The sequence below is a fragment of the Engraulis encrasicolus genome, chromosome 6 (assembly GCF_034702125.1).
Source record: "Engraulis encrasicolus isolate BLACKSEA-1 chromosome 6, IST_EnEncr_1.0, whole genome shotgun sequence".
NCBI lineage: Eukaryota > Metazoa > Chordata > Actinopteri > Clupeiformes > Engraulidae > Engraulis > Engraulis encrasicolus.
Genome location: NC_085862.1, coordinates 6,855,252 through 6,910,251, shown reverse-complemented (window position 1 = coordinate 6,910,251; position 55,000 = coordinate 6,855,252). Strand labels below are relative to the sequence as shown.

Below are 55,000 nucleotides of genomic sequence, written 5' to 3'. Positions count from 1 at the left end.
TCAATTCAGAACCAAGTTCCTGGTTTACCTCAGGAGCAAATTCCTATTTGTAAACAAAAACACAGAGGTAATCCATATCTTTAATCTGTACAGTGTGATGAGCCTGGCTATCGCTACTGCAATTCTCATCAAGCGTTTGGCCAGACTCACATCCTGTGATCTGCAGCCCTGTGTAGGCCTACTTAGCCTACCTTATGTCCCCATTGAAGCAGGTGTACCCTGATAAGACTTCAGTCAAGAAATCAGGCTGCTCCACTTCAAAAAGACCAGGCCGGAGATGACTGGAACTGGAAATGCTTTTTGTTGCTGTTGTTGTTGTTGTTGTTGCTTTTTCTTACTGTGGTATTTTTGATGCTGTGTGTCTTCATAAGCTCAAACTCAAATTAAAAAAAAAATGGATTTCACAAGACGACAAATAAAACAAAACAAACACACAAAAAAACACAACAACAAAAAACGTATTCAAGTGCTCTGGTTATCTCCAGCTCAGTGGCCTCTGGCCTCTTTTTTGAAGTGGACCGGCCTGATTTCATTAGTCTACAGTCCTTGATTGTGATCACCCAAAAGGCTTTGAGTGAGAGACAGCCGACTTTTCCAAGTTTTGAGTGAACTTTATTTTATCATTATTCAAGAATACAAGATGCCTCAGCCTTTGCTGCAGAGTTGTTGCAGGAAGCCGACACATACAGTATCCTAAAATTGCTGGATTAATTGAAATACATGCTTTTAATTGTATTCAGTGTTTTTAAAATGGTATGGCTCTCAAGAAAATTTATTTAAAAAATGTGGTGTTTATGGCTCTCTCCACCAAAAAGGTTCCTGGCCCCTGACATATAGAGTATCCTTCATGCCACAATACACAGTAGCCCACAGTAGCATACTGCATACAACACACACACCGTTTTAAAGAAGTGCAGGGCAACACACAGTGCAGAAGCCTACACACATGGCACAGTGTAGCATCGCACACATACAGTGCCCACAGGGCACATATCATATGCATACAGCCAGATCCGGTGACGGCTTTGGCTGGGCCCAGGACAAAGTAATCTAATAGGGCCCCCATCCAATACTGTATTGAGGACCCAATTCTCCTTGGGCCCGAAACAAATGACCTGTTTGTCCCCCTCTGTCGGCTTCTGTTCATACAGCCCATGGCACACACGGCCTCAGAGGAACGCATTGCCACACAGCCCACATGGCACACGGAATGGAATGCCACATGACATGTCTACATAGCTTCTATATGGCACAACACAGCACAGAGGCAGGGCACAATCAGAGAAGCTGTATAGTAATGGTGGGGTGGCGTCCCCGCCAATGTCTTATCCTGAGCTTATCGCTCGGTGCGTAATTCCAAGAGCAATATAATGAAAAGGAAATGTCGGTTTTATTTACTTTTTTCGGCTTTGTTTAATACAGTTTTTGATTTTGCATTCAGCTCCAGTGTGCGACTCCTTTCTTCCTTTTCACAATCAGAGAAGCTGACAGCGGGACAAAAGGGTCAGTTGTCCTGGGCCTAACGAGGGGGGGTTCATTCATTCCTCATTCATTACATTGTACGGATTGGAACAGGGGGCCCTTTTAAATGACTTTGTCCCGGACCCAGCAAAAGCTGTCGGCAGCCCTGGACACAATGTAGTGCCACAAGGCACAATACAGTACCACTCATACAGTACATGAGCCTACAGTAGCTTACAGGATGGCATATGGCCTCTGAGGAATCCACTTCAATGCCACACAGACTACCCTGCATGGCACAATGTAGCATCACATACACTAGCTTTCATGATATCACCACAATGTAGTCCCACACATACAGTAGCCTACAGTAGCTTACAGTACAGCATACGGCCTCTGAGGAATGCAGCGCCATTAACCTTTGACCCCGGCAGTCAGAGAGAATGATAGGACCTTTTTATCTCAAATATGGGCCTCCAAAGAAGCCACTTAACCATGGCTTTTGGGAAGTCCCCCAGTTCTCTCTAACACACACACACACACAAGCACGCACGCACTCAATCACTCTCTCTTTCCCCAACTGACACCCAAACCCGCTAAATTTGCAAATAAATGTAGTGTATTGCACAGTGATAAACAAATATTCCATTTTTGTTTTTTTGTTCATAAGCTTTACGTTGCTTAAAGGTAAGCAAAAGTAAAAACTACATACATAGTTTGGGAGACCAAATATAACACCTGTGGATTATCCTATACTATTCTGCTTAAAAGTCAATCATCCAAGGGAAGTTAAGAATAGTGATAAAGTACAAGTACAGTCAGTAGGCCTATTCTCCACTAACCACATTAGTTTCATCAGAAATATTTGAAAAATATGCCAATGCTGCCCCCTTGTGGAGTTCAAAGGTATTGTTTGAAAACATTTTAATGAAAGTGAAAGTGAGAGCCCAACTGGGACACTCCAACTCCCATTGGCATTGTGACAGAGCACTTCACGACACACAAGTGAACACTGCACACTGCACACAACCAAATTGCATTCATGCCTCACCCGTGCAAGGTGGCAGCCCGCAATGGCCCCCAAAAGGAAACAGTGTGACGGGATGGTACCAGAGTACCTCAGTCAGGGAGGGCAGTGGGAGAGAGAGCACTGGTTCAGGATTGTACAGGTAGCTGTTAATACTTGCTGGGTATTGCTGCCTGTCACACCCCCTCCGGTGCCCATGCCTGGCGGGTGGTGAGTCGAACCGGCAACCTGACTGTAATGGCATTACTCCAAAGTCCTCTTAGAAGTTGCCTATAGTCTATTCAATATGTTTCAGCGAAGTGATATGAACTCACTGTGTGGAAAAATAGCACTGAACTAATTAAGAACATTCCAATGGTTTGTCTCTTTGATGTCTAGCCTTCAGAAACACAGCATTCCCAATATGCCCGAATGTGGTCAGGTTCCCTGCAGGGTTTTAGTGAAAATCAGAACCTATAACATCCAAATGGACATCAAATAATAAACGTTATGTAAATCCAGGGGCGCTGCTAAAAAGGTTGGGCCCCATGAAAGATTCAAATTTTGGGCCCCCAAAATGACAAATTATGTTATCAGCATCCTTCCAGGGGCCCAGTCAGTGCTGTTGGGCCCTTAGAATCTGTAACACCTTTCCCCCCCTCGCGGCACCCATGTGTAAATCAATATATCACTTTCACTGGAAATGCACAGTCAGTTTATCATGGACTGAACAAGATCAGATTCTGTATAATGTATTGGGTATAGACAGCAGTGTATAACCAAAAATACTGAATCAAACCAAGATATCGCAAAACACGCCAACTCAATGGAAAAGCGTGTGCTCAAGTTGGGTCTACTAAGGGTGTGTTGTCCCCTACTTCTTCTTCTCTTTTTGAGGTGTTTGCGCAAGACGTGCGCTACCGCCATCTACAGCGCTAAGGGGACTGCATTGATTCTCAACCTCAGGACTCTAAAGGTCTCCTAACCGAAGGTCTCCTAAAGGAGCGTTCACCCGACATAAAGTGGATACCGGAAAAGAAACAAAATGACGCTTCTTGTTATATCCATCTTCTTTGGTATAACTATTTATGATTGACAGCTGTCGTAATTGTTAACAAAGTGTTGGGTCTTCGTTGTATAACAATTGGGAATATCTGAGTGAATGAGTACTGTCATATGATCTGATCCGATTTGATCTGGCTGCCCGGATCAAGCACAAGGCCTTGACCCCACCCCAGGAAGCTCATCTAAAGGACTACTAAGGCTGCATGTTTGTGCCAGAGCTCTACGCTCTTCCAACACAAATTGTCTGGCCGTGCGGCCTCTTCGCTCTAAGTGATCCCAGTCAAGATTGCTCTCTGTCTGAAGCCAAGGTGTACTCCCAGAGGCAGGAGGAATAAGCTCATCTCTCTCCACCTTCAAGAAGCAAGTAGAGACCCATCTCGTTCATGGCCACACTAATGCCTGGCCTGGCCTGGTTCTGTGTGCACCTGTGAGTTACACTGCACAGTTTAATTCATTGCACACTTAAAATAAATGAACGATAAATAAATAAATAAATAAATCAATCAACAAAAGTCCATCCACATAAAGAAATATTATTTTAGACAATCCAACAATGCCTATGGGGGATAAAGTGTTCAGCATTATGGTAGAGTAGGCTACCATTAGTAGGCCCACCGGTAGTAGGCCTAGTAGAAAGGTTCAGTCAACATTTTAAATTGTGTGGTTTGAGAGTTGGTAGGCTATTCAATATTTGATCACAGAAATACTGGGCCTCCGCTGCAGAGGGTGGTAGTAGACCTAGGCCTATGTTTTTTTTTATGTCAAATTAAAATGACTGTATAAGCTCATTTAAAAAAGCTAATATAGTATTTTTAGGAAATACTTCTTGTTTGTCATATATATTGTAATGCTATGTTATCAGTAGACGTGACTTACAAATTTAACTTATGGCTTATGAAGAGCTTAGGGTTTCTAAAAACAGGATTGATGACGTTAACCCTATTGCCAATCAGTTTGTGTGGCTTACACATGCGCATGGAGCATGCAATACGCCCCCAAGTAAAGGCTGTCTCATAGAGGTAGAAAATAACACTAGAGAGGACCCCGCCCCCCTTTTTACGGCAATCTGTAGCGGCCATTATCTGTAGGTAGATCAGAGAAATGGAAATTAACGGAGAACGAGGCTCACCTCTGTCAAAAATGGCTTAATCATGTGAAAATGTCCATCAACACACTATACAAGGACAATATTTGAACTGTGTTGCTAACTATGTTCATAAAAGATATTATTTGATTTTTAAATGTATTTTATCGACTCATATGATTTAAGTAGATATTTAGCCTGACATTTCAAATCTGGTCTTTGATTAAAGTGTTACTTCATATTTACACAGTTTTAGTCAATTTCTTGACAGGGGTGGGCGTGTTCTCCATTGACTTGCATTGCCTGAACGCACCTACACTACCTACGGAAGTTGGGAAGCTCCAGCTGCCATTTCCCAGTGCTGTCGCAAATTGCTGTGTCCTCTCTAGTGTTATTTTCTACCTCTATGGGCTGTCTTCTCTTCGCTATCATATCATATCTTGCACTTAAAGAATACAGAAGCTGCGGGGAGAACATGCAGGGCTTGCGTAAGTTTAGGCGTTTCATAGGCAGCGACATGTCAGTTTAGAACAATTTACATTCTAAAATGACTTAGAATCAACCAGTAGTTTTCCAACAAATGCATCGAATGTTCTGGAGTGGTCATGTGACGCCCATAGACTAGTTGTACTTTGGGAAAATACTCTGACGTATGTTCCAGCTTTCTCGAGCATTTTCGTCGTGCAACTGAAAAATAATCAATTTTAGATTAGGCGAAGGCTTTGGTGGTTTGTGCAAGGTCGATCGTGAACATTGTGAATCGTTTAAACGGAGTTGTTTGTGTTTTTATTCGTCGTCTTGGAAAATGAAGAACCCAGTAGCACGTGAAGCGTTTTGACCAATTGGGGCTCGAGTTCCAAACAGAAGGGTATAAATACCAGGCGGTTGGTCAAAGAGACGTCCGCCATTGAAGACTGCCTTGCTGCGAAATTTGTGTTAAATTAAGACTGAAATTGGTTATTTTCCCAGTTAATTGTTTCAAATATAATATTAAGTTGGGCAGTTGTTTAAACGCGAGTAACGGCAAGATATCCAGCTCGTCTCAACTTTCCAGCAGAACATCTCGGCTCAGAACGTCTGTCTCAGTTCGGCAGTAAAAACAATCTTGTTGTGCCAGAGACGGAAAGGTAAATTTTGAGATCAGGTTAAACTAGATAGCTTACATCATGTACCTAAGCGTTCTGTTTTTGACAGAAAGTTGTTTCTGTTGATGGCCTGAATGTGAATGTGGTGACTTGGCTGGTGTGAACCGATGTCTGCGAGGGTGGAGGGCCACTAGCACAGTTTTTTAAAAGACGCAATTCTCTACGTACAGCCTTGCGACACGCCAAGACCAGCGCTTCCTGTCGCCATTTTGTTGCTAGCTAGCTAACAACAATATTCGGAAAACATTGATGCGATACGGTGTATTCAATGCTCAAACCAAACGCAAACAAACTGATTAGTGTGTAATTTTAATTCCATATCCAAATAGATGCCATGTTTGGATCGGTAGCTCGTTGTTTGCCTGTTAACAGCGATTTGTTGTTCGACAGTGTCATGCTAGCTACCACGACATTTCTGTTTGACGGTGCTGATTGCATCATGCAAGCTCGGGGCATGGCTGTTATGTAACGCTGCTATAGCTTTTAAGGGCTAGCGCGGAAGCTAACACGATATATACAGCACCAAAAAAAGCGATGGTAGTTTTACAATAACATACTTTGTTGTGCTAAAATGCTACCGTTGTCACAGTGATGAGCAGTAGGTTAACTGTCAAGTCCAGTATATCAAACTGCAGACAACCTCTTGCAGCACCTAAACGTTGACTCGTAATGGATGGCATTGTTTGTTGACGAACAAATGTCTGCCAACGGTGTATCTCTAACATCTCCTGTCCTCTTTTCAAGGACAACCCTGAATGAGTGCCCCAAAACTAAATATGCGATGCCCCGATCAGTAGACATGATCGAGATTATTATTCAAATTTAGTTTTAAGTAGCCTACTCCAAATCCCTATGACAACCGCTGTGCCAAGTTCCATGCAGGCCAGTTTCCCCCCATCAGTTACGACTGCAGTATTGTTTGCAGCCCCTACCTGACGTTTATGGTGATCGTTAAATGTCAGTATTGGCAGACGATTACCTTCAGCCACAAGCACGACACGTAGAAAACATTTTAGTGCCAATTGTAATCGTGTAGTAAATAATAAAAACGTGCCCCATTTGTGTCCTTTCCCCCCCCAACTCATACAGATGCTTGCCATCAGGCAATTGTAATAAAAGGCAACCCTTAGCAGGGTGATGCGAAGGTGTGAATGTGTTGTGTTGGAGTTCTAGTTTATTTTAAATAAATGTTTTATTTCTTTAATTATGTGATTTGTTTTTATTTGAAAATGAATTTGTAAGTCCTTGGCAGGGCTAATAGTTCACATGTTAACTTGCGTGTTATTCCTGTAAATAAACTCAATAGTAAGATCTACATTATTTGTAATGTAAATTATTGGATTGGGTATGGGCAAAATCCATTACAACTGAAGATGTTCCTTTTTGAAGATTTGGGTTCTTGATTGGGGTAAGTGGTGTGAAATGGTTACCATGGTGCATTACCTGATGGGACACTTTCTGTTGTGGCTGAAAATTAGCCATCAGTATGGGTTGACCCATGTGGTGACATCTGAATTGTATTGCCTTTTTGTGTGAAGCCATTCAAGCCAATGTAATGTTGCCCGAGTCCTTGCATAGTTGTCCAGAGGTGGTTTGTTTTGGGAACGTCCTGGATGAGTGTGTCCGATCTTTGGCAACAGTGGTTGTTTTAAGGAAATTGGCACAATGCCCGTGTTTTTGAAGCCAATCTTAGTGATCCTCGTCATGGTGGCTGAAGTTTAACCCTTGACGTACAGCTCGCTTTTGAATAGTCTGCCCAGATGGACCCCCTGTGGTGTCTGCAGTATGTTACCTGACATGGGCCATTGTGTGCACTTTATAGTCCACTGTTTTAAGCAGGTAAGATGTGACGTGACAATAGTCACAGGGTTGTATTCGTAATGTGAATATGGCTTAACTCACCTCGGCTCCAGGAAATAAGTCATACTAAGCCAGTGCTGGCTATTGGTTGGAGTGAGAACTGGTCTTGTTGTGAAACAAGTTCTCTTGTCAGTAGGTGGCACTGGACACCATTCAAGTGAGGCGTCATAGCCAGTCGAAGTGAATATTGTATTTGTGTGTACCTGACTCACAGAGAGCTCTCATGTTCTAGTTCGTTCATTTACCATGCTCGCTGTGGCTGCGGAGTTAACTTGAAAGTCAAATAATACTTGACCCTAATAAACCATCTTGGTGAATGTTACAAATAATGTCAAAAGAAGCAATATTCTGTCTAAAATTCACAAAAACGTGGAAATGCTCCCCTGGAATGGGAATTTATTTTATTATTATTTTCACTGCTGTGTCTTGGTCGTCATGTAGGCTTCATTTTATTAAAGGGGACATGTAATGATTGGACATGTCATCATATATTTGCTGGAGACATTGATTAGGTTTCATTGTAGAGGTCTTGCAATGCAGCGGCCCCTGCGCATTTTGATAGTGCATGTTTTACCCTGCCAATTCGCTTTATTTTCAATGTTTTTGGTTTATTTTAAATATATAAATAAAGCTCCAGGTCCATTTTTCTCCACCCCAAACTCCACTGTATGCCTTCAAAAAGTCCTTGTGTCAACTTGTTTAAGTAGAAATGTGTGTTGGCTCAGGCTGTACCTAAAGATGATAATCAGGGTCTAAAGGCTGTGCGTATTCTTTCAAATCTCATTGATTCGCTTTTACAGGTTGTTTGCTTTATAGCAGGATACTAAGAGATTACAGATTATCAATGTCCAGGTGTTTTTTCGGTTGGGGTTTGCATTTAGGAAGTCTATGTACTGGTTTCCACAGTGGCCATGGCAGCGGGCCTTAATTTGTTTATTTTTACTGTGAGAGTGTATAAATGGAGGGGTCTGCCTTGGCGAGTCTAAAGGCTATGTGCACTGCCGCTGAACATTCCTCTCTCCCATCTCCCCACCCCCATCCCCCCCTCCCTCCCTATTCAGTGGCACGGGCAGAAGATGCAGTGCAGTCCCCACTGAGCCGCAGCTCCCCTCAGCAACCAAATTAGACACACAGACCTTCCTCCTCCTCCGCTCCGAGGCCCCCACCCTACACCCCCCCCCCTCCTGGAGCCATGGCTCACGTGACCCAACCCCCCATCGCCAGGATGGCCGGCAACCCCCCGCCCCCCGACTACAAGAACCCCAAGAAGCCGGGCCGCCTCACCAACCAGCTGCAGTATCTGGAGAGGGTGGTGCGCTCGCTCTGGAAGCACCAGTTCTCCTGGCCCTTCAGATACCCCGTGGACGCTGTGCAGCTCAAGCTACCCGTAAGTAGCACCAGACCCCCCCACCAATGCCCAAGAGAGCAACAATGAGCACAGTGTGTGTGTCTGTGTGTGTGCACATGTACGTATATAGAAATGATGTTAATAAGAAGTGACAGACATCTGGTCATTGAATTCACAATGTAATGTTGCACTGTTGTTAAAAATAAAGCATTTAAAAGTGCTGCCTACATTTAATTAATATACAGTTTCACAAATGCATTTTTTTCTGTTTCTGCAATTATGATGATGATTTTTAAATCTGTATTTTAGAGGTGCACCGAAATGAAAATTTGTGGCCGAAACCGAATAATAATTAATCACTTGGCCGAATACCGAAACCGAATATTACAATTCAGTCAAAAGTTAGGTTTTTCACTTTTTTAAAAATAGTTTAAATCTACCGTTTACAATAAATGTTTTGACATGTTTTTGAAAGAAAATAAATGTGTATTTGAAGTCTTCAAATGTTAGAGTAGAACTGAAATTATTTTAATGAATGCCCATTTTCAATTCATTTTCTAATCGGCCTCGGATTCGGCCACTCAATTGGCTTTTGGCCGAAAACCGAAAGTGCCTTTTTTTGCTTTTGAATATTTTCTGCGGCCGAAATTGCGGTATTTATTTTGGTATCACTTCTCTCTTCTCAGGACTACTACACAATCATTAAGAAGCCCATGGATCTGAACACAATCAAAAAGCGACTGGACAATAACTACTACTGGAAAGCTATGGAGTGTTTGGAGGACTTCAACACCATGTTCACCAACTGCTACCTGTACAACAGGGTAAGCTACAGGGGCCTGTTCCTGCCAAAAGAGGAAAAGAGAAAAGTCTTCAAGTTCCAAATACCATAGTAATCAAGTTGCTCACTACTACTAAACTTGGTCAGTTGACTGTCAAGTGAGTTGGCTGAATGACTCGTTAGGTAACTCGATGTTTCACAACCTTTTTTGTCTTGTGTACTAGGGCTGCACAATATCAGAAAACGAAACATGATAGTCGATGACCGCATTCAATACCTCGATAACAATATTTAGAAATAAAGTTGCGTGTTTTTCTTGTCATTAATTTGTCGGGCGGGGGGGGGGGGGGGGGGGGGGGGGGGGGGGTGGGGGGGGGGGGGGGGGGGGGGGGGGGGGGGGGGGGGGGGGGGGGGGGGGGGGGGGGGGGGGGCATGGGTTTGGCCATAGTGGGATTCTTGCACATCTACAGAAAGTTTTATTGTTTGTGATAATTAGGTCATTTTCGCGATACACATATCGCCACTCTTGGTACCGGTATTGTGATTTTGATATATTTTCGCTATATTGTGCAGCCCTATTGTGTATCCCCTAATCCTCATTCATCTCTCACTCATGATCTATATCTCTTCCTCTTTCCCAACTTGACCATGCTCCATACAGTTGGTGTTATTACATTTTTCCACGTGCCCCCTAGTGTGCTCGTGTGCCCTTAGTGGTGCACGTACCCCTGGTTTGGAATCACTGATCTCTTTCTGCCTCCCTCCCTCTCTGCACAGCCTGGAGACGACATAGTCCACATGGCCCAGTCCCTGGAAAAGTTCTTCCTGGACAAGGTGAAGGATATGCCCCAGGAAGAGACGGAGGTGATCGCCATGACGACCAAGGCTCCGGGGAAGGGTAGGAAGACGTCAGCAGGTGCTTAAGCGTGCTCGGCTCTGCTCTCTTATCCCCTGATAAAGCCTAGTCTGCACAATAGCACAAACATTCATGGAAAAACTACCTCTCGGGAGAACTTGAACCCCTTGTTTTCTCTCTCTCTCTCTTTCTCTCTCCCCCGCCTCTCTCTCTCGCCGCTCTCTCTCGCTCTCTCTCGCTCTCCCGCTCCCCCCGCCTCTCTCTCTCTCTCTCTCTCTCTCTCTCTCTCTCTCTCTCTCTCTCTCTCCTGCTCTCTCTCTCTCTTTCTCTTGCTCCTCTCCTGCTCTCCTTCTCTCCCCCCGCCTCTCTCTCCCCCCCGGTCTGCAGGTCTGGTAAAGCAGAGGCCCCACTCCCCGGTGTCAGAGGTGGTGTTCCAGCAGACAGTGACGGTCATCCCTCCTGAGGCCCTCCACACTATGCCCAGCACCCCCCTCTCTGCTCAGATCACTGCAAAAGTTAGTGACAATCCTCTCTTCTCTTCTCAGCCGAAAATAATCAAAGCCTCCAACAATAGGGCTGGGTAAAATAATCGATAATCGATCAATATCACAGAGCACAAAATCGATTTTTTTGTTCTCTCTTTTTTTGTTCTTTTTGTTTAATTTAGGTCTATGGAAAATACCCAGTAGGTATTAGTAAATTAGGCCTAGGCCTACTTATTACAAATTAGCAATCTGTTAACACTGTCAAACCACAGCCCTTTGACATTTTTTATGTAAACATAGGCAACAGCATCTTTTGAGGGAAATCCTTGCACCAAGAATGGAACGGATTGAATCGATTCGCAATGAATCGAATCGAATTGAATCGTGATTAATTGATTCAAAGCCCTAAGAATCGAAATCAAATCGATACAGGAACATGGCTGCGATACCCATCCCTATCCAACAACACATAGAAATGGCTCCCTTAGAAAGTATGGCAACTCTTTATTTTTACGGGGCTTTAATGACAGTGTACTTTCTCATTAGGTACAGTGAAATAACTGGTCTAATAACATGGAAGTACAACTGGAGTACATGTTATTACATGCTCCCTTAGAAAATATTTTCAGCGTGACATTTTGGCAGTATACTAGCATGCCATATGCAGTAGCTTGGAGAACATTTTGCATTGATGAATATATCTGAATTGGGTCGCATACATTTTGTCTTTACAAAAAAATAAACATGTTTACATTGTAATGATTGATGACAAACATTAACTTGTGGTTCCCTGTGTTGCACTTGCAGATCAAGAAAGGTGTGAAGCGAAAAGCAGACACCACCACCCCGGGCGGGCCCCCCCTGCTGCCCCCCTCCAGTGAGTCGCCTGCGGCCCCGGCCCCAATGTTGGCCCCGGCTCTGGTCCCGGAGCCAACGGTGGGAGTGGCCACCGGCCCGGCGGGGGCCAAGGCCCTGAAGCTGTGCTCGCGGCGGGGCAGCGGCCGGCCCATCAAGCCGCCGTGCAAGGACCTGCCCGACTCGCCCCAGCAGCACCACGGGCCCAAGAGGCCCAAGCTGCCCGAGCGCCTCAAGCACTGCTGCGCCATCCTCAAGGAGCTGTTCGCCAAGAAACACTACGCCTACGCCTGGCCCTTCTACAAGCCCGTCGACGTGGCGGCCCTCGGCCTGCACGACTACTACGACATCGTGCAGCAGCCCATGGACATGGGAACCATACGGGTAAGCAGCACATGAAACTACTAACTAGCTAACTAGTATTGAGTCAGTCGTGTTTTATTCCAGAGGAGTACTACTCAATACTACAGCATAGTCTAGCATCCCATAGACATGGGAACCATACGGGTAAAGCAGCACATGAAACTACTAACTAGCTAACTAGTATTGAGTCAGTCGTGTGTTAGTCCAGAGCAGTACTACTCACTACTACAGCGTAGTCTAGCATCCCATAGACATGAGAACTATACGGCTAATCATTGCTAACTGAGCATTTTAACCTATGAGCAAAGAAGCATGGTTTAACATAAAACTAGTGAGTCGGTCATGTTGCCGTCACGATTTCTATGACATTGCGTAGAAGACCATTGACATAGGAACCTATGGGTCAGCATCACTTGCCCTAAGCATATAAGATTAAGGTTAGTAGATTCACCCTCAACACTCCGTCAGGTTAAAAAATTATACTTTTTCCCAATAATTTTAAATCAGTCAATCTTGGAATGATTTGACTAGTTTTATATTAGAAAACTAAAATCTACAAAAGAAAAATTTCAACGCACATCACTTTCAATGTTGTGGTATTCTATACCCGAGCTTAATACATTACACACAGTGTGGGTCCTCTAGCACATTGGTTCTTAACCTTTTTTTCCTTAACGCACCCCCTCACCTGTGCCAAGATAAGCCGCGCACCCCCATCCCAAACGTCTACATGTGTATATGCACTAAACACTGATTTGAGTGATAAATTACGATGATTCTTGCTTGATATTTTATTCAATACCTTAACCACTTTACATGGAGACCAAAACATGTTTTCATTTGGTTTTGTTTTGGCCTAATTATAATGTTCGCAAGCAGAATTTTGGTTGCATCCTCCACAGCAGCAAAATTCCGTGCACCCCCTGAAATCTCTGGCGCACCCCCAGGCGGTGCCCGCACCCCAGGTTAAGAACCACTGCTCTAGCACTGCCTCTGGTAGGAAGGTAATAATAAAAGGGTGCAGAGCAAGCTGCATGGTGGCTTGCCTGCCTGCCTGTCAGCACAGCAGTAGGTCTGCCCTGAGCGAGCGTTGCTGGGCAGCACAGTACAGATGGCGCTCTTCCCCAGTGGGTCGCTGGGTGGAGGTGTATGGTAGTCTGTTACAGTGTTTTATTGTGTGTCTTTATTGTGTGTAAATGGCAGATGAAAGATTCCACTGACTAACATTAACTTATCAATTTAGACAAATGTGTATTATATTACATAATTGATTTATCAGCCACATTTCCGCGGCACCCCTGAGGGGGTCCTGCGGCGAAACACTGGTCTGGTAGACCATGTACCGTACTACACGTGGGTGGTCTGGAAAGAACACACTGACTGTCCTTTTTTACTTACGTGACGTGAGTGTGAGACTTTGAGTCTGAGGAAGAGCAGTGGTGGCCCGAAACGAAAATAATAAAATGGATTAAAAGGGAGCTCAACCAGAGATTCTTTAAGTATAGAGATATGCCAACATAATAGGTTTCTATGGGCACCTAATGTGACCAGGTTCCGGTCTGCCCAAAGGGCCGTGTCATAATGCTCCTAGCATTGAATAGAACAGTCCTCAGGTCTGCCTAGGTCTGCCTAAAGGGGGATTTCCCCCCCAATAATAGAACCCGGAAACAATGGGCCAATGGAGCCTCTCTCTCTCTACTCTCTCTGGCTCAACCGTGTGCGGTTCTTCCTTTTCTTACATGAACTTTATGCTTTGACCCTGCACCAGGCTAATAGGAATTGGATGTCTGTGAGATCTAACTGGGATTCTTTCTCTTCTTGCCTTTCACAGAAAAAAATGGACAACCGTGAGTACACGGATGCCTTGCAGTTTGCGGCTGACATCCGGCTGATGTTCTCCAACTGCTACAAGTACAACCCCCCGACGCACGAGGTGGTGGCCATGGCTCAGAGGCTCCAGGTGGGTTTCACTTCACCCCTGACCATACCACAATGGAAACGCAGTGTTCTCTGTTTATACTAATATTATATATATAATATAATTAATTATTTATAGTAATATATAATGTTACTTGTAATTTAAATAATGATAATATCTCAATGAGAGCTTGATTTAATTAGTTTCATTATACTGCACTTAGTCTTTTTAATGAGTGGGTAACAAGATATTCATAGGCTTAATTTTTGTGACATTACAAAGCCAAGGGAAATTTTTTTGCCGTTTGCAGTTGGCCGTTTACATTCACATTATTGTTGCACTTGCTTGTTGGATGTCTGGTATTCTTCTTGAGATTGGGCTTTTATACTGGCTGCATCTGTCAGGTAACAATTTCAAAGCACTGACTCATGCAGCTTGAACTCAGCAAGATGTGCTAAGAAAGGCGACATTTTCTGTCCAAAACGCTGCTTTATGTTCTTGTTGAAGTTCAAAGTGCTGCAGCAGGGCATGAAGAGCTTCAGACTGCAGACATTGTAGCCTTTTAAAGATGAGAAATCCATCCAGAAGCCGATTGTTTTATTCGCCGATACTGGTGGTGTGTGTGTGTGTGTGACAGGAGGTGTTTGAGTCGCGCTTCGCCAAGATTCCCCCGGAGCCGGTGAAGAGCGAGTTCGGGGGTCGGCCGGCGGGCCCGCGGGAGAAGAGGATCCTGGGAAGCCCCTCCAGCTCGGAGAGCAGCGGCAGCTCCTCAGAGTCCGACAGCTCATCAGAGTCAGAGGAGGAGGACGAGGAGACGCGAGCCAAACACCTGGCCAACCTCACACAGCAGGTAGCAGCTCTCGCTCTCTCACTCTCTCTGTCTTGCTCCCTCTCGCGCTTTCTCTCTCTCTCTCTCGTTCTCACTCTCTCGCTCTCTCACTCTCTCTGTCTTGCTCGCTCTCGCGCTCTCTCTCTCTCTCTCTCGTTCTCTCTCTCTCTCTCTCTCTCGTTCTCTCTCTCTCTCTCTCGTGCTCTCTCTCTCGTGCTCTCTCTCTCTCTCTCGTGCTCTCTTTCTCTCTCTCTCTCTCTCTCTCTCTCTCTCTCTCTCTCTCTCTCTCTCATGCTCTCTCTCTCTGTCTCTCTTGTGCTCTCTCTTTCTCTCTCTCTCGTGCGCTCTCTCTCTGTCTCTCTTGTGCTCTCTCTCGTGCTCTCTCTTTCTCTCGTTCTGTTTCTTTCTTTCTCTCTCTCTCTCTCTCTCTCGTTCTCTTTCTCTCTCTCTCTCTCTCTCTCTCGCTCTCTCTCGTGCTCTCGCTCCCTGGGAGTGGATTGACAATAGAACCCATGACCACCAGGTCAAAATCTGACAATGTAACAATGTTATACAGCAGGTTTCCTTCCAGTTTTGAAATGGTGCTATATGTGATGGGGAGGGAGTGCTCAGGAAGGGAGGCCAGCTGAGCTGAGCTGAGCTGCCTGCTGAGTCCGGTGGTGTCCTCAGTCGTCACCTGACTTCATTAGACCTGTTGCTCTGTTGCTAGGCATCAAAGCAGCAGCGCTGGCTCTACTAGATCCGTTTGGCAAGGCAGGACAGGCAGCGGGATGATGCCCACGAAGCATCATCAGTATTGGTGATGAAGAATGAATCCATGTTTTATAGTAGACCTTGTTATTTATAGGTTTCTAAGTGGCTGTAGTTGCATGGCAAAATACCAGTTCATTGAAGTTTACATACCTGCAAACTTGTCACCTTTTGGCGAAATTCGCCGTTTTGATCCCAAAATAGAATTGTGTAGATCCGAGGCGTTTTTTTTAGGGGTGGGTAGGCAGAGACCTAGTAGCCTACAGACATTATTGTCATTAAACGACATTCTATTTATCTTTTTTTGGTCAGTCTACAACTGCCTCTCGTGACCACTGTGTATCAGAAAGACGGGATCTGAATCTGCCAATCGTCGTTCCATAACTAGTTACAAAGTGACCTCGTTGTCCCCTGTGTTGTGACCGTGTTGTCCCCTGTGTTGTGACCGTGTTGTCCCCTGTGTCGTGACCGTGTTGTCCCCTGTGTTGTGACCGTGTTGTCCCCTGTGTCGTGACCGTGTTGTCCCCTGTGTCGTGACCGTGTTGACATCTGTATCATGACCGTGTTGTCATCTGTATCACGACCGTGTTGTGACCTTATTGTCCCCTGTGTTGTGCCGCAGCTAAAGGCCATGCACCAACAGTTGCAGCTGCTGTCCCAGGTGCCCGTGCTCAAGCCAAAGAAGAAGGAGAAGGAGAAGTCCAAGGAGAAGAAGCGGAGGAAGGACAAGGAGAGGGAGAAGGAGAAGGAGCTCTCCTCCAAACGCAAATGGGACGACTCCAGCAAGGCCCACAAGACCAAGAGCAAGGGCCTGAAGAAGGGAAGCAAGGCCGGGTAAGACCACACACACACACACACACACACACACACACACACACACACACACACAATGGCCAAGGAGATGAAAATAATCTTGAGTTGAAATCCAACAACCAAACGGAAAAATGTAGATGGTCACCTACACAGGAAGTGTAATGCCATATTTTCTTCTGTTGTGCGAGTTTGCACCATTTCGCCCCAATGTTTTAGCATCATTGCTCTTTTCCCCCCTCCCTAATGGCTTTTCCCCCCTCCCTAATGGCAGCCCCCCCATAAGGACCTCTTTACGATGTCCGACGACGAGGCCTGGAGTGAGATCAGCTTAGTTGACAGCGTCCCACTCCTCGATATTAAAGTGTCGTGTCCTTTTCCTCTTGGCAGCCCCCATAAGGACTTCTTGGCGATGTCTGACGACGAGGTCCCGGTGCTGCCCATGACGTACGAGGAGAAGCGGCGCCTCAGCTTGGACATCAACAAGCTGCCGGGCGACAAGCTGGGCAAGGTGGTGGCCATCATCAAGGCCCGCGAGCCCGCGCTCCGCGACACCAACCCAGAGGAGATCGAGATCGACTTCGAGATGCTCAAGCTGTCCACGCTGCGCACGCTCCAGGCCTTCGTGCAAACATGCCTCCGCAAGCGACGCAAGAACCCTGACCGTGAGTTCAGCACACATGCGCACACACATGTTAAAGGAACAGACCACCCTTTTTTGATTTTCACATATTTGCAGTATTTCCCAGCATTGTTCATGAATGTGCATATCATTTTCTTCTCTTTGTTTTCAGTACTTAGATTTATTGGATCAGAATTATTAGCATAGCTTAGCATAATCACTGAAAGTAACTGGTATCTTTAGCATCAAGCCACAAGTGATCACTGGACCGAATTAAATTGCTGTTTTACACTCTGGTGAATGTTACATTCATTTTAAAGTGGTTTATAAGTACATTTGATGATGTTTTATTTTGTACCATAGACTTACATTACTATGACTAATTTGGGTATACTGTCAAACAGGGCAATGCAAACACATAGACGAAAATTATATGCACATTCATGAATAATGCTTGGAAATACTGCAATGATGTGAAAATCAAAAAAGGGTGGTCTGTTCCTTTAAGAAGTTCAACTCTGCAGTGCCTTATTTATTTCAATGGACACTTTGCGTATGAAGTGAAGTAATTTTGGAAGTAGTTCTGGAACATTTCTTGAAAATTAGCTTAGGCAAGTCATTGCAGCGTTCTAAGATGATTTTCCCCCACCCCCTAGAAACACTTGGCCATGTTTAAAGAGATTCAGTGAATGTGTTTTGCAGCGTAGTCATGAAGTGACGGTAGGGTTGTGTGTAGTTCTGCAAGGCTCCCTCAGGTCCCTGTGCTTTAACCATGCAACAAACGCACCTGCATGCCTCAGCACTTTCCATTTAGCACAAGTAAGAGTTCTCTCTCTCCCCTCCTCCTCCCTCTTCTTCTCTATTCTATACCCCTCTTCTCGTCATTGTTACACCCAGCAGAGAAAAAGGCCCAGAAGTCCAAAGGAGAGAAGTCCGGCTCCAAGAAAGAAGCTGACAAACAGAACGGAGGAGAAGAGGCCCCGAAGAGAACGAAAGCCAAGAGTAAGTGCTGAGTTCAAGACTCAATAAAGGATGCATCCTTGCTCTCTAGCACAGGATAAGGGTAAAATCACACTAACATAGACTAGATAATCACATGTTTGCACGTGTGATTATTTTTGAGAGTGCAATACACGTGCTATTTGCAACCTTGGTCAGGTTTTTTCCATATTTATTCATATTTATTTTCATCATGTTAATGATGCATGCCAGTCAACTATGACTAGAGCAGTTGATGTAGTGCAAGTTCATTTTGAGGATAAGCTTGGCTGCAAAAAGAGGCATTAAGATGAGAGCCATAGCTGTTATTGTTGTGCATGCAGCTCTAGGCTATGGCTGTTCTGTTCCATCACAGATGTACAAGCACACAAGCCTTTATGTGAAACCACTCAGCTGACACTATCCTTTTCTTTTCAAATGCATTAAATTGGCAAGAGCTGTGTGTGTGTGTGTGTGTTTTTGTGTTTTGTGAAGCTCATATTTGTTTTCTCTCTCTCTCTCTCTCTCTCTCTCTCTCTCTCTCTCTCTCTCTCTCTCTCTCTCTCTCTCTCTCTCTCTCTCTCTCTCTCTCTCTCTCTCTCTCTCTCTCTCTCTCTCCAGATGAGCCCTCTGCAGTAGTGGGTGATGTGGGCCCGCCCTCTCGGCTGAGTGACAGCAGTTCTTCCTCCAGCTCTGGCAGCAGTAGTAGTGATTCTAGCTGCTCTGATAGCAGTGACTCTGAATCAGGTTAGAGGCCATGTCTCTCGCTCAGCACTCTTCTCCATCGTCACCCACCACCCCTCTACTGTACCCCCCCTCCCCCCCCTCTCTCTCTGATGCCCACCTCTCAACACCCCTCCCCTCCCCTCTCTGCCTCTCCTCCATCCCTCTCACCCTCCACTCTCGGTTTCTGTCTTTCAATACGGTGAGGGAAAAATACATTGCCATGTTTTTTTCATATACCACCCCGTTGCATGAATATACAAGCAAAACGAACTGATCAGCCTAATGTATGAAAGGGAAATAAATCAACAATATGAATAAGTAAAATAAAGTAAGTAAACTCTAATTTTGGACATCCCCAATCTCCCACCCTCTTGCACAACTCACATACGTCACTTTCCTTATCAACTGCTGGTTAAACCAAATACTTGAAAAAGAAAAAAAAAGATTGTTGTTTTTGAGTTCCTTTTAGTTTTATTGTTTGTAAGCTTTTTTCTGTTTCTGTATTTCAAGCACTTTTCACCCCCCTCTGCGTAACAGAACAAACATGTTTCATTTGGGTGTATTTATGTTTTGTTTTTGAGGTGTGGTGGTGATTTGTTTTCTCTGCACCAGAGTTGCACTGTGTTAATAACAAGCACCCTCATCATTTATGGTACCACTGGGGCATAGAGAGAGAGAGAGACGGAGGGCCATACTGGGACATGGAGAGAGAGGAGGAAGCCTGTGAGGAGGAGGAGGATATGGCCACAGCGGTAGCACTCAGTGGAACACGCTCACTCCCATCTCAAATATCTTCCGTCCTTGTACAGTCCAGCCGTGTACAGTCCAGCCGTAGCCTATGTCCAGTGACGTTACTGCTACAACCTTCTGCTGTGGCAGTAAATGTCTCAATGTTTCCCACTTCAAGTATCTGATACTCTACTATTGGCAGCAGCTGCCACTGAAGGTTCTGCGTTAGTAACTCCTGACCCCACTGGCTTAGCCCAGTCCCACTGCGCCCCAAGTGAAGGACGGGGCTTTTCAGATTTTTCTTTGTTTATTTGCCTGCAAACGTTTTGGGTAGAACCCCTCTTTGGATTGTAATGGCGATTCGCAGAAATCTGAAGAGCTGTCCTTTGCTTCATTCATTCAGTCACTATGTTGTGTGTGGCATTCAGCACTCAGTTCAGAACTGTATTCAATCATTAGGCGATAGTGTGGGTGTGTATCCTCCACTTAACTACTGAGCCCCAACCACTGCAGCCTCTCCAGCCTCTCCCAGGTCTCCTCTCTGTGACCCAGTGCTTTCTCTCACTCTCTCACTCACTCACACTCAATACTCCATTGTACACTGGGTTTGTGGCATCCATCTTCTTCTTTTTGTACATGTCTGCTGCCGTTTGTGTTTATTTTTTTTTCTTTTATTCTGCTTTTGTTTTTGATTTTACCTTCTTCTTTCCTGTTTTTTTGTTTTGTTTTCGGTTTGGTTGCTCTTATGTAATGTTAATATTCTGTGTGTAGTTTCTTTGATTAGAGAGGACGCGCACACTGTACATAATGCTTCTATCCTGTTGAGGTGCTCAATAGATTGTAAAGTCAACAGGCTCAGGCTAGAATAAGCTGGACCAAATTAAGCACTTGAGTGAAAAAAAACTGTCATGCTTTTATATTTAAACAAAAAAAAAGCAGCAAAAAATGTTCTGTAGCTTTTGTGCAAATTGTTTGCGTTTTTACCTTGAAAAGGTTAAGGATTTTTTTTTCTCATTGAACTTTGAGGTTCAAATAAACAGATTTTTCATAGACTGTTTTACATTTTAAGAATAGTGGTGTGTTTTATTTTTTTAAAGTCTCTTTATCTTTAATGTCTCATCACACAAGTTTAGCATTCACACACACCATACACACCAAACCCACATACTCAAAAAGACGAAATTCCCATAATTGCTCAGTTGGAGAAGTTTGGCCGGATATAGTGATTGGTGAGGGAATTGGTTGGCTCATAAATGTGTTCTTATCTCTAGAGGTAAGTTACATTTGTTGTTTGTGTTTGTACTTTCAACTTTTTGTCGTTTATTTATTTAGCTTTTCCGTCCCATCAGTGTCCCTTAATTTCTGTCTTTTTTTGTTTTGTTCTTCCATTTTTCTTGGAGCATACACCGTGTTCTCGTCTCAATCCGTGAAAACAATGCCTAGTATCACACATGACCTTCTCTGCTGCGGCTGGATGACACACAGTGGTGTCCTGTGAATTTGTGGGCCCTGAGATGATGCGTAGAGGTAATGACTCCTGGTGGGTTGCTCTTGCTGACCTGGTGACCATGTGCCTTGTGTACGTGTCTTGCAGAGAAGAAAGCAAAGAAGAAACACCACAAAACCACCGGCCACAAAAGCAAAGTAAAAACAAAGGTACTTCCTCTTCAGACTTCACATTTTTTTAATTTCAACCAGTTGATCGTGTGTGTCTGACCGTTCCAAACGAATGCCTGGCTAGCTCTATGAGTATTCTAAACCCGTGTAGGTGTCATATGGGGGAACCTCTAGTTGCTGACCGTGGTTGCTTGATTTGCAGTCCTCTTTAAAGGTCCAGGTGTGGTGTTATTTTTAAACAGGAGTTGAAGCGGGCAGCCCTTGCGAAGGAGGGCCTGGTAAGAGAGGACCCCGGCGCGTTGTCTGTTCCACCTGCTGCCCTGGAGGCTGCTGCCTCCTCCTCCACCACCACCACAGTGTCTAAAAGCCTGGCTGTGCACCATGGCCTTCTGCCGCCAGCGCACAGCATGCGATCACCTCCAGGTGTGTGCCTTCATCCGTCTATCAGAGCAGAGGCCTGTGCTGTGTTGACTTAGCGATCTAGCGTGACCTGGCTGAACGTGCATCTTCAGACGTAGCGCTGTGAGAACTTAGTTCAGTCGCGTAAGGCTAAACTCTTCTGGACTATGTTATATCTTCGTTATCTAAACGTTCTTCAAAAATGAATCGTCTGAGATGCTTATTTCAAGGAGACTTGATGCCTTGAACAGGAGAAGAGCCAAATGTCTTATCGTATCGTTCAATGTCTTTCTATGTTTTTGAAGCTGTACAAAGGACAGACTGGTTAAATGCTAATTTCTGATGTGTTTTTCTTGTTGTTTCTTTCCTCCTTCCTTCCTCTGTTCCTCTCGACTCCCTCCACGTCGTCCCTAATAGCCTTACACAGCTGCCTGCCCCCCCAGCCGGCACCCCCCAGCACCAAAGCAGCCGCTCTACCTCGTAAACCGCGGCCCGGCCTCCCTGCCCAGCCCCCCCAGGAGCAGGAGCTCCCCACGCCTGACCCCCCCTTGACCTCCTCGACCACCACCCCCTCCACCCCTCCCTTACCGCCGCCCTTAGCCCCCAGCCCCACGCCTTTAGACCGCGCCACCTCGGCCACACACACTCCCGCCCACACCCCTCCCTTCACTCTAGTCAGCACCAGTGCCCCTAGCTCTCCTCCTCCTCCTTCTCCTCCTTGCCTTGTTCTCCCACCACCGCTGGCGAGCCTCGACGCCCCCCTCCCTCAGCCGCAGCCCCCCCTCCCGCAGGACTCCGGAGAGGAGCTTGGCTCCCCAAGCGTCTTGGCCAACCCGCCGCGGCCCAGTAGCGCTACCCAGCCTGAGGAAGGTAAGAGGGAATCTGTAGGAGCACCGTAGGCTAGCTAGCTAACGCACTCTCCCAGCATCCATTGCCATCCTCGTCATCCTCATCAGCTTCGTCGCATCACGCCCATCTTGCCTCGCTAGCCTACCTCGCCTTCTTCCCCTTCCTCCTAGTCTTTGCCTCTCCTGTCCTGCTTTGCATCTAACACTCTCCATGTTAACCCCCTTAACAGGACCTACCTGTAGCCTTACTGCACTGTCTTGCATCTAATATGCTCCTTTTTAACCCCCTTTGCAGGATCTCTTGCCCTAATAATGATGCATGATCTCCAGTGTAGATCCATCTTCTATCGCTGCCTGCCTTGCCCTGCCTGCTCTGCCAGCATGTCGTGGGGCTTGTGTGACTGTCTGTGTTAGCAATGTGAGCGTGCAATTAGGGCTGGGTATCACAGCCATGTTCCTGTATCGATTCGATTTCGATACTTAGGGCTTTGAATCGATTAATTTCGATTCGATTCATTCCAAATGGATTTAATCCGTTCCCTTCTTGGTGCCAGGATTTCCCCCAAAAGATGCTGTTGCCTATTTTTATATAAAAATGTCAAAGGGCTGTGGCTTGACGGTGTTAACAGATTGCTAATTTGTAATAAGTAGGCCTAGGCCTAATTGACTAATACCTACTAGGTATTTCCCATAGACCTAAATTAAACAAAAAGAAAAAAAACCCAAAAAATCGATTTTGTGCCCTGTGAATCGATTATGTGAATTTCGATTCGATCGATTATCGATTAACTCGATTATTTTACCCAGCCCTACGTGCAATGTGTCCTGTGCCAGCCCCTGGTTTTCAGCATCATTTGCTCCCCTGGCTGTGCTGCCCCTCTGCCTGTGCTGGCTCTCCCACAGATGATGGTGGCTTTAGATGAGGAGCAGAGAGTAATATGTATTTTTTTTTTTTGTCTTATTTCAGTGCCGCCCCTCTTATCGCCTCTTACCTCGCCGCCTGGTCTCCCCTCATCCTGTCCAGAGGTAAGGAAGTCCCCCTCTGTTACTATTCAGACCAGACACTAGTACACTACACTCCCTTTTTGCTGTGATGGACATCTGCATCTAATGCAATACGTATTGGCCAGGGCTCTAAATGAACACCAGTCAACCGGCCAAATTCTGGTGAAAATTCAGTTTGGCTGGTTGGATATAGCCTGGTCCTGACCATCCCATAATTCTACCATTTCATTTCGTATTTATGGTCTGCCATTTGTTTGCTCTGAAGCGATTGTAGGAAGCAGGAAGTTTGCACTCAGTTATGGTTTGAAATTATTGGACACCTCTCACCCAATCGCTGGCAGTTACTCAACAACAACATAGCGCAGACCAATGGCTCTGGCGCAGATGTGTACGTCATTGTCGCGAGTGTCCTCCCCCTTTTGCCCCCACGTGGGGTGTGTATTCGATTATTGGCTGTTTTCTGGGGGGGCGTTGCGATCAAAATTCTACTGCTCCAGGCACTCCACAGCAGCACGGCCAGACTACAGTAGTGGAGCCAATCCTTTGGCGGAAGTGCGTAGGATGGCTTGCGAGGCTAGGTTGGATAGACGGCTTACTATTCATTTTTATTTATGGCAAGTGGGTGTGTTTGGCTAATGCGATCAACATCTACTAGCCAAACTTGGCTAGTAATAAGTTAAGTTGATTTCTAGCCCTGATATTGGCAATATTTGGGTTCAAGTAAACTGCTTTGGGTTGGCTGAGGTGCGACTGATTTGTATTCATTTTTACTTGTTTTGTGCTCCACCTGTAATGTGTTTTTATATCTTATACACATCCATTCAGAGTAATTTCTCATGACGCAAGTCTCCAGCACCTCATATTTATTGCAGTAAGTAAGTATCTAGGCTAGAGGGGAAACGCCACATACTTCATCACCAGGGCTCTAAATTAACACACGCCAACCCGCCAAACACGGGTGAAAATTAATTTTGGCCGGTGGAAAAAAATACCTACCCGCCCATTTGGCTAGTAGCGCCCGAGTAGCCTACAGTAAATTGTGAACGGTAAACGGCTGCTTGTATGACAACTATACGGCGAGATTTCCTACATTACCCATAAACACTCCCGTCATGACCCCACCCCACCGTGAGCGTTCCGAAGCAGCAGCCACTCCGTGCTGCTGTTGCGCGCGCCAGGACAGAAAGCATTTCAGAGCTCCTGTGCGCTCACACTATTTTGACAGGCAACTCTCCCCTGCTCCTGTCGCTTTCGCTCCACCACTTTTAACGTACTATACAGTCCCCCCAGGAAATCGCGATGTTGCGATCGCGTCGTTTTTCGCAACTTCAACGAATTCCCGCGAATTCTGCGCGAGAGCGCAACTTTAACCAATCACCGCGATTTCCCGCAACTTTGAACACTTTGAACCAATCCATGTTGCGCTGACTTCACTGACGTCGACAAACTTCATTCCAAAAAGGATAATACAATAAAAAAAATACAATAAAAAAGTAACCTAGCAATCAGTCCCAGCACTTTACTATGCATGTACAAAGTTGTCGGTGAGAGGGGGGGGGGACTAATAAATACGAATGTAGGAAACGCCATGTTCTCATTGCGCGTCTGCTCGCATGGTCACAGGAGGGGAAATGTATGACTAGTCTGGCATAGGCCTACATTTTTAAAATGTGCTAGTCCTACATAAATATATAATTAACACTTCATGACAGGCATCTACATTACGCCAAGTATAGGGCTCCTACAACAAGATGTGTTTTTTTTTCTAAAGCGGTCCACCTGCTGGACCACTTTGGTGTTTGACTTGTGCGCATACAGAAGGCAACATTTTCCCTCCGTCCGAATTGAGATGCGCAAATGCCTTGTCCACAACAAAGGAGTCATTTCCATCCTTCATTGTGAATGATGCGTGCGTGCCTGGCCGATATAGTAGCCTAATATCTTTCGCGCAAATTGGGCTATGGCTGGATACGAGCACTTGGTGACCGTGGTGACCGTGTCGTCAAATCACTTTCGTTTAACCTGGCGCGGTCAAACGGGCAAGGAACACTGAAAATGAATAAAACCAGAGCAGACACGTTGGAAAGCTGTGGGAGTAAGTTGGAAAACTACTTTCTGTCTCTCCCTCTCCTTCTCTCTTCCTTGCGCATTGCGTATTGATTGACAGCTGAGACCTGATCCGTTGTGCAGGCGACGTGGTGTTTTATAGATAACACTCTCGTCGTCTTTTATATTCACAAGAGCACCAAAATTAATATAATTTCTGAGCATTATTCAGCAAGCACCCTTCACAACAGGAAATCTGTGAACTCCATCCTCGTTACATTGAATGATGATCATCAGCCGTTAATTTAAAGCCGGCTGACGGCGCGGGAGAACAAAAAAAAACCTAGGCTTATGCCTTCTTTCGAAAGCGACCCCTCCCTCTGCTTTTATTTGTGTTGCTTTTGACAAGCTTGAAAATTAAACGCCGACACAGGCAGGCTATGTGTAGCAGACGACTCACATTAACCAGTATTTCAGTCACAAGAGGTCCTGTCACGCACCCTCTTCAACTGGGTGGACATGCCCGCCTACTTATAGTTAATTACCACTGTTTAAATAAGGAATGGATATCTACATGATACGAAGTTTGTATGCTTACAATTTGAAACGGTGATGACATTTAAAACAGAGTCAAACGGCCATAAACAGCATTGTAATGAAGGGTGTCGTAATGGCAGCATGAAAGAGATGGAACTTTTCACGACGACATTCTCAGAATGATTCTGGCTAAAAACTCGCCCTGGCCGCTTCCCTGCTTTGCTTAAGGACCAAAATTATAATATAAAAATAGAAATAATATAAAAACACCAGAGGACTGGAATGTGGCAGTGTCCTTTACTTTCAAGCGTGGGGAAACACGTTAAAAATCGCAACAAAAGTCGCACCTTTCACTTCATGCCGCAACAAAATCGCAACAACACAGTAAGAAGCTCCGCAACTTTTATCGCGATTTTCTGGAAATCCTCGTGCACCATCTGGCAATTCCGACCGCGATTTTTTGAGAAAATGCCCGCGATTTCCTGGTGGGACTGACTATTAGGCCTACTGTTACTATTAGCATTCGCCGACACCGACACACCTTGCTCTAACAGGCTGACTTTTTAAGCTGCGAGGACCTGACCGAAGAGTTTCAATAACAGGAGTGTTGTGGAACGAAATAGCGACAAGGGCAGAGGAGGAGAACGGGCTGTCAGAGTAGTGTGAGCGTAGCTGTCAGTTGTCTTCTGAAATGTTTTAAGTCCTGCCTCAACTAAGTTGGAAAGCCCACGGGAAGAAGGGCAGACCTCATGCCCGTGCGAGTAGGCTACGTGCGCTACGTACGCTATGGAAGTAACAAAGGAACTGCCACCACTGACCATCGACGGCGATGCTGTAGAGAGAGTGAGCAGCACCAAGTTCCTTGGAGTGCACATCAGCGACTAGGGCTGGGAATCGATCCAAATTTCCTGGATCGATTCGATTCCGATCCAGAAGGTCACGATCCAATTCGATCCACGATCCGATTCGATTTGATTCAATATCGATCTTCTGTATTGCTGGGTTGTCACTTTAACCCATTTATGCCTAAATTCTATAACTGGCTATAAAAACCTAAATATATCAACCTTTGATACCCACACACGCATGAAATACCTTGGTATGAGAGAAAGAAGTGGGAAACTGGCACTATTTACTTGAACAGGCTGTGTGTATTTGTGCATGTAGTCAGTCACCATGAATGTGCAAGAAAGCTGCAGGATGTGGTTGAGAAAATAGCACCTATAATCATCGGCAAAAAATCGATCCACAAAGTTGTGAATCGATATCACACTTTTCGAACGTGAATCGATATTGGATCGCGATTCGATCTTTTGAACCCAGCCCTATTAGCGACGACCTCTCTTGGACCACCAACACTACATCACTGGCGAAGAAGGCCCATCAGCGTCTCTACTTCCTGCGCAAACTAAAGAAGGCAAGTGCTACACCCTCCATCATGACAACATTCTACAGAGGAACCATAGAGAGCGTCGTGTCCAACTGCATCACAGTGTGGGGAGGAAGCTGCACGGAGAAAAACAGGAAGACACTCCAGCGTGTTGTGAACACAGCGAAGAAGATCATTGGAGTACCACTCCCCTCCCTGCAGGACATTTACACCACACGCCTCACCCGGAAAGCACTGATGATCATCAAAGACACAAGCCACCCTGCACACAAACTGTTCAGCCTCCTGCCCTCTGGAAAGAGGTACAGGCGCCTCCGTTCCCGTACCACCAGGCTGGCGAGCAGCACAATGCACCAAGCGATCAAGATGCTGAACACTCAACCCACTCTCCCTCCAATGTCAGCCTCTAGCCAGCAAGGCCACTGACAACCCCCCCCCCCATCCCCCACCACCATATCTGCGACTGAACATTCCACCTGCAGTACTATACTTGTGACTGAACTTTCAACCTGCACTAACTCACAACATGCACACACACACACACACACACACACACACACACACACACACACACACACACACACACACACACACACACACACACACACACACACACACACGCACACTGCACTTTCTGCACTAAACCCAAACATACACACACTGACACACACACAGACACACGAACACACACACAAGACGCACAACGCACCTTCTACCTGCACTAAACACACACACACACACACACACACACACACACACACACACACACACACACACACACACACACACTGCTGCTGGTGTACTTGACAGACCTTTTAATATTTATTTTTCTTCAAAATGCTACTATTACCATGTCAGAACGCTATAAAGGACTTTTTTAGGAAAAGCACAAAAGCACAACAAATACCTCTTAATGTATGTCCTCTACAAGTCTTCTGTTGTCCAGTCTTGCACTTTAAATGTCTGTATGAGCACTGTCTATGTCCATACTGTCTTAAGTCCATGTATAAGTACTGTCTATACTTAGCCTGATAAACCAGCCTAAATGTATTGGATGCCTTAATTTAGTCTGGCTCTGATGAATGGATAAAACGGAACATTGTTGATGAGCACAACCCGTTGTCTTTCAAACCATGTCTGTGCTAATAGGCCAATGCTCTGACCAATCAGCGCAACTGACTGTGACGTAGTAAGCGCGACAGACAGCTGTGGTGGAGAGGGGACTGTAAACAAGGGAAGTAGTGAAGCTGTGAGCAGGACCGTGGATAACTTCAACGTTTTGAGATGGAGTCGGACTTTAGTTGTCGCTTTTGCCAAAAAAGACATGCGAGTTGCCGGTGTACTACAACACTATACAAAACTGTTCCAAAGTTCAACTTCAGCTTTGTCGGTTTCAGCGAACGTCTCGCATGCATCGAGGAAGCCCACGGTGTTAAACATACTTGAAAGAGATCTTCCTGTATTTATAGGCCGTCAGGTCACCTCAATTTTCGTTCATTCTCGCTCCACAGCATCCGAACACGATGCCCATAAGATGATGAACTGACCAAAGCTATTGTAGCGAGTCTGGGGGGTTACTTAAGTTGTGTACGCATCGGTTCTATGATTCTGTTCTATGGTTTGGTGGGTGCGAGGCACTGTTGGGGTTCGAATAAGGGGAGCGGGGAGTTCTCTCTGTTTACTGTGAGAGATCTACGTAGCAGCTGTGCTACAGTTGGGTTACTGGTAAGCAGTGTAGCCCTACTTGTTCATTATTTTTATGTGGCGTAATGTGTCCGTTTAAACGGACACTTCTGTCTACATCCTGTGTGTTCCCTGGCTACCAAACGCTACACTATGTTTCACTTCAGAGAGGTTCGGATCGTGAAAACATCCAAGGGTATAGACGTTTACAGAAGGAATATTTTCCTTAGCTGAATGAGGAGACACGATACACCCATTGAGAGTAAATAGTATAATAATCTATTTACTGTCAATGGATACACGATGTGACCGCGCTAAACCAATCACGTTGCCGATTTGGACAGCTATCAGTCCTCTTGCGTTCCACAAATTGTACTAAACTAAGGTTTTTAAAATATATATCTCTCTAAGGAAGACAGATTGATTCTTAACAGTTAAGAATGACCGTGATTAATTTCTATCTTGAAGAACAATAATGCATGAGGGTGCCAAAGGCAAAGACATGAGCCCAAATAGAAATAGGCCTACAATCAGTGGCGGAACAATTGCACACAGGGCCCCTGGGCAGGACACTTATAGGGCCCCCTATACAGCTTGCCAAGCTCACAATAGGGCCCCCACCACCAATACGGGAGGGCCCTGGGCCCAGGGGCAAGTGCCCTGCTCGCCCTCCCTATAGCTCCGCCCCTGCCTACAATATCAATAATATCCAAGATCAATAATGATCGTTCATATAGGCCTAGGCTATACAAAGTGGTCCAACTGTTAAACTGTGCTTCAAAAGGCAATGCAAGTTACCTTTCATGATATATATACATTTAAAAATAAAATAATGGAAACATTTCCAATTTTCAGTGATATTCATGCATTTAAAGTGGGATAAATGGATCCTAACATTATCAAACACAAGCAGGTAATTGGAGTGCTTCTGGGTCTTCACCTTTTTTCCTTGGTGCTCATCAGTGTAGGGGCTGTCAAACTTGGTCCAGGAAGACAGATGCTGAGGGAGGCATTGTAGCCAAATAAAGTTAAAAAAAAAAAAATGCAACCTTGAGTGCCTCGGCATCCGTCTTCCTGGATTCCTAACAGTGCTTCATTTATAACAAAACAATAATGCAAGTGGTGGTAGATCCCTTTTTAATCAATAATGGAAGCCATTATAATTATCAATATAATGAATATGCAGTTATTCATGTGGTAATTTATCCATTACTAGATACACAACACATACAAACAGTCATAAGTGCTTCAATAGACTGGCCTAACTGCATGGTTGTACCTAAACAGGAGGACTAGTGCATCGGTCTACAATCCCTTGGTGGCAAGGAAGATGGAGGCAAGGCAAACAATTACAGGCTGCCCTTTTAATGTATGCCATTGAAATGTTGACAAAATTATCCACTGTTGGCTCCTTAGTGGCACCTAGAATCCAGCTGACTAAATTATTAAGTACAAGAGGAACAGCTGTTTGTGCTTCACTGAACGTCTGTAGTCTTCTGCAGTGGGAGGCCATGGGAACAACGTTGTCCTTTTTCAGTGTTACTATCTGTCTGGCTCATTTTGCTGGACTGTCACAATCTGTTTCCACACCTAAGGGTAACATGTCGAAGACCATATCTGTTGACAAAGTCTGAGCAGCAAACAACAATTCAGGCATTCAGTATTAAGTGGTGGGGGTGAATAACACAAGATGCCGGCGGTCATGTCGGAGTCTCCTCTTCAATGTATCCTGTCAATAACAACAAATCAAACAGAAAAATTCATGAGTCATGAATACCGGCAAAGGGGGGCTTGATATTGTAGTTTCTTAACATGGTGGGCAGTGTGGCATAATGATTAGTGAGGTGGTCTTAAGATCAGACTAGGGTTGCTGACTCAAATCTCTGACCACTGCATACACCTCCATGCCTAAAGTGCCCTTGAGCAAGGCATATATCCCAACATTGCTTTAAGGAAGGTAAACTATACTCTTTAAATTACTGTAAGCATTACTGTAGCATCACACTGCCATAAGACTTCTGCCTTCCTACTACAAAATAATACAGGTGGCAAGATGAATGGTCACACACATGTATGAAATTTGCCTTAATTTCGACAAATAATAAATTGCCTTGCAAACACCTGTAGCTTGAAACAGACAACAACTCCACTTGACTGAACCAGGCCAATATGTATTCCTCAATTTGTCTCATTACTTAGAAAATAATATATTATAAAGTACATGCGTGTTGGGCACACCCTTGTATGTGTATTTGTGTGAAGTTAAGATATGACTTACTGTTGATTCTCTGCTCTGGCAGGATCCCTCAAAACCTGGTATTCCGTGGGTAGCAACTTTTGGGTAACTGCACCTCGAGATCCACACAGTCAATGTCCTTGATATGAAGGTCCTGTGTAGGTCCTTTACTTCAGGAGCTTGCACAAAAGGAAAAAAAAGAATGTAGCTGGCAGACAAACAGTAGCCTATATTTTCGCTGGTGAACTGGTACAGTTGCATATTGTTAAGATCAAGCAAACAGACATGATCCTCATTAACATTCACACTACCTATTACAATCAGTGTGTTAACTTGTGACAACAGATTGTAAGCCCAATAGACTGCTGGATATTGTTAACACAGACCCCCCTCAATAACTCAGATGGGGTGGGGAACAGTCCTTAACTCAAACACAACATTTGGCTATGGTAAAGTAGGCCTACAACCAAGACATCTTTCCACAGATGATAGAACTAGCTTACCTGTCTGTGTGTCTTTGATGAAACCTTTTTGTCTGTCAGATGTGTTCTCCTAGCTTGCCAAAACAATACCTGAAGGCCTTCCCTTTGTCACGTTTCCCCCTGTGGAAAATCAGTACGTTATTCTTCAATCACAAAGCAATTAAGTCCATATAAACTAGCTTCTTAGTGTTATTTCCACATCAACGGAACAATTAATTCAACATAATTGAGCAAGTGCGTTGTGAGAGATCATCGTGGGGCTCGATTGACTGGTTTCTCGGAATGCTCACCGCACTGAAGTGTTTGAGAATACAATCACGCACAAGAATGAGTCTCAGAAGTGTTTTCGTTGGTTTACTCGGTGTATTAACTGTCTGAATACACGGTATCAGTGTGATTCTAGTGTAGATCACTCCACCGTTATGGCACCATTAGCTCCATAACATCGATGTTATTTTAGTGCGACGCCATGCTGGTCTCGTCGAAGTGCAGTGTAATCGCTACTAATTTCCAAAGTGTAAAATTTAACTTAAGACGCAGCATGTGTATCCTCTAGCCGCCGTACACAGCCGTTTATCTGTCATTCCCAGTCAATCAGCCCCACGTTCATCTCACACAACGTCCATGTTAACTTCAATCTTACGACCACAGACTTTGTTTAGATAGTCAACATTAAAGACTGTAAACTGAGATTAAAAAGGGAGACGTCCGGGGCGACAGTCCATCTGTTACAATGGCAACAGGGTGAAGCGTTTACCAAATCATTACCGTCATCTTTTAGGAATATACTTTACACACACCCTGACGTTGTTAAGAGCATGCCACTTACCATTATATGAGGTGAACCTCGTCCACTCCGAGGACCTTGTCTTGGAAGACAACACGTCGCGTTCAGCAAAAGCCATGCCTCCTGACTGCTCCGAAGACCAATTGGCACTGACGACATATTTTTATGTTTGCTGGGTTATCGACGCCCAGTTGCATTACAGTGAGTCCAAAATTGCTCGCCTCCTTCGCCTGGTCTACCATTAGGGCTAACAAGGGCGAGACGACTACCGGTACCACCATCGGGTTTTCAAAGAGCCCCATCATTTCGGCTACCAGTGGAGTTAACTGGTAGATAAGACTTTTGCCATAGCCTGTCGGTAACACGGCGAACACGTCCTTCTTAAAAATGAATGAAGAGCCTCCTCTTGCTCACGTTTTAACGAAAACCCCAAGTCTGATGCCAATGCAGAATCAAACGAGCGCTGTTCCATTGCCGCCGCCATGTTTCTTGTGCTTTCTCCACTGCCCAGCGTCTCACTGCTATGTCGTCACTCCCTCAAAACCCCGCCCCAGAACCCTCTGCCCCGCCCGCGTTGATTCAAAACACATCTCTACGTTGTGATTGGTTTAGTTACCATCTTGCCAGATTCAGGGCAAGATTCAAAATGAATAGTTGTTCGATACCAGACCCACCCGCAGCTGAAAAATTTTCAGCGTCCAGCAGGTGGCGCTGGTTTACCAGGCTAGTCTATACTGTCTATGTCCTTACCTAGATTAGTCTATGTCTGTATGGGAAAGCAAGAAATGTAATTTCAAATTCTTTGTATGACCAGTGCATGTAAAGAAATTGACAATAAAACCTACTTGACTTGACTTGACTTGGAAGCGAACATTTCCGTGATATTATTTGCTTTTAGTTAAACATAGCGTAGGCTTCTTGTTATTTTGTTGCGCATGGTAGAGAAGAGCTCCTGGAGGAAATAATGGTGCCTATAGCATCATACTGTAGGCCACAAACGCACAATAGGCACACACGACACCATTATTGCACAACGTGTGCGTGTGCGTGTGTGTGTGTGTTGACCTCTCCTCTCCTCCTCTTCTTTTCCTCTCATCTCTTCTCCCTCCTTGGAGTGTATGAGGTTTTGTAGTGTTTGGCTGTGTGTTTGGTTTAAAGGTCTGTTGTGTGTGTGGCTGGTGATTCATTGTTTTCAGAGGTAAAAATAAGGTAAAAATAAAGCAGAAGTTAAAAAAAGTATATATAATATGCTTATTATAGACCTAGTATGTAGGCCTATACAGTAGTGTTTATGTGTTGTGGAAATTTGAATAAAATAACCATAATAATAATAATAATAATTATTATTAAAAAAAAACCACAACTAGCCTAACGCATAGCCTATTTTGGCAAGATTAAGAAATGGCTAGTTGAACTTCTGTTTGGCTGGTAAGAAAAAATGTCTACTAGCCAAATTGGCTGGTGGTGGAAAAAGTTAATTTAGAGCCCTGTTCATCACACAGTTTAGTTTGAAGCTATCAGAGCAGTGGTGTGGTGTGGTGCACAGCAGTTGTGGTGGGAATGAGATGGATGAAGTCTGACTGAAAACTCTCTCTCTCTCTCTCTCTCTCCCTGCTGCAGCTCAACACGGCTGCTCGACAACGGGACGAATCGGGAGGAGATCGCTCACCGCACTCCAAACTGCAGGGTAAGCAGAGAGGGAGACTGTGTGTGTGTGCGTACGTACGTGCGTGCTGAGTTAAAAGTGTGTGTGTGTGTGCGCGCGTGCGTGCGTCCGCGCGTGCTTGGGAGGGAGTTGTGTAAGGGAGAGGGGGGCTGGGTTGCAGCAAGATCTATGCGCTGCAGTTCCCCTTGCAGTTGTTTTATGAATGCTCTCTCTCTCGTCCCGCTCTCCCCGCCTCCCCCCACCTCTCTCTCTCGTCCCGCTCTCCCCGCCTCCCCTCTGTGCTGTAGGTGCTAGACATCCTGATGGGGAGGATCCACTGAGGCCCAATGCAGACCTGGCCAAAACTGGTCAGCCCAAAAAGGTACACAACTGATTTGTCTGTAGGTGTATTTGGATATTTTCCTCCTCTGAAGTGTTTTTGTATTAGTTTCCTCAGCCAGTCCCTTAGCTGTATGGAATACTTGTTTTTTTAACTCGCTCTTGTTTCAACATGGTTTGATTTTGGGTCTTTGGGTCTGTTTATTTCCTGTAGAGCAGGGTTTCCCAAACTGTGGTGCGTGCACCCCTGGGGGTGGTGAATGGTGAATTGTATCCTGGAATGGTCCATCTGAAGTGTAGTTTAACTCCTAGACTATTGGAAAAGAGGATTTCCCAAAACAACTGTGCATAATGTGCAGGAAATGCGCAGTGAATCATACTTGCATGGCCATCAGCACACCAAAATATTTGCTTAGGGAACCACATTGAAATGTACAAGGGGGTGTGCAGGTGAAAAAGTTTGGGAACCGCTGCTGTAGAGTATTTTGTGTCACCATTCAGAAATCCTGATTAAATCCTTAAATCTGCCTTTGCCGTCTTTCCCCTGAAGTGTTTTAATATTAGTTTCCTCACCAAACAACCACATTTGTTCTTGTTTCAACATTGTTTGATTTTGGGGTTTTTCCCCCCTTTTAAATCACTTTTGTGTCAGCATTTCCCACATCCAGTCTGTATTCCTGCCTGTTTCCTCATGTCCCTCTTCCCCGTGCTGTGCTGTGCTGTTCCCTGCAGGGCATCGTGGTGAAGAACGTGGACTCGTGGGCCAGCCTGGCCAAGATCTCGTCACTGCCCTCCTCCACCCTCAAGGCGTCCAAGGAGGCCTTCCAGCAGTTCCGCAGGGTTGCCATGGAGAAGGAGGAGAGGGAGCGGGCCGTCAGGAGGCAGCAGCTGGACCCGGCCGCACGCGACCGCAAACTACCGGACAAGAGCGGGTACGCACCCACGCACCCACGCACCCAGATGTACATGCACACGCACACACACACCCGCACGCACCACCATCTCTACTTCTTGTTTTTGTCATTTAAAATGTTCTCTCTCCTTTTTTGTTGTTGTTTTTTTTTCCTTTTTATTTGGACAAATAACTTAAAAAGCTGACCTGGACCCCGTTTCTCGACAGTGTCGTTGCTAACCAGATAGCAACTTACTTAGTTGCCAGTGGGAAAATGCATGGCAACTAATTAAGTTGCCAACTTAGTTAGCAACGACACTGTCGAGAAACGGACCCCTGGTACATCATACTGCACATCAAAAAACCTAACAGTGCCATATGAGATGTAGAACCTCTAATTCCTAGAGAGTTGTGCAGCACTGCACTGTACTGTGCTGGTCGGGAGTTTATGGATTATTTGAAGATTAATCCTCACTCAGGGCGATGACCTGCTGCAGTCAGTTCAGAAATGATCCTGAAATAATGCATTGCCCCTGGGAAGATTGTCAGCAAATCATTTGGGCATTAAAAATGTCCTGGCTGTTGTCCAGTGGTGTCCTGCCAAGTACCACAATTCATCTCCCTCGCATGTGGAAATATTCTGGCCATGACTTTTGGGCTCGTTATCGACATCATCTGCCAGCTTTAAAACTGTTTAAATGATTGTTTTTTCAAAGAGCTAATATGGGTGTGAACTTGGTTTGAAATGGTTATTGAAGTATTCATGTTTCAGGAAGTATCTGTATGTACTTCCAATTACCCCCTTTTTCTGATGTGGTCTATTCCCTTCATTAAGAGGTAAATAATCTAATAAATGAGGACTCCAGGCTCTTCTATTAGATGATTTACCTCTTAACTTAACCTGGTTTACTCCTGAACCAGCTTTGTAGTATAGGCCCCTGGATGCTGTCCAATGCTGATCATGTCCTCATTGTCTGATCTGCTTGATCATTGTCCCCACAGCCCTCCGCAGCCTGCCGTGCCTGCTGCGAGGTCTGAGCCGGAGCCCCTGGCGCGTCAGGACTCTCTGGAGTCGGGGGAGCTGGCCATCATGGCGGAGATCCTGGACCAGCCCAAAGCAGCCGAGACGCAGCCGGCCGAACCTGAGGCCCCCACGCCAGCCGCCGCCCCCAGCAGTGCCGCGAGCAACGCGGAGATGGCCCGTCAGAGGGAGATGCTCCGCAAGAGGGAGCAGGAGCGCAGGCGCAGAGAGGCCGTAAGTGCACCACACACGCCGCCCCTCACCTCACCTGTCTCATTGGCAATCCCACGTCTCCACTCTCCTCGTCTAGCTATCCCACCTCTCTCCTCTCCTTGTCTCTGATTGGCTGTTCAGCCCCTCCACTCCCTTCTTTCATCTCTGATTGGCCATATAGCCTCTCTGCACTCCTCTCTTCATCTGATTGGCTATTCAGCCCCTCCACTCTCCTCACCTCTGATTGGACCACTCCAGGTCCTTTGTTCTGATAGGCCTGATGTTTTCTCTGCTGTCATGTCTTCCTTTGTATGACAGTGACTAGATTTAAAAAAACAAAAAAAAACAAATGTCTTTTGGGTCTGAGATGTGGGGATCTTTATTTATTTATTTTCTTTTAAATATATTTTTAGGGGCTTTTATGCCTTTATTTGATAGGACAGTCTGAGATGGTGACAGGAAGCGAGTGGGACAGAAAGACGGGGTGGGATCGGGAAATGACCCCGGCCGGACTCGAACCGGGGTCCCCGTGGGCATGCAAGCCCAAATGTGGGGGGCTTAGCGCGCTGCCTCTGAGATGTGGGGATCTTGTTTGCTTCATGTGCTGTAGGGTTCTTGTTTATGTTGTGTGCTGTGTCTTCTTGTGTTTAACGTGTCCAGCTGTGTCTCTCTCCCCAGATGGCTGTGATTGACATCTCCATGCAGAGTGACATCATGGCCACGTTTGAGAAGAACCTGGACTGAGCTGAGCTGAGCTGAGCTGAGTTGACTTGAACTGGTCTGCAGCAAGTGTAGTCAGTCTGGACTGAGCTAATCTGAGCTGCGGCTGGTTAAATCTCATCATCCACCCCAGATCATCCAGATCGCCGCCCTCCCCAGCTCGCTCCACCACCACCAAGGCCAAGCATGGAGCCCTGCGGCTACTGAAGACACATCACGACTGCACCCCACCCCCACCTCCATCTCACCTTCCTATACCGCATCGCATCGCTCACCGCAGAGCAGACCGCCACTGCGCTGGATGCCTGAACTATCAAACTTTAAAAACACTCTAGACGACAGAAATGGGTCATTGCGTTAAAAAATAGTTGGTCGAGTCTGGAACCACAAGAAGAAAAAAAGAACAGAGTTCGGGGCATTTCTGATCTAAGAGATTGTGACGAAACATGCATCCTGTATATAGTGTACAGTGTTAAATATATAAATATATATATATAGAAATATACACGTTGGTATATGGCTTAATGAGGACCAGATTCTTGCCTTTTTTCTCAAAATAATCGTTCCTGGCGTCTACAGGAACCTGCTGCACTGAGTGGCTGTTCAGTCTTTGACAGCAAACCTTTAAAAAAAATAAAAAAATAAAAAATGAAGAAGACAAAAATAAAGACACAAATTTGGGAAGGGGAACGAAAAAAGAATGTACAGAGTAGAGTGTTGAAGACGTGTAGACTGACCTCCGTCTGTCTTCCTTAGCGCCTGAAGTATCTCTCTCTCTCTCTCTCTCTCTCTCTCTCTCTCTCTCTCTCTCTCTCTCTCTCTCTCTCTCTCTCTCTCTCTCTCTCTCTCTCTCCCTCTCTCTCTCATCTTCCTGTCATTACATAGAGCGTTAATGAAGAGGTCTATCATCTGAAAAAGTATCAAGTTGACAAAAAAAAGAAGAAAAAAAACAAATCCATACATTCCAGCGGTTCCAGCTTGAGTGTGGTATCCCATTCACTTCACTTCACGGCTCAAGTGTTTCGAGGCAGTCTGGAGACTGTACTGTACTGTAATAATGAACAGGGTGGTTTGTGATCATCGCCCTGATTTACAACCTCATGCTATTTCATTTGCTCCTCTCTCTCTCAGTGATGCAACACTCCAGTATGTTATAAGTGTTATATTTGTCATTATTTAAAAACGGAGGGAAAAAAAACAAATACTTTTCACTTTTCTATTTACCCATTTCTTTTGTCGGATAACACGATAGGCTTATAAAGGCATATGAAAGTGTTCGGTAATCTGTAATAAAGAGTTTACATATTTTGTTACTGTATAAGTACTGGTTAAATGCTCCTTTTGTATGATTATTTTGGCTTTAATATTATTATTATTATTTAGTTGTAGCCTGTTGTATTGCCAAATATCAGTTTCCAGTGCATGGGATTGCTGAGGGCCTTGATCTGATGGAAGATTCTGTCAATTGATGATAAAAATGTGGCATTTTTTTGTATTTCTCACCCCTCTCTTCATTTATATCATTCAAAGCTAATGTGTTTAAGCTAAGGTTCAACACGTCATCTAGTGCACACTTAGTTTAAGAAGGAAAAAAAAAAGAATAGTTTGATCGAATTTGCCTCTCTCTCCAAGTCTGCTGTTTGACTTTGACTAGCACGGCCACTTTATGCGCCCTGGTGCCCTTAGGCTCCTGTGCAAATGAAAACAAGAAAACGGTGCCATGGCATCAAGTGTGGCCCTTGTTTATCAGCTGTGCTGTGTGCCCACCATGTCTTAATCACAGAATGTTCAAAAGTGTTGTGGCAACTGAGAACCTTTTCTGACCTGCAGAGGTTATGTTTTTTGATATTTTACTCTTTTTGTTTTTGTCCAAACGTACGGTTATGGCCTATTTGTCTATTTCCTTCAACATGCCCAATAGCACTTTATTCTGTATCTCACGGTATGAGAGCATGTTATGCTATTAAAAAAAATAATAATATATAATTTGCAGAAGACTCGTACTGTAGAAGTTGAAGCATTAAACAGAACAGTATTTTCCGTATGAATCTGTCTACTGTCTCCACTGCTTCTTGACATAAGGTAACACTTTGATTCATATTGTGGGTCTTGGTGTTCCATCCACTTACAGTCTATTTTAAGGTCCGGTGTCTAATTTTAGTCGTTTCCTGAATGTGTTGTGCCCATTTGATCTTGATCATGAATTATGTTGGACTGGTCTGGCCAGAGGAGGCCTTTGCAGCCAAAGACGACAATGTTCTAAGTGCTCCTTATCACCAGCCAAAATGGCTTGTAGATGTTAATCCAGCCAGACGCACTCACTATTCAGTCAAAGTGGCTGGTAAGCTTTGTTGTCTACTGGCCAAACTGAATTTTCATTTGGCCAGTTGAGGGGTGTTCTTCTACAACCCTCTTTCTGATGTCTTGGACTGGTCATTCAAAATTATGTATTTATATCGAGCGGAGCCACTTATAACTTGAGGATGGACGGCATCAATTCTGGAAATTCTTGATCATGAATTATGTTGAACTGGTCTGGCCAGAGGAGGCTTTGCAGCCAAAGGCGTTTATGTTCTAAGTGCTCCTTATCACCAGCCAAAATGGATGAAAGAAAAGCAGGGGATAAATAAATAAATACGAAAACATTGGAGACATTGAAAACAGCAATGGGTGAAGATGAAGACATTGACATTGATATAAAGCCATCCATCCACTATGAACTTGAATATAAAGCATCTGCCACTCCCCCAAGGTTGGCAAAGGTGCAGTTTACTCACTCATTCCAAGGCTCATCTTGGCCAAGGTCTCTTCCTACTGCAGGTGAATGTGTTTTTAATGCGCTCAGCAGTCTGGTCACCTAAACACTGCTGCGACACCCTACAGTCAGGGCTGGATTAAGATGGTCTGGGGCCCCTGGGCTACACCTTGCTGTGGGGCCCCCCAGAAGGCAAATTTGGCTAAAATTTACATCGACAGTATCATAATTACGAGCTAGAAATTCAGCATAATGTGTCATTTTTTTCACTTTTGGGCAATCAGGGGCCCCCTGGCAGGTGGGGGCCCCTAGGCTGCAGCCATATCTAGCCTGTGGGGGGCCCCTGGCAGGTGGGGCCCCTAGGCTGCAGCCATATCTAGCCTGTGGGGGGCCCCTGGCAGGTGGGGGCCCCTAGGCTGCAGCCATATCTAGCCTGTGGGGGGCCCCTGGCAGGTGGGAGCCCCTAGGCTGCAGCCATATCTAGCCTGTGGGGGCCCCTGGCAGGTGGGAGCCCCTAGGCTGCAGCCATATCTAGCCTGTGGGGGCCCCTGGCAGGTGGGAGCCCCTAGGCTGCAGCCATATCTAGCCTGTGGGGGCCCCTGGCAGGTGGGAGCCCCTAGGCTGCAGCCATATCTAGCCTGTGCATTAATCTGGCCCTGCCTACAGTAGGTGCAGCACCTTTTTACCTCAACAGGTTATTGGGTAGAGGATGATTACAGTAGAAGCCCTTCATAGTAGGGATGCACCGATACACATTTTTTTCACTTCCGATCCGATCCTGATATCTAAATTTGGATATCTGCCGATACCGATACTACTCCGATCCAATAGGCCTACCAAAATCACATATATGCATGCGTTTCAACTTGAGGTAGGCCCAAGCAGACTATTTGGTCAGAAAAGGGGGTCAGAAGAACAGGAAACCAATTAATAAGTAAAGAGTAAAAAGTAAAAAAGTAACAATCCCATCCTGAAAACTAATATGCAAGCGTTATGATTTCAAATTAACATTGCACCTGACTCAATGTGTGTATCGGGAAAATTCCGATATTTTGGGAAAATTCCGATCCGATCTTTGAAATATGTTGATATTTGAACCCGATACCGATACACCGATACCGATATCCCATTCCTTCTTCATAGGCATATCAAATGGCAAGGTCGCAAACAGGCTGGCCTCAATTACAGGGCTTCAACTACGCTCCAGCTGAAGGATGCACAGTGTTTCTGGACACTGAGTTTGGATGGTCAAGACATTCCCACTCCAGATATGAGTCCCAACTCCAACAACCCTGAACTGTCACCTGCCACTCCAAGGCCCATGCCCATATTACCAGTACTCATTTATTGCAGCAGGTGTTTGTGTTTTAAACAGGGTCAATAATATTATGGCCGTGAGAAAAGTGCTGAGAGAGGGTTGATGGAGAAGATACACAAAGCATTTTTTTTCTGAGAGCAGAGCTCATCAGGTTATGGGAAAGGTAAACAATAGGCAAACCAAATGGCCAGGTTGGCCCTCAATTCACACTGGGCTTCAAGTGCAGACACCAGTTCCGACAGCAGTGCGGGGCACTATCAGTTTGAACAATTTTGGTTTGCCTAAGCCTACCCCCATAGAGGTAGAAAATAACACTAGAGAGGACACCGCAATTTGCGACAGCACTGGGAAATGGCAGCTGGAGCTTCCCAACTTCCGTAGGTAGTGTAGGCTATGCAAGTCAATGGAGAACACGCTCACCCCTGTCAAGAAATTGACTAAAACTGTGTAAATATGAAGTAACACTTTAATCAAAGACCAGATTTGAAATGTCAGGCTAAATATTTACTTAAATCATATGAGTCGATAAAATACATTTAAAAATCAAATAATATATTTTATGAACATAGTTGGCAACACACTTCAACTATTGTCCTTGTATAGTGTGTTGATGGACATTTTCACATGATTGAGCCATTTTTGACAGAGGTGAGCCTCGTTCTCCGTTAATTTCCATTTCTCTGATCTACCTACAGATAATGGCCGATACAGATTGCCGTAAAATGGGGGGCGGGGTCACCTCTAGTGTTATTTTCTACCTCTATGCCTACCCCACATAGTGCAGCAGACGTGCTATATCAATGAATGGTTAATTTCATCACAGCAGAGTGGATAAAAAACGGGCGGCTCCAACAAGAGCTCTGCCGTGAAAGTCCGAATGGGAAACTCCAACTCCCATTATCATTGGGACACTGCACTCCACAGCACCCAAGTGTTCACTGCACACAATGAAATTGCATTTATGTCTCACAGGTGCAAGGGGGCAGCCCCCAATGGCGCCCCAAGGGACGGTGCCATGCTCAGGGTACCTCAGTCATGGAGGAGGTTGGTGGGGAGAGTACTGGTTAATTACTCCCCCCTGGTGGGTCGGGAGTCGAACCGGCAACCTTTGGGCTACGAGTCTGACGCCCTAACCGCTTACCCATGACTGTCCCTAACCACTTACCCTGTCCCTAACCACTTACCCATGACTGCCGACATCCACAGACGTCTGGGGACATCAGCACCAGTGTGCAGGGTTGGATTGAAATCAGTGGAATCAAACGTGGGGAGATCAGTGCTCTGCACTTTGTTGGAACCGGTGTGCGGAGGCCCTTAGACTACTGCAGTGGAGCGATATACAGTACGTATGTAGCGTACCGTTTCTGGACACTGAATTTCACCATTCACCATTTGAGCGTATGATTGAGAGTGAATGGCCAACTCCACCAATCATGTACTTTAATATAAACTTTAATATAACTTGCATACATTCACCTGCCACACTACAAGGTTAGGTTGTCAGATTGGGCTGTTTCCCGCCCAATTGGGCTGCTTGGGATGGCCGTCTGCGGGAAAAAATGACATTTTGCAGGAAAACCAGCCCAATTTTTCCCATAGAAATCAATAGAATTGGGCGGGATTTATTGCTTCCAGGCGGGTTTTGAGCATTTTTTGGGCTGGAAATCATCAGCCTCATCTGGCAACCCTGCACAATACAAGGTTAGGTTGTCCAAGGGCCATCTCACACATTTATTGCAGATGAAGTGAGGTTAGGTGAATGTGTTCTGAATTGGCTCACCAATAGTATGGGTAGCCTATGGGTGTGTAAAAACTGCTTGAGAGAGTTGATGGCATAGATACAAAGCACATTTTCTCTGCAGAGCTCATCGGGTAGAAGGTGGGTAATAACTAGACTATATACTTTATCAAAAAAATAAAAACAAACGGCCAAGCTAGAGATGGTCGGCCATCAATTAACACTAGGCTTAAAGTCAAGACTATCCCCGGCATAACAATATTCCTTGGCAGCGAATTTCACAATCAAAGTTTGGGATGTGTGGTTAGTCCAACATTCACTATAAGGCCAAGTCCACCAACCATGAACTTGAATATGAGTATCCACCAATGGTCCATCACTGGCCATGGTCATATTACAACAGGTGCCTGTGCTGCAATAGGATCAATGGTCTGGTGATGTACAAACTGCTGAGCGAGAGAACTGAGACCTTTTTACGGAGCTCATCAGAGGTAATGAACCACCGTTAACCACAAGCAAACCAAATGCCCAGGTCCAAAAGTGTTGGCATTACTACACTAATCCAAAAGTTAAGACTGCAGCAAAGCATCAAGCCAATGTATTTCTGGACAGTGAGTTGCACAATTGGAGTTTGGGATGTATGTGACAACATTGACATTATAAGACCTACTCCATCAACCATGAACTTGATCATAAGCATCAGGTCCATAATTGGTCACCTATCACAGGAGGGGAATGTGTTTTTAATGTGATCAATAGTGTGGTGATGAAAGAGAGTGTAAAGACCTTCTCCGGTGTATGTCTATGGGGCATATTGAGGGTTAGCCTAATGAGGTAGGTAATAACCTGTAGCCCAAATGCAATTCAAATGGCAAGTTCAAATAGGCCTGTGGACCATTAACTCACAGTACAATTCCTTTATTTAAGATTACATAAAGAATAGAATAGAATAGAATAGAATAGAATAGAATAGACACGAATAGACTAGAATAGATTAGAATAGAATAGAATAGAATAGACAGCCGTGTATTGCCATTATACTCAGTATAATGGGATTTTAAAGATTTTATATAGCCTAAGTAAACACTACCCCTGCTGAACAATATAATGCTATTGGCTCTACTGACTGAGTGCGCTCCACTGATACAACGGCCAAAGGATGCGCGCATTGACGCTTGCTTGGAGCCATCTCGCGTTTACATTCTTTCCGGGTCAATATTTCCTTGTGCGCACTACACTACACATGAGGAGTAGTCACTGGCTACGTGGAATGCTGTGTTCTGGTCCAGTGCTAACGACACATGATACATGCCCTTTCCAAGAATAGACAGCGGCGTTTTCCTCCAGCTCTGCTCTGAATTACTATACGACTTATATTCAGTGCAAATGTGGCAAGTTGGGTAATGTCATCATAAGTGAGTCAGTGGGAGGTGTATTGCAGGAATTGTTGCAATGAATTATTTTCAAAACAAAACGTCTGGAGGAACCGTAGATAAGCGATTCTGCATGCAGAATTGGATTTAGGGAAATTGCCTCATTTCTGCGCAGGCTGTTGTCCTATTCAACCACCTAATGAGTGTGCTAATTGTAATAATCTATCGACAGCCTGTTCTGCAGTCCTGGCACGTGGCGGGGTTTTCGCTCGTAGCAAAGTCGCCTGCAGAGAGGGGATGATGATTTGGTACATTCTGAAATGTTAACGTCACGTTTTGAAGCCTTTAAGAGCGGTGTTAAAACACATTCTCGGACAAAGCAACCTCGCTGTCACACGCACGCGTGAATCTTTCTGACGTCCTGCGCCTCATAGCGTTTCATTGAGCCTTCACTCTTGAGATCCTCCCCGGTGGACAAGCAGCCTACGGATGCTCTACCCGCGGAGGCAGCGCGAGGATTACAATGGTGTCCGTCATTTATGGAACGTCTGCCAATTAGCGCAACAAATCGATCGGTAGCCTACCTTTTAATCGTCTGTTGGACATCAATAAACCAGCGGTAATGTAAAGATGGCGAGACTACTCCACAACTTACTGTTGTTGACAGTTCGGCTCACGATAAAGGTGAGAGTTTTAGGCTATTGGTCTTTGATTTACGGATATTGTGCCCTCTGCACAGCCGTAGCGCTTCTGAAACTTTGGTGGAGCCTCCTCCTCAGGCCAACGACCACCTTCCAGTGGGCAGTAAGAGAGAGCCCCCCTGCCTGCCTGAATGACACGTCCTTGGGAACACATTGCTACGTGAGAATAAAGGTAAGGTGTGAGGTGAGGTGTGGTGTGCGTGAGTGAGTGTTAACTGAAGTATCATTTGGCTGTTCTGTCGGTTGCTTTCGTTACGCACAGAACAATTCGATTGGCAAGACAGTGTGTTGCTAGGCTAAATGCCATAAACAGACAGAGAGATGGGCCCAGGCAGGCATGAAATGAAATCGTGATGTGTTTCTTGACGAACCCTCTTTGCTTGCAGCACCGGTTTGTTTTGCAGTGTTGCGAGCTCGTGTCATCTGGTCCTCGTCACCCCGTGGTGCTGAAGACAGCTCCGTGCGCAGTTGGCTTTCGCTGCCCGCTAAAGGGCTGTGCTTCAAACTGATCAACAAGGACAGTGATATAGAAAGAGGGCAACAAATAGTTGCAACGGACATGGGTAGGCCTAGTTGTTTATTTCAACACTGACAAACATTGCAGCATTGAATGGGTTGTTTTATTTTATGTTACACACAACGCGTATTCATCGCTTCATGCGTATGACAAGTTGGACCGCAATTCCAACGTTATTAGTTGACAAGAACACTGTTTATTATTGTTTCTCTATGGATATTTTAGATACTCAATGAGGCCGATGGCATCAAAATATTAACTTTGGCCACAGCACGGAAATATTGGAGAGCTCGAAGGGGATACATATTATCATGGTCATGGTTTACAGATGCCCTAACAGCGGGAAGCCGGGTCCATATGGCAAGATGGATCATCAGACTGGACATTAATTTTAGGCGTCATAAATGTCAATGTTGCGAGAATGGACAGTGCGGCCGTTAATAACGCCACAAAGTGTTTACTGTAGTCTTGAACCTGCGCGTGTGTTTTACGGCGCCATAAAGCGGACAGCTGCGTGGAAATGAGGCTTGCATCACGGGCTGACAGTTATGGCGCTCGTGACAAAGGGCACCGAGACGCAGCCATCAAAAATCGGCCTGTGTTGCCTTCTTATACTGACTGATGACTCTCTCCCCCCTCTCTCTCTCATTCCCTCTGTTGCAATTTATCTGTCCGTCCATTCATATCTCTGATCATCGCCATCTCTTTCACTTTCCTCCCTCCGTTTCTATCTCCATTTCTTCTCTCTGTCCTTCCTGTTTCTCCGTCCCAATCCTCCTTGTTCTCTCTCTCTCTCTCTCTCTCTCTCTCTCTCTCTCTCTCTCTCTCTCTCTCTCTCTCTCTCTCTCTCTCTCTCTCTCTCTCTCTCTCTCCCCTACTCTACCACTATCTGTCAAAATCTGTCTCGTTCCAACTTCCTCTCTATTCCTCTCTCTCTCTCCATCTTTCTCATACCCCTTCTCTGTCTCTGCACCCCCACTCCTTCCTTCCATCTCTCTCTCTCTCTCTCTCTCTCTCTCTCTCTCTCTCTCTCTCCCCTGTTCTGCAGGAGTCTGGTCTGAGGTTCCACTATGTGGCTGCAGGAGAGCGAGGTCGGCCCCTCATGCTGCTGCTTCACGGGTTCCCAGAGTTCTGGTAAGCATCGCATGCACTCAGGGCTGGATCAAGGCATTTACGGTGGGGTCCTAGGCCACAGGGCCCCCCCCCCCCCCCCCCCAAGCTGCTGTGCCCCCCCTGGGCCTATTCACCTAAACATGCTGATATGGTCATTAGTATTTTTTTCTGAATACAGTAAATAAAATGTATAATATAAAATGCCACCAGTGCTTAACCACCATAGCCCTAATAACAAAAACAAATGAATAGGCTACACTATTTAGACATTGTCAGTAGACCTAAATGTGAAATGATAAGTGAACAGTGATCCCTTGAAGTAATGGGATTGTCCCGCATTTAGAAACAAAAGTACTGTTCCTTATGGAGCTGAAACTGTGCCCACAATTTGGTTAAAATGCAGGAAGTTGCATCTAAGAAATACAAAATTTTCTGGGGGAGGACCCCCACATCCCCCATACTGCCCCCCCCATACTGCATCAAATGCCCGTCCAACGACTTGGTTCTGCAGCCGGCTCTGCTAGGCCAAATATAAAGACGGGGCCCTCAAAAGTCATTCTTTAAACACGCACACACTACCAGGGCCGCCGCTAGGCATAAGTAGATGTCACAATCCCACCGAACACATGCCCTCCTGAACAGCGGAGGGCGCACATGAGTCAACGAGTGACACGCTCAGCCCACAGGAAGTGACGGCCATCTTTAAATTGTCTTGAGAATTGTTTGTCACTGTTCATGCATGTGCTCATGTTTGCTGAAACCCCTGTGCCTTTGTCTTTGCTTTGGAACTGGACTGTGCTCTCTGGACAATCTTTAAGACTCTTTCTGTGAAGCTGCCTCCTTGAACATCTCTCTTGGTCACGGTACTGTGTCTGTCCAACTGTTTGTGCTCTTGCTCTGCCATTATTGGAAATCATTGTCACGCTGCCTTATTTCTGTACATGGATCTTGAACTGGAGATATACTGATTACTGGACTGCGTTTATGAAGATTATTGATCATTGAAGACTTCCTAAGTTTTGTATTTACCAAGCTGTGATTTCATGCGTGACCTCCTGAGTTTTGTATTCTACCCTTTGTTGATGAATTGAAGATTATTGTTGAAGTAAAGAACCTGAACCACATCTGCAACTGTGCTCTTATTTCCAGTCTGACATCATGCATGAACCAAATCAAAGTAGCGCAGCAGATGTTGAAGAACTCCGCGGCCATGTTCAGAGACTCAGCGTTACTGTGCACTCCCAACAAGATGGCCTACTGCAAATGGAAGATGCCCTCAACCAGCTTGGCAATCGTGTGGGGAGTCTGGGTAATGCTTCACCCTCTCTTCCTAACTCAAGCCTCTCTCCTCCACCTCCTTTCTCTGGGGAGCCTTCAGCCTGCCGAGGGTTTCTCACTCAATGCTCTTTGATCTTCGAGCTGCAGCCTGCACATTTCCCCACCGAGCGAGCCAAAGTCGCCTATATCATCACTCGGCTGAAGGGAAAGGCCCTGGATTGGGCTACAGCCTTGTGGACCCATCGCCACCCAGACTGCCAGACCATCGAGAGGTTCATGGACGCTCTCCAGCGGGTGTTTGATGAAGGACTCACCCAGCGACAGGCCTCTTCTCGGCTTTTCACACTTACCCAAGGGCAAAGGTCAGTGATTGACTATGCAATTGAATTCCGCACCCTTTCAGCTGAGACCGGATGGGAAGGTGAAGCATTGGTGAGTGCCTTCTACCAAGGGCTTAGAGAGTCCCTGAAAGATGAAATGGTGAACAGAGATTGGGGTGACGACTTGGATGACATCATTACACTGGCAACAGCCCTGGACAAACGCATACAGGAAAGACGGAGGGAGCGGCGAGAGCTTCGACTTCTCCAGCCCAACCGAGCCATCTCTCCTTCACGACGAACCTCACAACTCCCATTGCCTGCCCCAGCGCCCACCAGCGACCAAGGAGAGGAGCCCATGCAACTGGGAAGATCCCGCCTGAGCCTTGAAGAGAGACGCCGTCGATTCCAGCAGGGTCTTTGCCTGTACTGTGGGTCCCAGGATCATCAGCGGCTTCAGTGTCCAGAGCTGCAGGGAAAAGCCAATGCCCACCAGGGAAAGGGGGCTTCCTGGTGAGCGGAGCAGTGACCTCTGCCCCCCTCTCCCGCTGTAACTTACCTGTGTGTCTCTCCTGGGGCACTGGCGGGGAATCTCAGGTTAAACTTCAAGCCTTAGTGGACTCTGGAGCTGCAGTCAACTTGCTGGACCAAACCCTCGCGCGGCAGCTGCAGATACCCATCCTCCCATGTGAATCTCCTAGAGCAGTACAGGCCCTTGATGGACGACCCCTAGGATCCGGTCGACTGGAATTCTGTACCCGACCTCTTCAGATGACCACCCTAGAGAAACACCAAGAGAGCTGTGTATTTTTCTTAATCGACTCACCCCAAGACCCTCTTGTCTTAGGATACCCATGGCTTGTTCACCATCAGCCCTCCTTCAACTGGGCCACCAGTACACTCACTCAATGGGGTCCAGAGTGCAAAGACCATCTCTCTCCTGACCCTCAACCCACTCGCTCTGTAGTTGTGGCAGACACATCATTTGTACCGACTGACCTGTCCAAAGTCCCTGCTGTGTACCATGACCTCAGTGCAGTATTCAGCAAAGACAAGGCCACCTCTCTACCACCCCACCGCAGCTATGACCTGGCCATTGACCTCCTTCCTGGTGCTACGCCACCCAGAGGCAGGCTATACCCCCTGTCCATCCCTGAAACTCAAGCAATGGAAACCTACATCCAAGAATGCCTTGAGAATGGCTTGATTCGCCCCTCTACGTCACCAGCAGCAGCAGGATTCTTTTTTGTGGGCAAAAAAGATGGCGGCCTTAGACCATGTATCGATTACAGGGAGATGAACAAAATAACCATCAAGAACCGCTACCCCCTGCCTCTGATGAGTACTGCCTTTGACCAACTTGGTGGAGCCACCATCTTCACGAAATTGGACCTTCGGAACGCGTACCATCTAATCCGGGTTCGACGTGGAGATGAGTGGAAAACAGCGTTCATAACACCAAGCGGCCATTATGAATACTTGGTAATGCCATTTGGCCTGACTAATTGCCCTGCTGCATTTCAAGCATTTGTAAATGATGTGTTGAGAGAATTTCTGGGGCGATTCGTTTATGTCTTTCTTGATGACATTTTGATATTTTCCCCTGATCTAGACACCCATGTCCAGCATGTCCGGCAGGTTTTGCAGAAACTACTACACAACAGGCTGTTCATCAAACTGGAGAAAAGTGAGTTTCACACCACTAACACCACCTTTTTGGGCTTTGTAATCTCCCCTCAGGGTCTGCTTATGGACCAGTCCAAATTGACGGCAGTACTAGACTGGCCAGCCCCTAACACAGTGAAGCAGCTTCAACGTTTCTTGGGGTTTGCTAATTTCTATAGGCGCTTCATCAGGAACTACAGTACCGTAGCGGCCCCTCTCACTGGGCTTCTCAGGGGACACCCCACCAAACTACGGTGGACACCTGAGGCACAGCAAGCCTTCACTGATTTGAAACAAAGATTTACCTCTGCGCCTGTGCTAACTCACCCTGACCCTCAGCAGCCCTTTATTGTGGAGGTAGATGCCTCAGAGACTGGTGTAGGAGCAGTCCTGTCTCAGAGAAACCCCCAGGACCAGAAGATGCACCCCTGTGCCTACTTCTCAAGACGCCTCACCCCAGCTGAGAGTCGGTACGATGTGGGTGACAGAGAATTGCTGGCAGTCAAACTAGCTCTCGAAGAATGGCGTCATTGGTTAGAGGGGGCAATACATCCATTCATGGTCTGGACAGATCATAAAAATCTTGAATATATCCGTGGCGCTCGCAGACTCAACCCTCGTCAAGCAAGGTGGGCACTTTTCTTTACAAGATTCCATTTCACTCTTTCTTATAGACCTGGATCAAAAAATGTAAAACCTGATGCCCTCTCTCGCCAGTTTTCACCTGACCATTCTCCTGTAACTCACGACTCTATTCTCCCTGAGGCATGTGTGATAGCCCCTGTCCGCTGGGTTCTGATGGAACAGGTGCGAGATGGCCACCAGCTGGAACAACCACCACCCGACACGCCAGACTCCAAAACCTTTGTCCCATCTGCCCAAAGACCCCTGGTGCTGGAGTGGGGGCATAATGCACGTGTTGCAGGCCACCCGGGACGCCAACGTACCATGGAACTCATTGATCGTACATTCTGGTGGCCCACCATGAAAGATGATGTAAATGAATATGTATCGGCCTGCCCTGTCTGTCTAGCTAACAAGGTTGACAATCAACGCCCTCAAGGCCTCCTTCACCCCCTGCCTATAGCCCGGCGGCCATGGTCCCATGTTTCACTTGATTTCGTAACTGGGCTGCCCATCTCTAATGGCTTCAATACTGTGTTGGTGGTTGTTGATCGCTTTTCTAAGATGTCTCGCTTTGTCCCCCTACAGAAACTTCCAACTGCCCGGCAGACAGCTGACACTATCATGAAGGAGATTGTCCGCTACTATGGACCGCCGGAGGAAATCCTCTCGGATAGAGGCCCACAATTTATTGCGCGGTTCTGGAAGTCTTTCTGGCAACTCATGGGGGTAACTATTCGCCTCACATCAGGTTACCACCCTCAGAGTAATGGTCAAACCGAGCGAGTCAATCAGGAATTAGAGAAATACCTCCGCTGCTACTGCTCTACTAATCCCACCACATGGGCCAGCCACTTAATGTGGGCAGAAATAGCGCATAATCAACTAACCTCCTCGTCCACTGGATTGTCTCCATTTGAAATTGTTACAGGTTACCCACCTGCTTTCCTCCCAGGGTCAACTACAGATGGTCCAGTGCCTTCTGCTAACGCCTCCGTTCAACGCCTCCGTCGTCTATGGAAGAGAGCTCGCCAGAACCTCCAGAGGGCCTCCAAACAACACAAGCGCCAGGCTGACCGGAGAAGAAGGGTGGCAGTGGTCTACCGCCCAGGCGACAGAGTCTGGGTTTCCACAAAGGGCCTGCCAATACAAACAGAGTCCAGAAAACTCTCTCCGAGGTATGTTGGCCCATTCAGAGTTTCACGGAGAGTCAACCCTGTGGCTTACCTGTTGAATATTCCTCGCTCAATGAGATGCAGTCCTGTCTTTCATGTTTCCCTGCTCCGCAAGGCTATTTTCTCTCCTCTGTCTCCAGTATCCCAGACGCCACCAGCTCCAAGAATGATTGATGGTGCCCCCTCATACACCGTCCGGCGGCTTCTGGATGTCCGGCGTAGGGGGCGATCGTTGGAGTTTCTGGTGGACTGGCAGGGCTATGGACCCGACGAACGTTCATGGGTGGCCAAGAAGGACATCCTGGACAAGTCTCTCATCTCTGAATTCTACGACACACGTCCTGATCTTCCTGGCCCGTCAGGTGCCGGGCCTCGTGGGGGGGCTCCTGTCACAATCCCACCGAACACATGCCCTCCTGAACAGCGGAGGGCGCACATGAGTCAACGAGTGACACGCTCAGCCCACAGGAAGTGACGGCCATCTTTAAATTGTCTTGAGAATTGTTTGTCACTGTTCATGCATGTGCTCATGTTTGCTGAAACCCCTGTGCCTTTGTCTTTGCTTTGGAACTGGACTGTGCCCTCTGGACAATCTTTAAGATTCTTTCTGTGAAGCTGCCTCCTTGAACATCTCTCTTTGTCACGGTACTGTGTCTGTCCAAGTCTTTGTGCTCTTGCTCTGCCATTATTGGAATTCATTGTCACACTGCCTAATTTCTGCACATGGATCTTGGACTGCCTATACTGATTACTGGACTGTGTTTATGAAGATTATTGATCATTGAAGACTTCCTAAGTTTTGTATTTACCAAGCTGTGATTTCATGCGTGACCTCCTGAGTTTTGTATTCTACCCTTTGTTGATGAATTGAAGATTATTGTTGAATTTAAAGAACCTGAACCACATCTGCAACTGTGCTCTTATTTCCAGTCTGACAGTAGAGTAAGCAGAGCGCATAGGGCCTCAACCACTTTGCCCCCAAAACTGGGGCCTCCTATATTGAGAGTGACTAAAAAACGTATTATTATTAAAAAAAAAAAAAAAAAAAAAAATAAATATATATATATATATATATATATATATATATATATATATATATGAAGGAGGCCACCTGACCAAATATTGGTTTATTACTTAGTAAACTTTCATGTAAAGATCAAATTTGGCAATAGGCAACCAAGTTTCAATGAGCAGCATACTTGCAGTACCTTTTTTGACCATTTCCTGCACAGTGTCCCTTTAGGCTAAAGAGATGGGTACAGGAACCGTATAGGCTCTGTAGCCTCTTACTGCAGATGGGCGCGTTGGTGGACCTATTCACTCTTTGCTGAAAACAGTCAACTACATCATAACAACATTGCTATGACATTGCCGACAGTCACACAGTACGTACGTAACAAATTGAGACTTGTTCATTATCATTTTGGTTATAACAGCATGATGGGGATAAAGTCACACTGCTAAACTGAAATAATTTAACTGCCAGAGTTGTGGTATAGTCTTATTTAAAGGGGTATGCCACTATTTTGGGGCTCAATACAGTTAAAATCGTTGGCTGGGGTTTATAAAGATGGTAAAGTGTCTTATTTTTCATGTAAGCCGTTGTCTTGCTTTAAGACAAGTTAAGTTGTGCTACATGCTACAGTGATCCATTGACTTTCACTAGCTTAGCGACATACTCACTCTTTTAACTTGTCTTAAAGCAAGACAACTGCTTAACATGAAAAATAGGACACTTTACCACCTTTATAAACCACAGCCAACGATTTTAACTGTATTAAGCCCCAAAATAGTGGCATACCCCTTTAACTTTCAAACACTGAGTCCACCAGATCGGCAGGCTGAAGAGAGGAATATAATATCCTCATATTTGTAAATGCGACACATTGCATTTGACGCTCTCATTTCTCCAAAGCAGTAGAAGCTGATCTCATGTGCAAAGACTGACCTCTACCACTGTGACACTGACTTTGGATGACTTTAGTTGTTTTGGATTCATTATTTATTCATATGACACTTATCCCGCCGGGGGAGGCTCCATTAAAATGTGGCAGTGGGAGCAATCTGTAAGCAGAGACTAGGGTACGTGTCGTTTGCATTCCATATACAAAATGAAAGAGGAATGATGAATCCAAAAAAGAAAGTTAAAAAGCAGAGGCGCTCTCAGATTTGAGAAAATTATTTTTAAAAGCCTGATATAACATAATACAACTATATAGCAAAATGGTTTATAAAACACATGGGCCTAAGCGTTGCAGTCATATTGGCCTTGAATAGGCTACATATTTGTGATTGCTAATCATTTGCAGCAATTGCAGGATGCCTATTAACAGTCATGGGTAAGCGGTTAGGGTGTCTTGTAGACTTGTAGCCCAAAGGGGCGCCATTGGGGGCTGCCCGGCCCCCTTGCACGGGTGAGGCATGAATGCAATTTCGTAGTTTGCAGTGTGCAGTGAACACTTGTGTGCTGTGGCGTGCTTTGTCACAATAACAATGGGAGTTGGAGTTTCTTTTGCTTTCAATATACGTCAGCCACCTCTACCGTCCTGGGAAAGACAATATGCCCTGCACTGGAACATTCATACTCAGCTGTATACGGGCTGCTCTGCTTTATAGTTTATTTTGTTGATTTATTACATTTCGCACATACTGTGCAGTGTAAGTACCTTTTGATGGAAGTGCCCAGTCAGTGGAAGGTAAACTATTGTGAGGTAATAAATATACTGTTTGCCTTTAAAAAAAAACAAAAAACTTTCATTCATATAACTGACATACTTTAGGGTAGTTTCTCAATTGAACCCATTCCAGCAAGAAATCCCTGGACAGAACTGGCTGGGTCTCTCTCACTACCGCAGACTCTAACACTCTCTCTCTCTCCCTCTCTCTCTCTCT

The 55,000-nt window shown here is 45.7% G+C and overlaps 2 protein-coding genes and 1 long non-coding RNA gene across 9 annotated transcripts in view; 2 read left to right on the top strand and 1 right to left on the bottom strand.

Annotated features, from left to right (window-relative positions):
- The first annotated feature begins 5,025 nt into the window (after positions 1-5,025).
- Positions 5,026-39,579, top strand: brdt (bromodomain, testis-specific). Of its 6 annotated transcripts, none has more exons than XM_063200527.1 (21): positions 5,026-5,104; positions 8,683-9,008; positions 9,656-9,793; positions 10,528-10,666; positions 10,994-11,121; positions 11,899-12,330; positions 14,141-14,269; positions 14,865-15,077; positions 16,429-16,640; positions 17,007-17,281; positions 18,136-18,240; positions 18,838-18,963; positions 21,266-21,327; positions 21,531-21,711; positions 22,105-22,557; positions 23,503-23,561; positions 34,322-34,388; positions 34,655-34,728; positions 35,418-35,617; positions 36,580-36,832; positions 37,490-39,579. In XM_063200527.1, exons 2-21 carry the CDS (start codon positions 8,814-8,816, stop codon positions 37,553-37,555), a joined length of 3,507 nt encoding a protein of 1,168 aa, XP_063056597.1. In that variant the 5' UTR covers positions 5,026-5,104; positions 8,683-8,813; the 3' UTR covers positions 37,556-39,579. The 6 variants fall into 6 exon arrangements, with proteins under 6 accessions (XP_063056597.1, XP_063056600.1, XP_063056599.1 ...); XM_063200530.1 differs by lacking the exon at positions 5,026-5,104 and adding an exon at positions 5,111-5,743 and having other exon boundaries at positions 10,528-10,648; XM_063200529.1 differs by lacking the exon at positions 5,026-5,104 and adding an exon at positions 5,111-5,743 and having other exon boundaries at positions 18,139-18,240.
- LOC134450650 (uncharacterized) lies at positions 30,864-32,842 on the bottom strand. 2 transcript variants are annotated; one of them, XR_010035140.1, is made up of 4 exons: positions 32,744-32,842; positions 31,936-32,034; positions 31,475-31,611; positions 30,864-30,925 (listed from the first exon to the last, which is right to left on the bottom strand). It is a non-coding gene; the product is annotated as an uncharacterized LOC134450650 (long non-coding RNA). The 2 variants fall into 2 exon arrangements; XR_010035139.1 differs by lacking the exon at positions 32,744-32,842 and having other exon boundaries at positions 31,936-32,320.
- A 5,650-nt stretch (positions 39,580-45,229) lies between the features above and the next one.
- The window catches only part of ephx4 (epoxide hydrolase 4), a 51,065-nt gene continuing 41,294 nt past the window's right edge, over positions 45,230-55,000 (top strand). Inside the window, exons 1-2 of the mRNA XM_063200535.1 lie at positions 45,230-45,588; positions 46,982-47,067. Of these exons, the coding sequence (XP_063056605.1) occupies positions 45,346-45,588; positions 46,982-47,067 (329 nt within the window). The 5' untranslated portion in view covers positions 45,230-45,345. The remainder of the gene's footprint in view (positions 45,589-46,981; positions 47,068-55,000) is intronic.

Bases quoted from the DNA above. Each gene is read 5' to 3' on its own strand.
- brdt (XM_063200527.1), top strand. From the start codon at position 8,814: ATGGCTCACGTGACCCAACCCCCCATCGCCAGGATGGCCGGCAACCCC. The intron at 14,270-14,864 runs GTGGGTTTCACT...TGTGTGTGACAG, and splicing joins CCATGGCTCAGAGGCTCCAG to GAGGTGTTTGAGTCGCGCTT. The intron at 15,078-16,428 runs GTAGCAGCTCTC...GTTGTGCCGCAG, and splicing joins TGGCCAACCTCACACAGCAG to CTAAAGGCCATGCACCAACA.